Source organism: Gossypium hirsutum, chromosome A08 (assembly GCF_007990345.1).
Source record: "Gossypium hirsutum isolate 1008001.06 chromosome A08, Gossypium_hirsutum_v2.1, whole genome shotgun sequence".
NCBI classification, from domain to species: Eukaryota; Viridiplantae; Streptophyta; class Magnoliopsida; order Malvales; family Malvaceae; genus Gossypium; species Gossypium hirsutum.
The window spans coordinates 60,629,548-60,701,636 of record NC_053431.1 but is presented as its reverse complement, the minus strand read 5'-3'; the positions used below and the strand labels follow the sequence as shown (position 1 = coordinate 60,701,636).

General features: G+C 36.8%; 1 protein-coding gene across 1 annotated transcript; it reads left to right on the top strand.

The window, feature by feature from the left end:
- Positions 1-51,587: 51,587 nt before the first annotated feature.
- LOC107914728 (uncharacterized) lies at positions 51,588-52,181 on the top strand. Its single transcript, XM_016844074.1, has 2 exons — positions 51,588-51,830; positions 51,921-52,181. The coding sequence occupies exons 1-2, from the start codon at positions 51,588-51,590 to the stop codon at positions 52,179-52,181; spliced, it is 504 nt and encodes a 167-aa protein (XP_016699563.1).
- Positions 52,182-72,089: the final 19,908 nt, after the last annotated feature.

Below are 72,089 nucleotides of genomic sequence, written 5' to 3'. Positions count from 1 at the left end.
CCATAATAAGAAGATTAAAGTAGAAATTGAAAAAGTTTTAATTTGGACCGAGTTTCGGTAATTTGAGATTAGTTGTATGCATGAGATCAAGTTAGTTAATGCCTTGTACTTTGCCCCGGTGTGGGTTATGGGTATAGGGTGTTACATTTAGTGGTATCAGAGCTATGATTTAGTCAATTCTAGAACTAACCTAGTGAGAGTATGAGTTTAGCTATACATGCCATAACTGTATTTTGATAGTGTGGTGATTTTTGACGATTATAAATTATGTTTTTATATAGTAAATGGATCCTGATAGTGCCATGGCGGATGACTTGGAAAGTAACGCACCGGCTCCCGCTGAAGGGACTGCGCCAGTAGAGAGTGAGCCCATAACTATGGGCCAAGGCGGAGGGGCTAGAGAAGCCTACCTCCGTATAATGGACGCTTGGTACACGGAGTTTGTTCGTACAAATCTAAGCACTCCACCTCTCCCACCTCCTCCGATTCCTCAGTATGCCCCGGTAGCTCCGCAATGTGCGAACATGTTTAGAAGAGAGAAGCCTCCGATGACAAGATCCAGAAATAAAGGGTCGAGAAATCCTGGGCTAGCATAGATGATGACCCGGAGAGAGCAGAGTTTTGGCTAGAAAATACCATTAGGGTATTTGATGAGCTAGCATGCACACCTGAAGAGTACGTGAAATGCGCAGTGTCTCTTCTACGGGATTCGACTTATCAATGGTGGAACATTCTCGTGTCTGTCGTACCGAGAGAGAGGATCACGTGGGAATTCTTCTAGGAGGAATTTCGAAAAAAGTATATTAGCCAAAGATTTATAGACCAAAAGAGGAAGGAATTCCTAGAGTTAAAGCAAGGCCGAATGTCAGTGACGGAATATGAACGTGGGATATTAAAGCTTAGCAAGTATGCGCGAGAGTGCATATCTATAGAAGCCACCATGTGTAAGAGGTTTGAGGACGGCCTCAATGAAGATATCTGAGGAGCTGGTTAAAGAGAGGAGGAAACCGGCTTTTGAGTCGCTGGATTCAAAGAAGAGATAGATGGGGAAATCACATCAGTCCCCATCCAAAATATTGTGAGAGTTCACTACCTGATCGAATACTTCGGTAGGGTATTCGAATAGGAACAAGAACCGGTAGAACACAACTTCTAAAGCCTAGACCACTTCGGTCGTAAGTGTCAGTAGCACTCGGCCAAATAGGCCAGAATGCTCGCAATGTGGTAGGTGTCGTTTTGGCAAGTGCCGAAGGAATGAAAAGGCTTGTTTCAAGTGCGGATCATTGGAACACTTCATCCGTGATTTTCCTGAATTGGATGAGAGAGGGAGAAAACAAGATGTGAAAGCGAGTAGTGCTCCTTTGAGGGGTAGGCCTCAGAAGAACCCTAGAAGTGGGGCTAGCAGTAGAGGTGTAACAGCCCGATTTAGGGCCAAAATGGAATAGTGGTTTTGAAACCACAAATTTGAGATAGAAATAATAGTTTTATTATCATTTTAAGGTCTATGGAATGATTTCATGATTGTGTGAAAATTTTGTTTAGAAATTTTATTGATAGAGGGTCCAATTTGATATTTAGGACTAAATTGCAAAAGTTGTAAAATGTGTGTTATAGTTCACAAAGGTACTAAGTACTTGTGAGTAATGGGTTTTTAAAGTGGAGGTCATTGTATAGTAATTAGACCATTATACTAGTTTGGACAAAAATACCTAAAGGAAGATAAAACATCATAGTTTTTAATGAAGGGTAATTTAGTCATTTGGTAAATAAAATAATAAAATGGGAAAACAAAGCCAAAATTTGGTGTCATCTTCATCAAGTTGGATGAAACTCTCATAGACACCATATCTAGGGTTTTTCCAAGCTTTCAAGCTCAATAGTAGGTGCATTCAAGCCCCGTTTTTAATATTCTTTACATTTTTGAAATCCTTGTAGCTCGGTTTACCTATTTCTACCTTTATTTTGAGTTAGGGTTTATGTTTAAAAATTTACCCATGAATGATATGCATGTATTTTGATGTTTGATGGTAGAATATGAATGTTTGAGGTTAGGAGAGCGATCTTTTCTAAGCGTGTTTTAGCGAAAACGAGCAAAACGGTATAATCGGTAAAAATACCTAATGCTCATAAGTACATGTTAGAGTGAGAATTTGATGTTGTTATAGAAGAGAAAAATGTTCAGAATCTCATAAAACATAAGAATAAGGGCTGAAATTAAATTTCCGAGACTAGGGGCAAAATTGTAATTTTGTAAAAGTTAGGGGGCAAAAATGTAATTTTTGCATAATGTGATTTTTGGATTGAAATAAATAGTATGAGTGTTAAATGAGCTAAATTTGTTGTTATAGATCAAGAAAGGAGTGGAATCGACCTCGAACGGGGGAAGGAAAAGGTTTTGGACTAAATTGCAAAATTTCCATATTTTACACCGAGGTAAGTTTGTATGTAAATAATACATGAACTTCATTTACATTTTGTATTACAACCTATTTTATATATTTTAGTTGATTTTGAATCATAAATCGACTATTGGAAGAATGGAAATAAGTAATAGCGAGAGAAATCCCGGTTGAACTTTCGGAAAGATTGAATAATATAGATGAAATGTAGCTAGGTCACATGTATGGTGCTGAGTGCACATCATGTGTACAAGAGAGCTACGAGATACTATGTAGTAGCTAGGTCACATGTGTGATGCGGGATGTATCCCATGTAGACAAGAGAGCTACGGGAGAGGATAAATGTAGCTAGGTCGCATGTTGGATTCCAAGTGAAGGACACCATGTAGACAAGAGAGCTACGAGATAAATTGGCTAGGTCACATGGGTGTTACTAAGTGTTCACCATGTGTACAAGAGAGCCGAATTATATGAAATATGATGGTGGAGCTGTGTGCTGAAACCACCAAGTATCGAGGATTGATCCGAATTGTTCAACAGGATGATTTTATAGTGACATTGTAATTATGAACCTACACTTGTGATGTATGAAATGTGGTGAAAGTGAATTGTGATATGTAGGCTAAATGAGGTAAATATAAAGAAAGTGTGAAAGAGTGAATTAGTAATAATACTGTTTTGGACAATTGCAGTGACATGAATTTGAAAAATCACCAAAAATAGTAGGAATTTAATTAGAGGCTGAATGAGATATGAATTTAAAGATTAATGAGTCTATTTTCATGTAAAAGAAACATAGCAAGTAAAGGAACTCTATATTTTGAGATATTTATATTTTTGTGTGACTTGCTCAGAATGACTATGTGATACCCTGTTCTAACTTTGAAAAATCATTAAAAATTGTACAAAACTAATTAAGAAATATAGTTTATATGTCTGGATTCCTTGTTGAGTCTAGTTTTAAATGAAACATGAATTGTGTACTGGGAGAAATCAATTTGTAGTGAAAAGTGACGAGCTGTATAATAGGGGAAATTTTAACTAATAAACTATACTAATTGGCTGGACCAAAAATTCTAGAAAACAATTAGTAAGAATTAATATGAGTCTAGTTTCAGGAAATTTTACGGATTTGAATTTTGAGTTTTGTAACTCGAGTTATGATTTATTTAGTGAGTATGATGCAGTAGAGACAGCTTGACCAAAGTGGTGTAAATGGTGAAATTAAAAGTAGATACACTTGAGTTATTGTGTAAACATATTAGATTCTTTATTCATTATTTACATACTTGCTTACTAAGCTATAAGCTTACCTTCTTTTCTTTCTTTTTTCTTATAGTATCGTCTAGCTTGCATAGGAGTCAAGGATCGTTGAAGATCTGTCTGCACTATCAATATTTTTGGGTATTTGAACTAAACATTTTGAATTATGGCATGTATAGACTTAGTTATTTTGTTACGTGTCTTAATTGTCTAGGTTTTAAAATATTAAGTATAGTATTTGACCGATTATTTTGTACGAAGCCTTTGAAATTGGCTAATATTATTAAAGGCATATGTTATAATGATTCATGATCTAATTGTATGCCATATTTTTGTCTTGGTTTTATTTAATTGTATGTACTATGATTCAGTAATACCTCGTACCCTGTTCCGGTGACGATACGGGTAAGGGGTGTTACAAGAGGCACGCCAAGAGATGCTGCAGTGAGGTTCAAAGGCAGAGCGCCTGCAAGGACTTATGCTATACGAGCTTGGGAAGAGGCAGAGTCTCCCGACGTGATCATGTGTACATTTTTTATCCATGAAATATTTGTTGTTGCTTTAATTGATCCAGGATGTACCCACTCTTATATTTGTATGGAATTGATACCTCGTATGAGTATGCTAGCAGAGTCCACTGAGTTTGTAATAAAAGTGTCCAATCCTTTAGGTAGACATGTACTAGTGGACCAAGTATGTAGAAATTGCCCTTTGACAATTAGAGGTCATTTTTTTCCGACTAACTTGATGTTATTACTGTTTAATGAGTTTGATGTAATCCGTGGGATGGATTGGTTGACTGCTCATAGTGTTGTAGTGGACTATGGGAAAAAGATAATTGAGTTGAAATGTGAATGCGGGAATGTTCATCGAGTTGAACCAGATGAGTTGGATAATCTGCCTGTAGTAATATCGTCTTTGACTACCGAGAAATACTTGAGGAAAGGATATGAGGCTTATTTGGATTTTGTGTTGAATACTTAAGTGTCTGAGTTGAAGATTGAATCGGTACCAGTGGTTTGCGAGTTTACAGACGTGTTTCTGGAAGAATTACTCGGATTGCCTCTAGTAAGGGAAGTGGAGTTTGGAATTGAGTTGGTCGCCGGTACGAACCCATCTTGATCGCTCCGTATAGGATGGCTCCAACGGAGTTAAAAGAGTTAAAGGTACAGTTGCAAGAGCTAATAGACAAGGGCTTTGCGATACTGAGTTTTTCCCCGTGGGGTGCTCCGGTACTTTTCGTGAAAAAGAAAGATGGGTTGATGAGGTTAGGTATCGACTATAGACAACTCAATAAGGTAACAGCGAAGAACAAGTATCCTTTGCCAAGGATTGACGACCTGTTTGATCAGTTAAAAGGAGCCACTGTATTTTCCAAGATTGACTTGAGATTCGGATACTACTAGTTAAGAGTAAAGGAGCTAGATGTGCCGAAGATTGAGTTTAGGACAAGATACGGGCATTATGAGTTCCTCATCATGCCCTTTGGTTTGACTAATGCCCCAGCGGTGTTTATGGATTTGATGAACCGCATTTTCTGACTGTATCTAGATAAGTTTGTCATCGTCTTTATCGATGACATATTGGTTTATTCGTGTGATGAGAGCGAGCACGTGGAGCATCTGAGAGTTATGTTGTAAACCTTGAGAAATAAGCAATTATACGCCAAGTTCAGTAAGAGTGAATTCTGGCTTAAGAAGGCTGGATTCCTAGGACACATTTGTAACACCCCTATCCCGTAACCGTCGCCGGAATAGGTAAGGGGCATTACCGGACTTGTAACTCATGTCAGAACAGTAAAATTTTGAACTTTTTCTTGAAATAAAGATCATTCATTTAAATAAGTACTAAGCACAGCCAGGGATAAAATTTAAACTTCTCTAAGTAAACATTCAAAAGATGCCATTTTCGCATGGCTTATATACATTAACCAAAATATTCTTCCGCCACTAGTCTATTCTATACATGCCATAAGATAATCCAAAACATAGCAGTACCAAGCAGTGGATAGTGATAGTGTGACAAGTTGCTGACGATCCCCGAACAAAAGACCAAATTCAACAATCTATAAAACAGAGAAACATAACAACAGAGTAAGCTTTTATAAGCTTAGTAAGTCTTAAGCAAATTAAAAAAAAAACTCTTGAACTCAAATATAACCAATTTGTTTATTTGATTCATATATATATCATTTCATTTCATATCTATAGTTACCCTCATCGGTCAAGTCAAAATGTATATCTCCCAATATCCTATAATATTTCTCCATAACTGTATACCCACATATTCATATGGCATTTTCATATTTGCTTTCCACTTTACAATCATGATTTAATTCTAATGGGTCTAACACGTACAAGTATTTATCACATACCTGACCAACCAAATTAAAGTCGATCTTACGAATTCTCATATAACCTCTTTCTAGGTATACTGCCCTTTTTTTTGGCCGAATATACACAATTACATAATACACAATAAGCAGATAAATTCTCACTTGATAGTGATCTCTTATAAACATAGGTACATTACATATTTTCACCTAACTTTTCACATTGACCAAATGCGCAATAATCATAGAAACAGCCTTATTGTTTTACTCACATATGCATCACATAACAACCTTGTGATTTAATTCAAATCAAGCTTAAATATAAGCTCAGAATACATACCTGTCCAACTTAACGCATTGAACGTATTTATTAACAATTGTTACTGTGAAGTCATATAATCTTACGCTTTACTCGAATCATCAGCGAGACCTTTAGCTCGGATAATCCCCAAACGTAGTCATCGGGTCGTACCAGGAATATATTTCCAAGTTTCATGTACACTTAATCCCATGTTACAACATTCACATCGACTATCATATTTGTAATTCATTTGCCTCATCAAATATCTACTAATACACACTTTTCACAACTTGTTATTTGGCCACAATATATATACACATCTCATACATATTTCACATCAGCCATTTGGCTTTACCACATATGCATGGCTCATACATATTTCACATTAGCCTTTCGACTTTACCACATATATATATCTCATACATATTTTACATTAGCCATTCGACTTTACCACATATATATATCTTGTACATCAATTTCATCATAACAAAATTGACTAGGTATATTAGTCATTTACGGCTTATAGCCTCACTTTAATACGGATCCGGTACTTTGATTAAAATTTTAATTGATAGTTTATAAGCAACTCAAACAGTTTTATCAATGTTTACTACTTAATCACAAATTCACTACAAGCTGTTTTTCCCGAGAAACAGTCACTAAATCATTTATAACTGGAGCTACGAAACTCCAAATCAAGTTCCGTTAATTTTTCCTGAAAATAGACTCATATATCTTTTATCCATAAAATTTTTAGAATTTTTGGTTTGGCAAATCAATACCAGATTTTTCTTAAAGTTTTCCCTTGTTTTACTGTTTGACTAGTCTGACCATTCTTCACTACGAATCAAAATTCTCATTGTAATGAATTCAAAATATATTCTTGTTTATTTCATTTGAAACTAGACTCATTAAGGAGTCTAAGAATATAAAATTCATCTTATAACCATTTTTTTACAATTTATAATGATTTTATAAAAATAGAACAGGGGATCTAGAAGTCATTTTGACCCTATCCCACATCACTTCAAATATCTTATTATAGGAAATTCTTTTGCTTACACGGTTTCTTTTATAAGAAACTAGACTCATTAAGCTTTAATTAAATAATTTATTCAACTTCTAACTCATCTCCCAAAATTTATGGTGATTTTCCAAAATCACGTTACTACCGATGTCCCAAGCAGATTTATTACCAATTCACTCTTTCACACATACCTTGCATGCATGTTATTTAAACATGCATATCACAAATCAATCATCACATACCTATAATTTCACTTAAGTATAAACTTCGTTTCATCATTTTTAAACACAAACATTACTCAATATTATCCAGATTCACATTCGGCCATAATACACACAACATGTTAACCGATTTTCCCATTTAGCATCTAATGCACATGCATGCTCACAAATACACATCATCGAGTTCTCACTAAAGACATTTCATTTCTATACACATAAATCATGCATCATAATTTAAATATTTACATAATTTCATATATCCAGTACTCACCTATATTTTGTATTAAAATTTGATATCAATGTCACTGATTTTCATTTAATTTACCATACATGATCATGCAACATGATAGCTCAATTTTAAGTACATGAGTTCTTGTCCTGTTTGAAACAGTACAACGACTCTAGTGTATAGACGGTTTGAATATCAGACACATTTAACCTACCTAAACAAAACACTCCAGCGTGCATTTGAACATGTTAAATTCTGGCATGCATTCGGACACTTAAAAATTCAGCATACATTCGAACATTAAAATTTCACTAGCTGACAGCAAATAATTTTCAGACAATTCAGTTCCCTACATCTTTTCAACAAATGCTTATTTCCTTAGCTTCAGCCAATAATAATGGGACATTACTAAAACTGAAATTTGAAAATGTAAATCCCAAATTAAACTGTTTTAACCTCCAAAAGTTAATAACTCTTCAAACATAAACCGAACAGTAATGCATGTTAATTTCAACCATCTTTATATTTTGCGTATTACCACAAAACAGGACATTGATTAACCAACATTTTACCTTAATTAGAGCAGTAGCAGATCAATTACACCAGGATTTATTGCACGATAAACTACAGCAATTACATGCTGAAACTATCAGCCTTCAACAACAAGTTTCAACACCAACTTATACATTTATTTATCAACTCTTCTTCACTTCTAGCACCAGTATTTTGGTAACAACTAACATGTATTAAACACAGTATAAACATGGAAATTTTTCAAAGTTTCATTGCAAGGACTTACTGAACAACAGCTAAACCTACTCTTGAGCAGTTTCTTTCCCCTTCTTGCTGCCACCTTCAGTGAGTTTCTTAAGGAACCAGCTCCTAAGTGAGCTAAAAAATTAAACATGCAGCAGCCCTCTTCTTCCCTCTCTATTCGAACAACCCCTTCATCGAGCAATCTCCTTAGTCGAAAATTTTAACAACCCAAGGAAATTTCTCCTCCCCCCTTTCCTAGCTACGGCAATGGAGGAATAAACCAACTTTGGTTTCTCCTCCCACTAACACATTATTTTTATTACCCATACTCTTTTATTCATCTTTAATTCATTTAATACATTTTTTATTACATATTTCTCACCACTAATAAATATAATAATATTAAATCATGCATATAATGTCCATACTTATGAGCTTGGCCGGCCACTAGCATTAAAAGTGGCAAATTGGCATGCAAACCTACTTATTTGCATCATTCAATAATTAATCACTTAAAATAAGCCACACATATATTCAAAGCTTCTCACATAAGTCTTTTTTATTTAGAAACACATTCAATTTGACAAAAATCAAAGCATTCAAATTTCACACATGCATGATCACATATTTTAGACATAAAATATTATATTCAATTATTTCTGTGACTTGATTTAGCGGTCCCGAAACCACTTCCCGACTAGGTTCAGAATAGGGCTGTTACAACATTGTATCAGGAGACGGGATCCGAGTTGACCTAAGCAAGATCTCTGCTATTGTAGAGTGGAAACTGCCGAGGAATATGACAGAAGTCCGAAGCTTTTTGGGTTTGGCTGGATACTACAGATGGTTTGTAAACGGATTCTCTATGATAGCTACGCAATAACAAGACTACTGCAAAAGGATGTCAAGTTTGAATGGACAGAAAAGTGCCAACAGAGTTTCGAGAAATTAAAGGCTTTGTTGACCGAAGCCCCAGTGTTAGTACAACTAGAGTCGGGGAAGGAGTTTGTGGCATAAAGAGATGCCTCCTTGAATAGTTTGGGGCTTGTGCTTATGCAAGAAGGTAAGGTTATAGCTTACGCTTCAAGGCAACTGAAGCCGCATGAGAAAAATTACCCGACACATGATTTAGAGTTGGCTACCATCGTATTCGCGTTGAAAATTTGGAGACACCATCTGTATGGTGAGAAGTGTCAAGTGTTCACTGATCAAAAGAGCCTTAAGTACTTGATGACTCAAAAGGAGTTGAATCTAAGGCAACGACACTGGTTAAAGCTAATAAAGGATTACGAGTTGATTATCGGCTATCACCTGGGAAAAGCGAACGTTGTTGCCGATGCATTGAGTAGAAAATCATTATTTGCGCTGAGAGCAATGAATGTTAGTATGGCTTTGTCTAATGATGGTGAAATTCTAGCAAATTTGGGAGCTAATTGACTTTTCTTTAAGAGATTCGTGAAGCTCAGAAAGGTGATGAGAAACTACAAGCCAAGAAAACTCAGTGTGAATCGAGAGTTGAATCAGATTTTTGAATTAGTGCCGATGGATGTATAATGTTCAAAAATAGAGTTTGTGTACCCAAGGACAATAAGCTTATTAAGAAGATTCTGAGAGAGGCTCATAGTGGTTGTTTGTCCGTCGACTCGGGCAGTGTGAAAATGTACACTGACCTTAAGAAAATGTATTGGTGGTTGTGTATGAAAAGAGACATTTCAGAGTTTGTGTCTAAGTGCCTAGTGTGTCAGCAAGTTAAGCCTGAACACCAAGTACCTTTGGGTCTACTTCAGCCTATCATGGTCCTCGAGTGGAAGTGGGATCAGATCACTATGGATTTTGTAACGGGTTTACCGGTGATCCCGAAGAAAAATGATGCTATTTGGGTTATTGTAGATAGGCTAACAAAGTCGGCACACTTCATACCTGTGCGTACCGATTACTCCCTTGAAAGATTAGCCAACTTGTATGTTTCCGAGATTGTGAGACTACATAGGGTGCCCATATCTATTATTTCAGACAGAGACCTGAGATTTACCTCGAGGTTTTGGAAAAAGTTACAAGAGGCATTGGGAACAAAGTTGAGTTTTAGCACATCTTTCCATCCGCAAACCGACGGTCAGTCAGAGAGAGTAATTCAGATATTAGAGGACATGTTACGATGTTGCGTCCTTGAGTTCTAAGGAAGTTGGGAAAAGTATCTACCGTTGGTTGAATTCGCCTATAATAACAGTTACTAGACAAGTCTAAAAATGGCGCCTTATGAGGCTTTGTATGGGCGAAAGTGTCGAACGCCCTTATATTGGACTGAGGTAAAAGAGACTTAAATTCACAGGGTCGATTTAGTCAAAGAGACTAAAAAGAAAGTTAAAGTAATTCGTGACTGCTTTAAAGCCGCCTCGGATAGACAGAAATCCTATGGGGACTAGAAATGAAAGGAAATTGAATTTCAAGTCGGTGATAAGGTATCTTTAAAAGTGTCCCTGTGGAGGAAAGTCGTCAGATTCGATAGAAGAGGCAAGTTAAGTCTTCATTTCATAGGGCCTTATGAGGTTATCGAGAGAGTAGGACACCTGCCTATCGATTGGCTTTACAACTAGAGTTGGAAAAGATTCATGACGTGTTTCATGTTTCCATGCTATGTCGTTATAGATTAGACCCTTCGCATGTGATTACGCCGTCAGAGGTTGAGATTCATTCGGACATGACATATGGTGAAGAGCCAGTCAAGATTTTAGCTCGGGAAGTCAAACAATTGAGAAATAAAAGTATTGCACTTGTGAAAGTTTTGTGGCATAGACATGGAGTCAAGGAAGCCACATGGGAACCCAATGAGACTATGAGAGATCAATACCCGAACTTATTCATCGATAAGATTTTCGAGGATGAAAATCCCTAAGGGGGAGAAATGTAACAACCCAATTTAGGGCCCAGTCAGAATAGTTGTCTCGAGACAACAAATTTGAAGTTAAAGAGATTATTTTATTATTAAAATAGAGTCATAGCATGTTCATAAAAGTGCACAAAAAATTTGGTGAGCTAATTTTAACGTTTGTAAACCCAATTGCGAAAAAGGACTAAGTTGCATAAAATACAAAAGTCCTAGATTGATAGCTAGAGGTGTCAAATAGCTAGAGAATAAAAATTGGGGTTCTTAAAAGGGCAATTAGGCCCTTTTATAAGAGCTTGGCCGGCCATGAGACAAAGAAGGGTAATTGGTCAAAGTGTTAGGTAAGTGATGACATGTTATGTGATAAAATAATACCCTAAATGCCTAGCTTTCATTTTTTTCCTCCATTCTTCCCTATTGACCGAAAATATCAGCCAAGAGAAGGGTTTTAAAGCCTTAAATTTTTAACAACTTATTCCTCTCACAAGTAAGTGATTTCCATGTCCTTTGTTGATGATTTTTGTATTTTTGAGATCCTTGAAGCATGAGCTTTCAAATGAGGGGTATATCTTGCAAAACGGTTGAAGGTTTAGGGTTTTTCTATGAGAGCATTTAGGGTGTTTTCTAAAATTTTATGGAAGAATATGAGTCTTAGTTGTGTAATAGACAACTTTTGTGAAAGGTGTTACCATGAAAACACCTAAATGGACTATTTTGCACAAGTTGTAAAATAAATGATAAATGTGTGAAGTAGAGAGAATTTGGGGTTTCTATAGGAGTAAAAAGAGTTCATCTAGGCTTAAGATGCGAAGAAATTAGATAAAAATTGATTTTCGAGCATAGGGGTAAAATGGTCGTTTTACCGAAGATGTGAATTTTTAATTGCTTAAAATTTTTTAGTGATTAAATGAGTGCATTTTGCTATTATAGATCAAGAAAATACTGAATTCAAGCCTAGACAGGGGGAAAGCCAAGCAACTCGACTAAATTGACTAGTCGCCACATTTTGTAATTCGAGGTACGTAGTATGTAAATAGTACAACTACATTGCTATTATATATGCTTGAATTGTTATAGCATGAATTGCTTGACTGTGGAATTGAGAATGTTTAATGACATTTGAGATAGTAGAATTCCTGTTAGAACCTTAGGAAGTACATTGGATATCCATGCCATGACATTTGGGGTCATTCGTGTGTGGACCAATGTAAGACCATGTCTGGGACATGGCATCGGCATTGAGACGAGTGCTAGTGTAAGACATGTTTGGGACATGCATCGACCTCGAAACATAAGCCAGTGTAAGAATGTCCGGGACATGCATCGGCTACAAGATGATAGTCAGTGTAAGACCATGTTTGGGACATGGCATCTGCTTGAGATGTGAGCCAATATAAGACCGTGTATGGGACATGGCATCGGTACCTTACCCATGTTTGAGGTTTGATGAATAACCAGTAGTACTCCGAATGGTTCAATGGTGAAAGTTATGTTTCTAAGCTAATGAGGAAAGTATAACCATGTTGTGAGTGGTACAGGTACCTAATTGGTATGCATGAGATATGAGCTCATTGTATAATACGTGACTTGTATGGATGGTAATGAGTAAGTTATGTCTATGCCTACCTTGGTATTACGAGCATGTTGATTTTTGATATATTGTTGTTGTATATTTACTTATATGGAAGTTACTAAGCTTTTATGCTTACTCTCTTTTCTTTCCATTTCCTTACAGTGCCGCCTAACTAGCTCAAGGATCACAAAAGTCAGAAATATCGATCACACTATCAACTGAAGTATTTGGTATAGTTGGATTTATATTTTTTAATATGGCATGTATAGGACTCAGACTTTATTATTTTGTGTCTTTGAGAATTGACCAAATGTGTTGGCTTGGGTTGGAAACCCTTCAATTTGTATTAAGTTTTGAATGATACTTAATATTCATTATGAATTTATAAAAGATGCATTACCATGGTTAAATGAATGTCTATTATGGCTAAATTGGTTATATGAATTGTGCTTGTGTTAGTATTGGTTGGCATGTGTATGAAACTAGGTACGTAAAGGCGGCAATGATGCTTGGTAAATAGCCTTATGTTGTCTATACGGGTAGACAGAAGAGCGTGGGCATGTAGTCCGGCCGTGTGTCCTCTGCACGTAAAAAAAATTTCAAGTGAGTATGCATGGTAATAAATACACGGGGCAGAGACACGATCGTGTGTCTCAACCGTGTGAAGGACACGGCCCAGCATACGGGTGTGTATCTTGGCCGTGTGACATCTTGAGCATGCTGACGTCAGAAACAGAATGTCCATGTTTTTGCACACAGGCGTGTCGTGGCCACGTGAGGGACACGTGCCATTGACACGGACGTGTGTCTGGCCGTATGAAAACTCCTATAGGTGTGAATTAGAAATTAATTCTACATGGGTGTGGGACACAGCGTGTCCCAGAATGCTTAGGCCTTGTGGGCCACACGGGCCATCAGCACGACCATGTCGAAATGGTCACACTAGCGTGTTATCCTTCCACACGAGCGTGTGCCCTATTTTAAAGGCAAATTCTTAAGGTTGGTTTAAGGACCCAGAATGGTTCCGAATAGTTATCAATGATCGATTTGGGACTCGTAGGCATATAATAAGAAGATTAAAGTAGAAATTTAAAAAATTTTAATTTCAACTGAGTCATGATAATTTGAGTTGGTTGTATGCATGAGATCAAGTTAGGTAATACCTTGTACTCCGTCCTAGCATGGGTTACGGGTATAAGGTGTTACATAGGGACTTAGTTTTATGATAGATGTTGTTATGTGTAGCCAAATGTATTGGCTTATAATGATTCGTTGTATTTAGCCATGAGATGTGGCTTATAATGATTATGGCTTGTAAGCCTATTTGTAACATCCTAAAATAGGGCCTAGTCAGAATAGTGGTTTCGGGATCACAAATCTGACATCAAAATATTTATTTTATGATTGTTATGTGGCCCAGAGTATGAGTATATGCATGTGTTAAAGTTTCATGAAGAAATTTTAAGTATAAGGTGTCCAACTGGAAATCAGGGACTAAATTGAATAAATTGCAAAACTTGATTTCTAGGAGCAATTCATATAAAATTGCTTTAGATTATGAATTAGAAGGTCTTGGAGAGCAATTTGCCCAAATTTTAAATTTTTGACAAAAATGGGCTTGCATGGATGAAATTTTAAAGACAGGGCATAACGACATTTTGCTCATTTGTCATTTTAATGAATTAAAATGGAAAAAATCAAGCCAAAATTAGCCATTTTCTTCTCCATGGCTGCTGAAAATTGAAAAGACACCATAGCTAGGGTTTTCAACATTTTCAAGCTTAATAGTAAGTGCTCCCAAGCCCCGTTTTTAACGCTATTTGTATTTTTGAAATCCTGGTAGCTTAATCTCTCCATTTCTACTCAAATTTCATGCTAGGGTTCATGTTTAAAAATTTACCCATGCATGAGTTGCTTGTATTTTGATAGATTATGGGGGAATATGAAAGATTAATGTGTGTTAAACATCTTTTTCTAGTTGATTTTCATAAGAAACCCTTATAGGGACCCTTTTGCAAAAGAAGTAATGTGTGGTAGAAATGAGAAATTAATGGATAATGTAGGCTACCATAAGAAGGAAAAGTGTTTGGCTAGGCTTGGGTAAGACAGAAAGTGTATGTGTTTCATTATCCGAGCCTAGGGACTAAATTGTAAAAATGTGATAGGTTAGGGGCAAAATGATCATTTGGATCGGGGGTAGATATTAAACTCAAAATGCATAATGTAGTGTATAATGAGTTAATTTTGTTGTTATAGATCCTGAGGAACAAATTTCAGAGGTCGATCGAGGTAAACGCAAGGTTTCGGAGTAACCGAAACATAATCCCGAAAAGAATACCAAGTAAGTTCGGATAACTTAAAGTAAACCCCTAATACGTATAATTGCATGATTTATGAATGCATGATATTTGCAATTATTGATGGCATGAAAATTTATGAAATGCAAATTGATAATGAATTGTTGATAACCGTCTCGGTGGAGGTTAAAAAGGGAATTCGATGGATAAACCATGTTTTACATGTGGAATGAGATCCTGCATGTGTTGCAGTAAGGATTTAGCTTGGACGGGTAATCTGTAATCTCAAGTATGAAAAGAAATCTAGCCCGGACGAGTGTTCCTTGAATGATCAAGCCTCCTGAAGAATATGTGTGTACTATGGGTTTAGCCCGGACGGGTAATCCGATTAGGGTCTGAATTTAACCTTGACTGGTAATTCAGATCCGAGCTCATTAAGGGTGTTTGTCTCTATAATGGATTGCCTGGACTGGTAATCCCGACATCACCTTACGAGTTCATGATATGGGGAATTTAGGCTGGACTAGTAATTTTGCCATGAAATGTGAGGTTCACGGGAGTGCATATATGGAATGATCATTTGTATGAATTGATGGATAATGGGTATTCCATCGAGATTTCCTAGAAACTCAACGAGATTAACATTGGATATATATATGTGAATGAAATATTAAATGATAAGTTCATCTAGTTAAATTACATGATACATGAAAATGTGATTAACTCATTGATTGAATGTATGTGATAGGAAATCATTTGATAATGGATTATTTCATGAATTGGGCCTAGATGTATGCTAATTACTCGGTAAGTTTACTTTCCGGTTATTCAAGCTTACTAAGCATGTAAATGATTACCCCTCTCTTTTTTCCTATTTCACAGAGCTCTAGGACTCGAAAGGATTGGAAGACGATTGGAGAGTCAACACACTATCAACTAGTCAAGCTTTGGTATAAAGACACTCTATTTTGTTAATGGAATGTATAGGGCTTTGAATATTTTGTCATATGAGTCATTTGAATTGCCAAATGAAGGCATGTAAAGATGAATTCATCTTTTTGTATAAGGCCATGGAAATTGGCATATTTGAAAGTAGCCTATGACCTACCTTTATATGCATGTTTATGTTCCATTATGATGGGTTGCTTCAAGTGGCAATGAGTTAAAAAACGAGCCAAGTTTTGAATGTGTAACAATAACATAAGAACCCATAAATACTAGATGGGAGATAACCTTTTTGAATAAAACCAATGATATGAGGTTTCCATACAACTAATTTCATCAAGATCAGTTACAAGTGTATAATCATGTTTTACTTTGAATTTGGTATCTTTTAAGAAAAAGAAGTAGAAGGGGATGATTAAAGGCTTGGTAAATAGCCTATTAAAGTCCACATGGTTAGACACACAAGCGTGTGTCTATGCCGTGTGTGGCACACGGCCTATCCCCATGGGCGTGTGGCATGACCGTGTGTCCCCTGCACCAAAACTCTAAGCTAAATTAGCACACGGGTAGGACACACAGCCTTGTGTCTTGGCCATGTTAATTTAACAGAATGTTCAAGTTTTGGACACGGGATGAGCCTACGGGCGTGTGAGTCCACACGGTCTACCTACACGGGCGTGTGTCCCTTTATGTTAAGGAAAATTTTCTGAGTAGCCCAAGGTTAAACGAACGTGCCCGTAGTTGTCCCGTATTGCTCCCCGATATGTTATAGGTCTCGAAGGCCTATACAAGGGACGAGATGTTCATGATTGAAAGGTTTTAAATTCAAATGAATTTTGTGATCCAAGTTAGCATACTGAAAGTGAAAAGTTCCGGTAATGCCTCGAGCCCTGTCCCGATGTTGGATTCGGGCTAGGGGTGTTACATTTATTGGTATTAGAGCTACGGTTTAGTCGGTTCTAGGACTACCGTAGAGAATTGGTAAAGTTCGCTATACATGCCATTGTTTGAGTGTTGATAGTGTGACGTCTCCTAATTGTTTAAATTATTTTGAATATAGTAAATGTCTTCCAATGAAGCACAAGATGAGTCCGAGGGAGCCGAGAGCCATGCTCTAGCTTCCGTACAACGAGCTGTATCTAGTAATAGTAGAATACTGATGTCAGAAGGCCGAGAAGAGGCCCAAGCTGTTTTCTTTGATATGATGGTTGAATGGTTTGGGGATTATCTAAGAAATCGCCCCAATATACCAAGACCTCTCCCGCCTCCTAACCAACCTGATGAGGATGTGCCACGAGGTATGGTACCGGTACCAATCCCCGATAGATAAACTTAGAAAGTATGGGACTGAGGAATTCAGAGTAAAAGTTGATGATGACACTGAAAGAGCTGAGTTCTGGCTCTAGAACACTACGCGGGTGCTAGATGATTTGTCGTGCACACCCGAAGAGTGTTTGAAGTGTACTGTGTCCCTTTTGAAGGATACTACATACAATTGGTGGAAAACCATATCCTCGGTCGTACCGAAAGAAAATATTACTTGGGATTTCTTCCAAGCAGAGTTTAGGAAGAAATACATTAGCCAACGGTTTTTGGACTCGAAACGAAAGGAGTTCCTGGAACTCAAACAAGGAAACAGGACTGTAGCGGAATACGAGAGAGAGTTCATACGACTAAGTCAGTACGCAACTGAATGGGTCCAAACGGAATCGAAAATGTGTAAACGCTTCGAAGAAGGTCTGAATGAGGACATCAAGTTGTTGATTGGGATCTTGGAAATACGGGAGTTTGCCACATTGGCCGATCGAGCCAAGAAGGCCAAAGAACTCAATAATGAAAGAAAACAAGCTAAGCGAGAGGCTCGAGTTGCGAGTAAGAGGTCTAGCGGTAAGACACTCTCGTTCTCCACGAAGAAAGCTAGGAGCCTGCATGAACGCTCCACTTTGTCAGTGGGATATTCGGGTAGATCAAGAAGCTTTAAGCGACGAGGTCAAAAGTCCTCCTCCCCAATGGTAACTAGTGTGGGGAGTGTAGACGATCAAAAACCGAAGTGTAAGAGCTGCAATAAATTTCACTTCGGAGAATGCCGAATCAAAAGCAGTGCATGTTTCAGGTGTGGTTCTCTTGATCATTTTCTTAGAGACTGCCCGGAATGAGCTGAAAAAGATGAAGAATTAACTCAGAAGACGAACGCTTCCATTCCACGAGGTAGACCTCTGAGATATCCTGGGAGTGCTAGTGGCAGTCGAGTCGAGATGAAAGGTACTGCAAAACCACAGGTTCGAGCCCCAGCAAGAACGTATGCGATACGTGCTCGAGAGGAAGCCTCTACTCCTGATGTTATTACGGGTACTTTCTCTCTCTTTAATACCTATGTTGTAGCTTTAATTGACCCGGGGTCGACGCATTCATATATATATGCATGAGATTGGCGTCTAGTATGAACATATCTGTTGAACCTACAAAATTCGTCATTAGAGTATCGAACCCACTAGGCAGATCAGTCTTGGTTGATAAAGCCTGTAAAAATTGTCCTTTGATGATTCAAGGTCATTATTTTCTGGCTAACCTTATGTTGTTACCATTTGATGAATTTGATGTAATACTTTGTATGGATTGGTTAGACCTTCATGATGTAATTGTGAATTATGGTAGTAAGTATATTAAGTTGAAATGTCCGGATGGTAAGACTCTACAATCGAATCAAGCGAATTGGGTTTACTGTCGGCTGTAATTAATGCAATGGTGGCCCAGAGATATATGAGGAAAGGATATGAAGCTTGCTATGTGCTTGTGGTGAACACTAAGGAAATTGAATTGAAGATTGAGTCTATGCCGATAGTATGTGAGTATCCAGATATGTTTCCGGAGGATTTACCTGGACTACCTCCTGAAAGGGAGATAGAGTTTGGTATTGAGTTGGTGCCAGGGACGACTCTTATTTCTATTGCCCTGTACAGAATGGCACCTACCGAGTTGAGGGAGTTAAAAGCACAGTTGCAAGTGCTGACGGAGAAAGGATTTGCTAGGCCAAGTTTTTCACCCTGGGGTGCCCCCATGTATCGATTATTGGCAACTGAATAAGGTGACTATCAAGAATAAATATCCTTTGCCAAGGATCGATGATTTATTTGACCAGTTGAGAGGAGCCACCGTATTCTCTAAGATAGACTTGAGGTCTGGCTATTATTAGCTGCGGGTTAAAGACTCGGATGTACCAAAGACAGCTTTCAGAACGAGGTATGACCATTATGAATTTCTTGTCATGCCGTTTGGGCTGACGAATGCACCAGCTGTGTTTATGGATCTAATGAATAGGATCTTTCGGCTATATTTGGATAAGTTTGTCGTTGTATTTATTGACGACATTTTGATCTAATCTAAAGATGAGACAGAGCATACGAAGCACTTGAAAATTGTGTTGCAGACCTTGTGAGAAAAGCAACTATATGCTAAGTTTAGCAAGAGTGAGTTTTGGCTCCAAGAGGTTGGATTTTTGGGTCATATAGTTTCGGGTGAAGGCATCCGAGTTGATCCAAGTAAGATTTCTGCAATTGTTGAATGGAAATCACCTAAGAATGTAACTGAGGTTAGAAGTTTTGGGCTTAGCTGGTTACTATCGAAGGTTTGTAAAAGGATTTTTTATGATAACGACGTCGATGACGAAGTTGCTACAAAAAGATGTTAAGTTTGAATGGACGGAGAAGTGTCAGCAAAGTTTTGAGAAGTTAAAGACATTGCTGACCGAAGCTCCTATTTTAGTACTACCTGAACCGGGAAAAGAAGTTGTGGTCTACAGTGATGCATCCTTAAATGGATTGGGGTGTGTGCTTATGCAAGATGGCAAGTGATAGCATATGCTTCACGGTAATTGAAGCCCCATGAGAAGAATTATCAAATCCACGACCTAGAGCTTGCCGCTATTGTTTTTGCCTTGAAAATTTTGAGGCATTATTTGTATGGTGAGACTTGCTGTATATTCAGGGACCACAAAAGTTTGAAGTACTTGATGACTCAGAAAGAACTAAATTTGAGACAGCGAAGATGGTTAGAATTAATTAAGGATTATGACCTGCTTATCGACTATCACCCGGAAAAGGCGAATGTGGTCGCCGATGCATTGAGTAGAAAATCCCTATATGATTTAAGAGCTATGGATACTCATTTGAATTTACTTGATGATGGTTCAGTTTTGGCCGAGCTAGAGGCTAGGCCGACATTTCTGCAGGAAATTCATGATGCTCAGCTTAATGATGATGACTTGCAAGCAAAAAGAGCTCAATGTGAGTCTGGTGTTGAGTCCGATTTCTGAATTAGTCCTAATGGATGTTTGATGTTCAGAGATAGGGTTTGTGTACCCAAAGACAATGAACTTATTCGGAAGATTTTTCAAGAAGCACATAACAGTCGTTTGTCTGTTCACCCGGGAAGTACCAAGATGTACAACGATTTAAAGAAGATGTACTGGTGCAACGGTATGAAAAGAGATGTATCTAAATTTGTATCTAAATGCCTGGTGTGTCAGCAAGTTAAAGCTAAAAATCAAGTGCCTTTAGGTTTGTTACAACCTGTAATGGTCCCCGAATGGAAGTGGGACAGAGTTACTATGGACTTCGTGACAGGATTACCTATGACTCCGAAAAAGAAAGATGCCATTTGGGTTATAGTGGATAAATTGAGAAAGTAGACTCATTTTATTCTGGTAAGGATGGATTATTCTTTTGACAGATTGGCCGATTTGTACATTTCTGAGATAGTAATATTGCACGGAGTACCACTATTGATTATTTTTGACAGAGACCCGAGGTTCACTTCGAGATTCTAGAAGAAGTTACAAGAAGCCTTGGGTACAAAGTTGAGCTTTAGCACAGCTTTTCACCCTCAGACTGATGGCCAGTCTGAGTGGATGATTCAGATTCTTGAGGATATGTTGCGTTGTTCATCCTTGATTTTCAGGGTAGTTGGGAAAAATACCTGCCATTGGTAGAATTTGCCTACAATAATAGTTTCCAAACAAGTTTAAGGATGGCACCTTATGAAGCCTTGTATGGAAGGAAGTGCCGAACTCCATTGTACTGGACAGAACTCAAGGAACATCAGATTCATGGAGTAGATCTGATCAAAGAAACTAAAAAAAAAGTTAAAGTGATACGGGATTGCTTGAAAACGACATCAGATAGGCAAAAGTCTTATGCTGATCTGAAAAGAAAGGAAATTGAGTTTCAATTTAGGGATAGAGTATTCTTGAAAGTATCTCCATGGAAAAAAGTATTGAGATTTAGTTGGAAAGGGAAACTGAGTCCGCGATTTATTGGACCGTACGAAATTACCAAAAGAATTGGGCCGTTAGCCTATCATTTGGTGTTGCCACCCGAACTGGAAAAGATTCATGACGTGTTCCATGTATCCATGTTAAGGAGATACCGATCAGATCCCTCTCACGTAATTTCACCGACTGAGATTGAAATTTGACCGGACAGGACCTATGGTGAGGAACCGGTTAAGATATTGGCTCCCAAAGTTAAACGGTTGAGAAATAAAGATATAGCTCTTGTAAAAGTTTTATGGCATCGACATGGTGTTAAAGAAGCTATATGGGAGCCGGAAGAAACCATGAGAAACCAATATTCGAATCTGCTTTCTGGTAAGACTTTCGAGGACAAAAGTCCCTAAGTGGGAGAAATGTAACATCCTGAAATAGGGCCTAGTCAGAATAGTGGATTCGGGACCACAAATCTGACATCAAAATATTTATTTTATGATTGTTATGTGGCCTAGAATATGAGTATATGCATGTGTTAAAGTTTCATGAAGAAATTTTAAGTATAAGGTGTCCAATTGGAAATCAGGGACTAAATTGAATACATTGAAAAACTTGGTTTCTAGGAGCAATTCATATGAAATTGCTTTAGATTATGAATTAGAAGGTCTTGGAGAGCAATTTGCCCAAATTCTAAATTTCTGGACAAAAATGGGCTTGCATGGATGGAATTTTAAAGAAAGGGCATAACAACATTTTGCTCATTTGTCATTTTATTGAATTAAAATGGGAAAAATCAAGCCAAAATCAGCCATTTTCTTCTCCATGGCTGCCAAAAATTGAAGAGACACCATAGCTAGGGTTTTCAACATTTTCAAGCTTAATAGTAAGTGCTCCCAAGCCCCGTTTTTAACGCTCTTTATATTTTTAAAATCCCGGTAGCTTAACCTCTCCATTTCTACCCAAATTTCATGCTAGGGTTCATGTTTAAAAATTTACCCATGCATGAGTTGCTTGTATTTTGATAGATTGTGGAGGAATATGAAAGATTAATGTGTGTTAAACATCTTTTTCTAGTTGATTTTCATAAGAAACCCTTATAGGGACCCTTTTGCAAAAGATGTAATGTGTGGTAGAAATGAGAAATTAATGGATAATGTAGGCTACCATAAGAAGGAAAAGTGTTTGGCTAGGCTTGGGTAAGATAGAAAGTGTATGTGTTTCATTATCCGAGCCTAGGGACTAAATTGTAAAAATGTGATAGGTTAGGGGCAAAATGGTCATTTGGATCGGGGGTAGATATTAAACTCAAAATGAATAATGTAGTGTATAATGAGTTAATTTTGTTGTTATAGACCCCGAGGAACAAATTCCAGAGGTCGATCGAGGTAAACGCAAGGTTTTAGAGTCACCGAAACATAATCCTGAAAAGAATACCAAGTAAGTTCGAATAACTTAAAGTAAACCCCTAATATGTATAATTGCATGGTTTATGAATGCATGATATTTGCAATTATTGATGGCATGAAAATGTATGAAATGCATCTTGATAATGAATTGTTGATAACCGTCTCGGTGGAGGTTAAAAAGGGAATTCGATGGATAAACCATGTTTTACATGTGGAATGAGATCCTGCATGTGTTGCAGTAAGGATTTAGCCCGTACAGGTAATCCGTGATCTCAAGTATGAAAAGGAATCTAGCCTGGACAGGTGTTCCTTGAATGATCAAGCCTCCCGAAGAATATGTGTGTACTATGGATTTAGCCTAGATGGGTAATCCGATTAGGGTCTGAATTTAGCCTGGACTGGTAATTCAGATCGGAGCTAATTAAGGGTGTTTGTCTCTATAAGGGATTTAGCCTGGACTGGTAATCCCGACATCACCTTACGAGTTCATGATATGGGGAATTTAGCTTGGACTGGTAATTCTGCCATGAAATGTGAGGTTCACGGGAGTGCATATATGGAATGATCATTTGTATGAATTGACGGATAATGGGTATTCCATCGAGATTTCCTTGAAACTCAACGAGATTAACATTGGATATATATATATGTGTGTGTGTGAATGAAATATTAAATGATGAGCTCATCTAGTTAAATTACATGATACATGAAAATGTGACTAACTCATTGATTGAGTGTATGTGATAGGAAATCATTTCGTAATGGATGATTTCATGAATTGAGCCTAGATGTATGCTAATTACTCGGTAAGTTTACTTTCCGATTATTCGAGCTTACTAAGCATGTAAATGCTTACCCCTCTCTTTTTCCCAATTTCACAGAGCTCAAGGACTCGAAAGGATTGGAAGACGAGTGGAGAGTCAACACACTATTCAAGCTTTGGTATAAAGACACTTCTATTTTATTAATGGCATGTATAGGGCTTTGAGTATTTTGTCATATGAGTCATTTGAATTGCCCAATGAAGGCATGTAAAGATGCGTTCATCTTTTTGTATAAGGCCATGAAAATTAGCATATTTGAAAGTAGGCTATGACCTGCCTTTATATGCATGTTTATGCTCTATTATGATGGGTTGCTTAAAGTGGCAATGAGTTCAAAAACGAGCCAAGTTTTGAATGTGTTACAATAGCATAAGAACCCAAAAATACTAGATGGGAGATAACCTTTTTGAATGAAATCAATGATATGAGGTTTTCATACAACTAATTTCATCAAGATCATTTACAAGTGTATAATCATGTTTTACTTTGAATTTGGTATCTTTTAAGAAAAAGAAGTAGAAGGGGCTGATTAAAGGCTTGGTAAATAGCCTATTAAAGTCCACATGGTTAGACACACGGGCGTGTGTCTATGCCTGTGTGACACACGGCCTATCTCCATGGGCGTGTGGCATGACCGTGTGTCCCCTGCACTTAAAACTCTAAGCTAAATTAGCACATGGGTAGGACACACGGGCGTGTTTCTTGGCCGTGTTAATTTAACAGAATGCTCAGGTTTTGGACACGGGATGAGCCCACGGGCGTGTGAATCCACACGGTCCACCTACAAGGGCGTGCGTCCCTTTATGTTAAGGAAAATTTTCTGAGTAGCCCAAGGTTAATCGAACGTGCCCGTATTTGTCCTGTATTGCTCCCCGATAAGTTATAGGTCTCGAAGGCCTATACAAGGGAAGGGATGAGATGTTCATGATTGAAAGGTTTTAAATTCAAATGAATTTTGTGATCCAAGTTAGCATACTGAAAGTGTAAAGTTTCGGTAATGCCTCGAGCCCTGTCCCGGTGTTAGATTCGAGCTAGGGGTGTTACACTATTTATCCATGTTAATCCCTAATGTTTGTGATGTGGACATGGTTGTTGAAAATGCATGTTGGTCTATAACATGTGTGTATGATGAATGCTTCATGATCAATCGAACCGGTCATTGCTATGAGAAAATGCATGATATAGAAAAAAAAAGACGATGATGTTGATTAAACTTGAATGCTCAAGGCCTAATGACATAAGTGATAAGTGAATAATTCTAGATTATTAGTAAATGTGGTGCAATAGTAAAGTTCATAGTCATGGATGTTTTCATCTAGACTTAATATTGCACGAGCATGCGAAATACATGAGTAATGACATGTTAATGTGAAGAATATATCTTAATGAAGGAGGTTAAATCATTAAAATGATGCCATGATATGTGTCCTTAATATATGTAATGAATTGTGGAAATTAAGGGTAACACAAATGCTTGGAAAATAGCCTAAGTGTTAGTCATATGGGCAGATACACAGCCATGTGTCTCTGCCGTGTGGAGGGCACAGCCTAGCACACGGGCGTGTGGCTTGGCTGTGTGGTTCATTTTACGTGATGACGTCATAGTTAGAGAGTTACATGGCCTGAGGACATGGGCGTGTTGAAGACACACAGGCTTGTCCCTGCGTCTACACGAGTGTGTGGCTCCGCTTCATGGAAAAAATTTCATAAATTTTCCTGAACCTTCCAAAGTTTTCGGTCTAGTCCCTAATCACTTTCATAGCACGCTTAAGGCCTTGTAGGCCCAAATAAGGAACTTTAAGATAAAATTGGAAAGTTTAAATTTGAACGAAATTTTATGGCCCCATTTGCATGATTGTTTGTGTTTAAGTCAGGTAATGCCTCGTATCCTATTCCAGCGTCGGACACGGGTAAGGGGCGTTACATTAATTGATGGGTTTTGATCTTTTTATTTTAAAAAACCAATAAAAATAAGCATATAGTGGGATTTGAATGTGAACCAATTGTTGCATTATTTCAATTTTTTTAATTTAGCTAATGTTTTATTTTTATATTTACATACATTTCAATTTTTATTATGCACACTTTATTATCTCCATCAATTGTGTGTAAATATAAATATATTAATGTATTTAATTGAGTTTGTGTCACACGTTAACTCGACACCTATTCAAGATTGATGACAACACCATGATAAACAATTTTAATCTATTTTTTTCATTTTAACATCGTATATATTCTATATGTTATTATTAATTAATTTCAAATTACATGTTTACTTATTTAGTGTATACTATTTTTAAAAGCATATTTATTTCCTAAATTTATTATTTCTACACACATACGCATGTGATAGGATTTATAATAGACTATTATTCACTTTTATATATTTTTATTTCCATTAGCATTGAATGTTTTATTAAAGTAAATTCTTTAATTGATTTTTTTCATTAATTAATTAATTAATTATATTTATAATTTAATGTTTTAATCATGTTTTTATTAAAATAAAATATTAATTTTTTAAATTATTAAATCTTATTTTTATTATAATATATATTACTTGTTTCAATTACTATTAACATTAAAATTCTTATTAAAATAAATTATTTTTAAAGTAATCATTCTCCATTTATATTTTTAACTTATGAAGCATATCATATAATAATAATAAAAAAGGTAGAGAAGCAAAACTTAAACTTTGATTTCTAAAATATTTTTGAATTTTTTTTAAGTGAGTATTTTTTTTAAATTAAATTTTGAATACTAATAATTTATCATAATAATAATAATTGGAAAATATATGATAGTATATAAACCTTACTTCATTGAAAGGTTGCAAACCATTCCATATTATTTTATTCATCAAATATTACCCAATAATTTTACATGCCTTTTTTCGGCTAAATAAGGCCTATAGGCTAATTTTATTTTTTAATAAGGCCTTTAGGTCGATATTAACTTTAATTAAAGAAATAGGCCAGTTTTAGGAGAGAGAAACGAAAAGCGCATCTAGCTAGGCGTGCTTTTTGTACAGATAGTAGTAAAGTGCACCCAGCTAGACATACGTTCTATTTCTCTCTCTAGGGTTAGGGTTATGATTTTTTAAGGTTAAAGTTTAGGGTTTTTTTAGAGTTTAGGGTTTTTTGAAAGTGTTCAGCGTTTTTGACTGAAATGACTGAAGTTCTTAGGTAGTTTGAGGGGCCAAGGATGTGACAACACGCCTCAGCACACCTACATTTCATATGCCATGGTGGGATAGGACTATCACCTTAGAAACCCATCGTGGGGAAATACAGTTTCAGTGTAAAAATGCTTGATACAATCAGTGGTTGAAGTATAACCAGAGCGCTAAGTGACGATTGTTACGCGGTCAAGAGTTCAAGCTTTTTGGATACCCGCAAGCAATGCCCTATATATACGACACATAAGATTAAGGCCATAATCATATGGAAAAACTTTGGGAACTTCATACCCGCAAACAATGCCCTATATATACCACACATAAGATTAAGGCCATAATCATATAGAAAAACTGTGGGGACTTCTAGTGTAATCAATGTAATTTTTTCTCTATTTCCAATCAGCCGGTATCTTTAACCTTTCATTCTTGTCCAAAGGCTGACACCGAGGTGGAAATGAAAGGGCTCTCATGTGGAAAGCAGATACTCCAGCACAATAGGGGTCAAACTCGGGTCAGTGTGGCAGCGATTGTAGTTATTAATGGGTTGTGTAATAATAACAACTGTTGTCGCTCTGAAAGGGCATCACCTTTACTGCATTGCAACAGCCGCTCATTGCCTGAGACTCCTCTTGCTTCCACAATAGTATCGACCTTCGAATAAGAAGGAAGGTTAAAGGTACTAGTTTCCTAGAAATGGAGAAAAAAATTACACTTATTATAGTTGGAAGCTCCAGATTTTTTTCCTATGAATATGCCCTCAAACTTCTGTATGGTATTTATAGGGCATCGTTTTCGGGTATTCGAAAAGGTTGAGCTCGTGGCCGCGTAACGACCTTTAACTAGCTCCCTTATTATATCCTAATCCATTACCATATAACGATCATCAATTGAGTCCTCCACGTCAACTTTCACCCTTAACTGTAAAAAGTAAAATCACCCCTTATCTGACCTCCCTAGGATAGGCTTCAGAGGCAATAATCTCATCTTGGCATGATATATGAAATGTGTGCAGTTTGGAGTGATATTGTATCACTGACGACTCAAGAATACCTCAAATGTAAACCGAATATTTTTAGCGATTTAAATTTTTAAGACTAAGAAATGGTTTATAGCAGAGAAATGGAGAGGATTGGAGAGAAATTATATGATTGAGGGATGATGAAGCTTGGTATGTGAGAGTCATTTTATAGCTGCAAGGAAGGGTCTGTTTGCAAAGAAAAACTTTGAAAGTGCACTGAAACATATTCTAAATGTGTTGAAGTGTTTAAAGTGTCTAAATTATTCGAAGCATCAGGTCCTTTCTGCCCCGGGAATAGGAAATTTGTTGGAGAAAGCTCGCGGAAAGGACCTTTCCGTATGACTGTTGAGCATGTTATGCATCGTCGAATATCGATGAAATTATATGACTACTGAACGCGTGATGAAAAGTATTTTCACCATACAATATGCAACAAATGTGTTCATTCGTAACCGAAATTCATAGCACGTATTCTCTCTCCTTACATCATTCTCTTATAAAAAAGGAGTAATTTTCATAACGTAGACACACATCAAGTTAATATCAAACAGAGCAGAGTAGTGTGTACTCCTTCAGACAACTCTCCATTTTGTACTACGACGAGTGAAATCATTTTGTACTATAATAGTCAAATTTGTAATATAGAGTTCGGGGTGGTGTTTTTAGGAGTGAAGTTCATGGAATTTCCATTCAATAGTACCATTCAAATGCATGAGATACAAACTAGAATCAGGAGGAAAGTCGAGGGATAGACTCAGGGAAAAATTACGAGGCTGTAATATAAATATCTTGCATCTGTTGACCTTATAAGTATTAGCTATTTGATGTGATTAGGGAGACGCATCTCGAGACGATCATATCATCATAAATCGAAAGTGGAAATGTTGTTATTAAGTTATATGTCTAGTTTGTTGATGTTGATGGATCTTGCCCATCTTCGATGTAACACCCCTCACCCATATTCAATGTAACAACCCGATTTTAGGGCTAGTCGGAACAGTGGTTTCGGGACTACGAATTCGACGTAGGAAAATTTGATTTTATTACATTTTTATTGTCTACAGTTTTACGAAATGATTTCGTGAAAATTTCGTCCGAAAATTTTGATGTTTGAACACTCAATTGAGTAAAAAGGACTAAATTATAAAAATTGAAAAAGTTGAGTTCTATATGCTGAAGGTGTCCAATTGCTATGAGATTTTAAATTAGAGGTCCTTAGTTGGTAATTAGACTATTGGATAAGTTAGTGGACAAAAATGGACATGAATAGATGAAATTTCAAAGTTATGCATTAAGGGCATTTTAGTTATTTATTAAATAAATGAATAAAAAGGGAAAATAAAGCCAAAATATTTGTCCATCTTCTTCTCCATGTGCCGAAAATTATAAGGTCACTATAGCTAGGGTTTGTTCAACTTCCAAGCTTGATTATAAGTACATCCTAGCCCCGTTTTTAATAATCTTTACATTTTTGAAGTCGTTATCATCCGATCTAGCTATTTCTACCATTAATTTGAGCTATGATTGAGATCTAGGGTTTGACCTATGTTATATATTGGTTCATTTTGATGTCTAATGGTAGATTATGAAAGTTTAATGTTAGATAAACAACTTTTACTAGGTGATTTTTGATGAAAATATCAAAAGGACTTATTTGGAAAAAGATTTCAAAATGTGTGTAAAAGTGTGATTTAATGAAAAATGTGGGCTGTTATAAGCATGTATAGGGTTTAGCTAGGCTTGGGTCTGGATGAAATTGAATAGATTTCATTTTACGAGCCTTGGGACTAAAATGTAAATGCGATAGTTTAGGGGCAAAAATATAATTTTGCCATAGTGTGATTTTTGGACTGAATTGAGTAATGTGGTTAATAAATGAGTTAAACTTACTATTATAGATAAGAGAAACGAGGTTCGGACCTAGATCGGGGGAAAAACAAAGTCTTTGACGATTAGGTCCATTTTCACTATTTTTGTACTGAGGTAAGTTCATATGTAAATAATGCATTATCATTTATGATTTAATTGCATTTATATTGTATGAATTATGATTGACTCCTTGGATGTAATCGAAAAAGTTTGACAAGAGAGAAATCCCGGTTGAACCTTAGGAATTGATAGGATAGAAATGTCAGGACATTAGGGTTATTTGAGATTACGTGTAAGACCATATCTGGGATATGACATCGATATGAGACTCGTGTAAGACCATAGCTAGGCTACTGGCATCGATATGGGATCCCATGTAAGACCATACCTGGGATATGGCATTGGTATGGTACTATGAGTGTGAGATTTCCCGAGTATCCTTTAGTATTCAAAGTGGTTCAACTAGAATCGTAACGAAAATGTTAATGTTGCGAAAGACCATGGTATGTTGCAAGATGGTACAGGTATGTACGTAAGACTTATGCTTAATGAGCTCGATATGTGATGAATCCCTCGGTAAGGTTATGATTGTACAAGTTATGATACTATAATGAATCATTTGGTAAGGTTATGATTGTGCAAGTTATGATACTAAGGTTATAATAATATCCATGCCAAGTTGGACTATGAGATTTATAGTGACATATATGTTAATTCACTTCATGTTAATTGCATGATAAATATGTGTTTATGATTCTTATTATTTGCATAGGAACTTTCTAAGCTTTAAAGCTTACTCCCTTTCTTTTCCCTTATTTTATAGTGTCACCAAGCCAGCTCGGGGATTGAAGACTGTCGGAGATACATTCACACTATCAACTTAACATTTTGGGTAGCAATGATTTTAATGTTTTGAGTTATGGCATGTATAGGGACTTGGTCTTTTATTATGTGTCATAATTGATTTGGCCAAATGTGTTGGCTTTTGTTGGTTGATAATTCATTTTGTAAATGACCATTGAAATTGACTTATATTGGTTTAAGTATATGCATATGATGATGCCTTTCATGGATGTGGAATTTTGTATGCTTTAAGTTGAATAGCATGTGATGGTTGTATGTGAAGGATGTGTGGATACGTTGTTTGTGGCTGATTCGGTTGAATGTATATACTTGGATTGGTATTATATGTTGTTGTGTAGGTTGTGCATGGAAGGGTGGCAAAAAGGCTTTGTAAATAGCCTTATTTTTGTCCACACGGGTAGACACACGGGCGTGTGTCTAGGCTGCGTGTGACACACGGCTTGCCCCATGGACGTGTGATCTAGCCGTGTGTCCTCTGCACCTTAATTTTTGCAAAATAGAATGCTCAGTATCGAGCACACGGGCAGAGACACGGGTGTGTGTCTCAGCTGTGTAGACGACACGGCATCAAACACGAGCGTGTGCCCTGGCCGTGTGAAGTCTGCACCTATTTTATGAAAAATTAGGAAAACTAAATCAACCACATGGCCTAAGCACATGGGCGTGTGCCTTGGCCGTGTGACTTCATTTTGTTCATAGATGACAAACAGAGAGTTACACAGGTTCTGGACACGGGCGTGTGAGACCATACTGGCTGCCCACACGGGCGTGTCCTAAGCCACGCAGGCGTTTGACTCCTGTTTGATGAAAATTTTTTAAGTGTTGTAAAACTTTTCTAAAGTTCTCGATTTAGTCCCGAACCACTGCCAAAGCATGTGTTGGGCCTCGTAGGCTCGTTGTAGGGACGATTTGAATGTATGTGAAAATTTTTAAATTTGAATACAAATTTATGTCTCGGTTAATATGTTTGCTTACGTTTAAGTCCAGTAACGCCTTGTACCCTATTTTGATATCGAATACAGGTAAGAGGTGTTACATTTAGTGGTATCAGAGCTACGATTTAGTCAATTCTTGGACTAACGTAGCGTGAGTAAGAGTCTAGCTATACATGCTATAAATGAATTGTGATAGTGTAATGACTCCTGAAAATTTCGCATTGTGTTTTTGTATAGTAATGGATCCGAATCAAGTTGAGGCTGATGAAGTCAAAAGTAATCCGCTAGCTCCCGTTCAAGGGGCAGCGTTGTTATATAGTAGACCTCTAACAGTTAGTCAGGGAGAATGAGGTAGGGAAGCCTTTCTCCACATGATGAATGAGTGGTATATGAAATTTGTTGGAACAAATCCGAATGCCCAACCCCCTTCACCCCTACCTATTCCTCTACCGATTCCTGTAGCCCCATAAGGTATGGAATTTGTAAGAATGAACAAGCCTTCAGTTGATAAAATCCGGAAGCATGGGGCTAAAGATTTTAGAGCTAATGTGGATGATGATCCCAAAAGAGTCAAGTTTTGGCTCGAAAACTCTATCAGAGTATTTGATTAGTTGTCTTGCACACTGAATGAGTGTTTAAAGTGTGCCATCTCACTTCTAAGAGATTCTGTATATCACTGTCTAGAATATCCTAGTATCAGTGGTACCAAGGAGAGGGTTGCATGGGAATTCTTTCAAGAGGAGTCCCGAAAGAAGTATATTAGCCAACGGTTCATCGATCAAAAACATAAGGAATTCCTTGAGCTGAAAAAGGGTTGTATGACAGTGACTGGGTATGAGTGAGAACGCGTCAGACTTAATAAATGCATTAGAGAGTGTGTTTCCACCAAAGCTATTATGTGCAAGAGATTTGAGGATTGATTGAATGAGGATATTCGTGTGTTAGTTGGGATCTTAGAATTGAAAGAATTTGTGGTATTGGTTGAACGGGCTTGTAAGGCTGAAGAGTTGAACAAAGAGAAGAGGAAAGTTGATCTTGAAGCTATAGATCTGAGGAAAAGATCAATGAGTAAGTCATTTCCATCTTAGTCCAAGAAATCTAAAGAAATGTATTCCCGTTCGAATGTTTCAGCGGGGTATTCACGTAGAGATCGTGAGAAGCAACATTCGAGTTTTAAATCTCAAGCCACTTCCATGGAAAGTGTGGGTAATGTAAAGTCAAATAGACGCAAATGTCAGCATTTTAGGAGATATCCTAGTGAGTGTAGGATGAATGACCGGGCTTGCTTCAAGTGTGGCTCTCAAGAGTATTTTATCCGAGATTTCCCCGAAAGGGTTGTGTAAGAAAAATTTCAGAGTGCGAGGCTGAGTAATACCGCTAATAGGGGTAGGCCACCGAGGAATACCAAAAATGGAGATAGTAGTAAAGGTGTGACAAAAGACAGCACTGTGAGATTCGAAGCTCGAGCACCTGCTAGAGCCTATGCCATATGTGCTCACGAAGAAGTAACATCTCCCGATGTTATCACTGGTACTTTTTCTCTCTATAATACTAATGTAGTTGCATTGATCGATCCTAGATCGAATCATTCTTATGTTTGTGTGAAATTGGTAGCTAGTAAGAGCTTTCCTGTTGAGTTTACTGAGTTCGTGATTAGAGTGTCAAACCCTTTAGGTAAACATGTGTTAGTTGATAGATTTTACAAGAATTGTCTCTTGATGATTCATGGTTACTGTTTTCCAGCTGATTTAATGTTGTTGCCATTTGATGAATTCGATGTTATTTTGGTATGGATTGGTTGACACTGCATGATTGTAGCAGTCCGATTTTAACCCTAGTCGGAACAGTGGTTTCGGGCCTACATATTCGAGTCAGAAAAATAGTTAAATATTATTTTCCATGCTTATGATGAGTGAATTAGCATATGTGAATGTTTCGTCTAAAAATTCGATTGTTTGTGTGCACAATTTGATAAAAGGACCAAATCGCGTAAAATGTAAAAGTTTCTTGCTACTTGTTAAAAGTGCTTATTTGATTTGGATTTATAAATGAGAAGTCCTTATTATGTTATTTGACCATTAAAAGCATGAGTGGTCATATATGGCCTTATTATAATGGTCTATTTATGTTTTAATGAAAGGGCAAAATGGTAAAACAATTATTAAATGAATTATAACTAAAATAAAGTTATGAAATTATGGTCATTTGTTCATCCATGACTGAAAAACACAAAGGAAAGAAAATAAAAAGGCTTGCTAGGGTTCGGCAATATTAAGCTTGGATTTAGGTACGTTTTTATTTCGATTTTTGATAATTTCTACGTTTTTTGTAATCGTTGCTTCGTATACTATCAAACCCATGCCTCAATTTCTGATTTTGATAATGATTTTGAAATGTGCCATTGATGAAAGTCTGAGTTTTGTGAAGATAGTTGTTGATAAATGAAAGTTTGATGTTGGGTTTACATGTTTTGTCTTTGGATTTTTGATGACATTGAGTAATTTGGGCTAAATTGTAAAAATGTTATTTTTAAGGAATAAAATGTGAAATAAATGAAATTTATGGACTTGTATGAGAGCTATGAAAATTCGACTAAGCTTGTGTCCAAGCAAATTATGTGTATTTTCTGATTTTGTGAATTAAGGACTAAAGTGTCAAAATGTAAAAATGTGAGGGCTAGTTTGAAAAATGCCCTAATTGGGTGTATATAGATTGTTTTGAATGAATGTGTGATTGATTAAGTTAAATTTTAATTTATATAGATGGAGAAATAAAGAAAACGGAGTTAGATCGGGGAAAATCGAAAGTTGTCGAGTAACCGATTTCATTCATTCGAATCTGTATGAGGTAATTCGATATAAAAATAAGCTTGTTTAAATTGAATTATTATTATTCATTTGATATTGAATTGTGATGAATGAATGTCTGAGCTAAATATATGCTATCCGAGAAAGTATCGACAAAGTTTTTACGTCTGAAAATCCCCGTACGAACCCTAGGAATAGTTAAGTTACATATGTCATGACATAGGATTTCGTTATGTGATTTTGTGTAAGACCAAATCGGGGACATTGGTATCGACTTCTGTTTTACGTGTAAGACCATGTCTGGGACATCGGCTTCGTATCTGATTTCACGTAAGACCCTGTCTAGGATAGTGGCATCAATGTTTGATTACATGTAAGATCACGTCTGGGACGTTGGCATTGTATATGTTCTCTGAGCTATTTGTGTATCTTTACGTTTTTGAATAGTTCAACGGGTATTTCGAGAAAATGAATGAATAAGTGAATATGTATCCGATTCAGGTACGTTTGAATTGTGTACTATATTTGAAAATGAAAGGTAAGTATATGTGGAAATGATGATCTATGATCCAAGTATATGAATATGAGGTTTGTGTTGGTATTTGGCTCCAAAGTATAAGTAATTTGATGATGTTTATATGCTTTAAATGATAAATTTAATTGTATATGGCTTACTAAGCTTTTGAAAGCTTACTTGTGTGTGTTTGTATTATTTTATAGATATTGAAGCTACAGTGAGCTCGAGGATAGTCGAGGATCGTCACCACACTATCGAACCTTATTTTAGTACTTTTGAAAATGTATTTATTAAAGTATGACATGTATAGGCTAGAAGTGTTTAAATTATGTTTTGTGATGTATGCATATTTAGCCATGTGATATGGCTTGGTATGGATGTGATTATGATATGGTTTTGGTATATGAATTATGAGGCAATATGATATATTTGGTGTGTTTATATATGAATATAAGAAATGGTAAGATTGGTAAGCTTTTGGCATGAGTTAGCTATGGTAATTGACAAGTTTTGATCATGAAATTGAAACATATGTTTGGTACGATTTTATTAGTTTTTGTTATGATTTGATTGATGAATTGAGATGGAAATGTAACACCCCAAACGCTATGGCCGAATCTCGTGTATCACATTGAAGTGTTTTAGCGAAAACCGTGTTTTCATTGAAAATCGTTCTTAAAATAAAAGAAACCTTAATTAAAAAAAAAACAAACTCCTTAACATCACTTGTTTGAAGCATATGTTTTTATGAAAACATGTCATTTGAAAATTGAGTTGCGGAAGCTTAGAAAAACATACTATAGTTTAAGAAACCATGTTTAACTTCTTATAATTACATCGCATAAAAATAATAAGCCAAATAATTCAAGTAATAATAACATAATGAAAACCTTATTACAATCTGGTTTGAAGCATACTTAAAAAGAAATAAAAACTTAAATGCTTAAAAAAAACAAGTCCGAATTATCTTGCTAGCTGGCCACCCAGAGTTCCTCCAAACACCGAACCTTCTATTGATCATCACCTGAAAATAAAATAAAAGAGGGGGTAAGTTTTCGCAAACTCAGTGTGTACAACCCTCGGCAAAAACAAGCATTAAAAAAACATCATTCATCAATCATGCAATGCAATCCCATCCAAATTATCCATCCGCTACACACCAGCTCCGTCCCCTATCACACCATGTGGGGATATAAATATTGACCCACCCAGCCCACACACTATGGTTGCCCGGTTGTAGAACTACCTTCATTTACATATTGGGCTTTAAAAGCCGTCGGTGAATCCACGATTGTCAAGCAACCATGCGATCTTCATATACTTCCTCTGTTCCATAATTCCCACCCATATGCAACCTAAGTAGAATATCATATGTATGCATGTCACATCCATAAAACTTACATTCTACACTTAGGGGTATTTTGGTCATTTTCGCCCTTAGGGGCATTTCAGTAATTTTCTTTTAATTACGGATTTCATTTACCTTGGCCCGTTAACGAGTCCCATGAGCTAAGATGAACGAACACTATGCACTAGGTACGATTCTAGAGAATAGGAGGTGAGTCATTAAGACCGCTTAAGTACCAAGCTCTCCCTAGATCCAATCCTAGACATGCATATACCCGTTGCCAGACCTTAACCCTTTGACTTGTCCACGGTCACAATATATTAATTAAGTCTTATGTGGATATCATATACTAGGCCCAAAACCCCTTACAAAGCCCAAACAATTTCACATACCTGTATCTGGCCCATTAAGCCCAATCATATCCATATGGCCCATTAGGCCCAAATCACCTGTATATGGCCCATTAGGCCCAAATCACATTTATATGGCCCATTACGCCCAGTCACATTCATATTCATGCTTACATGCAAGTTCCTAAACATAGCATCAACATTCAGTTTTTGCCTATTATAAGCCCAACAGCCCATCGGGCCCATTTAGCCCATTCTAGCCCATATGGCCAAATCACAACCCAAGTCCACGAAATTGCCCATGGGCCTCAGGCAACCTATCAGTCTCCCCCTTACGAGTGTTCGTGCACTCGCAAGACTATCATAGCCAAAATTTCGACTTTTCGGCATTTCGACTTTTGCCGATACATAATGTGTGTGCAGTGTATGTACACACCTGGTAAGCAAGCGTGCTACGATTCCCTTAGTCCAAACCTACAAATGATATCACCCTTCCATTAATCACATGCTTAATACATATCCTTACTAAAACCAAAACCTCATATCGCAATGAGCCCTTTCTTAAATCACTAACCACGATCAACTCCTAGATCAAAATCGGAAACACTTAAAGAGCAATTTGGCAGAGAGCTAAGATCCGAGATTCGATACTAATTCCACTAGATTCAGTCAAAGAGTATTCATCCCTTGGGAGATTCGGCTTTTCGGCTTTTCAAACTTAGTATGGTGAATACGGTTTATTTGGTACAGATTAAAGAAGAAAAGTAGAAGAAGAAATCAGCTAAGTGAAATAAAGAAAATTGTGTAGAGAAGAATAGAAATCGGCAAGAAGAAAAGAAAGAAAAACAAAAGGGTTTTCAGCTTTTTGGATCTTGAAAAGAAAAGGGTTTTCGACTTTTGGAGAAAGGGATTTCTGGCAACAAGGTGAAGAAGAATTTCGGCAGTAGCCTGGCAACCCTATATTCGGCCCCTATTTATAGCCCTTATAGTTGAATTTTCCATGCCCAATTCCCAATTCGGCTCCATCACTTTTCCCTTCTCATCTCCTCATTTTTCTCCCTGATAACCCCTTGATCTTTTCCTTAATTTTCTCTTCTAAACACTCCCTTTGGAGTCCATCTTCATGCCACTTCCATCCTTCTAGAAGGCCAAAATTAAACTTCTAAAAATACTAAGCTAGGATTCGAACCTTGGATCTCCTTGCTAGCTACTAACAACACCTCCCTACTCCCTGAGTGGCGTCACTTAACCACTCCTTCACAAGGTTTTTTGATGCTATTTTTCCCCTATTTTTATTTAAAAGTCCAACTACTTGCCAACCCTAATTCTTTTAATAATTAAACTATAATTTCATTTATTCCTAGGTTCGAACTCAAACCTTAATTAAGACCTACTATAATTATCACATGGCTAGGAACATAAAACACAATTTTTATCAAAACTGAAAACAAAGAAAGTTCAGAATTTCGAGATTTTTGGGGCGTTACAGGAAATTTGGTTGACAATGATATGTCATGAATGGCTTATATTTTGGTTGTAAATTAGTAATAAAATGTTGTGCAAATATGCTTGGTTTGGTGCTTGTAGGTTTGACCCAATTGGGGTGGCAAGATGGCTATTCAAATGGCCTATTTTTGTCCACACAGGTAGGGACACGGGTGTGTGTCTCAGCCGTGTGTGACACACGACTATGTTGCACGGTCATGTGTCCCCTGGGGTATTCTACAATTGTAAGTCAGGCTCGAGCACTGCCAAGGCACATGGGTTTGTGGCTAGCCGTGTGGCCCAAGTCAGGTTCCATAACGTCCAAGGCACACGGGCGTGTCTTGTAATCGTGTGAGCAAGTCAGTATGTATGCCCTGTTTTGACATGGCCTAAACACACGGGCGTGTCTAATGCTGTGTAAAGCACACGGCCTATTTACAAAGGCGTGTGACCTATACTTCTTTGAAAATGTTTAGGTTTTGGAAAAATTTTGTATGTGTTCGGTTTAGTCTCGACACCTTTCTAATGCATGTTAAGGTCTCGATAAACTATATAAGGGACTTTATATTGATGCTTTGATGCTTATGAAATGTATGTTAATTGTTTTGATTGTGTCCGGTAATGCCTTTAACCCTAGTTCAGCAACAGATACGGGTTAAGGGTGTTACATTTTATTGGTATCAGAGCTATGGTTTAGTCAGTTCTAGGACTACCATAGCGTATGTGAGTCTAGCTATACATGCCATATTTATGAACTTTGATAGTGTGATGAATCCTGACATTGAAATGTGCTTTTATATAGCAAATGGATCCCGATAGAGCCATAGCGGACGATGTTGAAAGCAATGCGCCTACTCCCGTGCAAGGGATGGCGCCATCCGATTCTAGATCAGCTACGAGTAGCCATGATGGTGAGGGTAGACAAGCCTTCTATAAGATGATGAACGATTGGTTTAGCCAATATATTAGAACCAATCCGGCTGTTCAACAACCCCCACCATCGGTCAATTCTCCGTAAGCTCCTGCTATACCATCAGTGAATCCTGTTCAGTTAATTAAGCCTCCGGCAGGTAAGATTAGAAAGTATGGGGCTGAAGAGTTTCGAGCAACAATAACTGACGATGATGAAAAAGCCGAGTTTTGGTTAGAGAACACGATAAGAGTGTTTGATGAATTGTCTTTGAATCCCGAGGAATGTATAAAATGTGCCATTTCACTTCTAAGAGATACGGCGTACCATTGCTGGAAAACTTTGATATCGGTAGTTTCGAGTGAGCGAGTCACCTGGGATTTCTTCCAAGCCAAATTTCAAAAGGAATACATCAGTCAGAGATTCATCAACCAAAAATGTAAAGAGTTTCTCGAGCTTAAACAAGGTCGTATGTCTGTCATAGAATATGAGCGAGAATTTGTAAGACTGAGTTAGTATGCTCGTGAATGTGTATCTACAGAAGCAATAATGTGAAAAAGATTTTATTATACGGGATTCTTGAGATTAAAAAATTTGTTGTGCGTGTTGAACGAGCACGTAAAGCTAAAGATCTCGGGAAAGAGAAAAGAAAAGCTGATTACGAAGCTAGAGAAGTGCGAAAGAGATCATCGAGCAAGTCATTTCATCTGCATCAAAGAAATTTTGAGATGATAATAGCCGCTCAAAGGCTAATGTGGGACATCCGAATAGAGATCGTGCAAGATCGCATTCGAGCTTCAAAGCTCCAGCTACATCTATTGCCAGTGTTGGAAATGATAAATTCGATCGCCCTGAGTGCAAACGTTGTGGTAAAGTACATCCCGGTAATTGTAGCCTGTATGATCGGGCTTGTTTCAGATGTGGATCGTTAGACCATTTTATCCATGATTGCCCTGAATCTGTCGAGCAGGAAAGTGTGCAAAATTCAAGGCCAAGTGGCAATGCTTCTCGTGGTAGAACTCCCAAAAATACGGGAAATGTAAGTGGCAGTCAGAGAGGGACAAAAGGTACAGCTGTTAGATCTGAGGCTCGTGCACCTGCTAGAGCCTATGCTATCCGAGCTCGTGAGGAAGCTTCATCGCCATATGTGATTACGGGTACGTTTACTCTTGATGATGCTTCTGTAATTGCTTTGATAAACCCTGCATTAACACATTCGTATATATGCATGAACTTAGTGAACTGTAATAGCCCAAAATTGGGTCTAGTTGGAACAGGGGTTTCGGGACCACAAAATCTGAGATATAAATAATTATTTTATGATTATTTTGAGGTCTATGATATGATTGCATGATTGTGAGAAAATTTCGTGAAGAAATTCTATGCATAAAGTGCTTAATTCGAAGTTAGGGACTAAATTGAATAAGTTGCAAAACTTGCATTCTAGAAGTTTCTAGTATGAAATAGATTTGAAATATTAATTAGGAGGTCTTAAATAGCAATTTTACCAATTTCTAAGTTAAGGACAAAAATTGGACATGGATGGAATTTTTGGAAAGTTTAGTAGTAAGGGTATTTTGGTCATTTAGGGGTAAAATGAATTAAAATACAAAATTAAAAGCCAATTTTGCTCATATTCTTCACCATGGACGTTTATACCAAGGGAGACTCCACGGCTAGGGTTTTCAAGCTTCCCAAGCTCAATTGTAAGTCCGTTCTAACCCCGTTTTTCAAGTTTTTTATGTTTTTGGAGTCCCGGTAACTTGATTTAGCTTATGCTAGCAATAATTCAACCTAGGGTTCATATTTGGAAAAATACCCATAGGTAAAATTTGTGTATTCTGATGTTTTATGATACAATATGAGGTTTTAAGTTATGTTACACAACTTGTGCTACTCGGTTTTAAGTGAAAATGAGCAAAAGGGCTTAATCGGTAAAAATACCTAATAGTCATAAGTATATGTTAGAGTGAGAATTTGATGTTGCCATAGAAGGGAAAAGTGATCATCATGTCATAAAACATAAGAATAAGGGATGAAGTTTAATTCCCGAGGCTAGGGGCAAAAGTGTAAATATGCAAAAGTTTAGGGGCAAAATTGTAATTTTTCCAAAGTTTGAGTTATGGACTATTTTGAATAGTGCATTAATTAAATAATTAAAATATGATGTTTTAGATCTCGAAAAACGAGATTTGAACTTAGAATGAGAGAAAAATTGGAAATTGGGAAAGTTGGTAAAATGGCCGTTTTAATATCAAGGTAAGTTCATATGTATAATAAGCATTAATTTATGCATGTTTCAATGTAAAATTGATATATTTACTATGATCTCTGAGGTGTTGAAAGTATGTAAGTTGGTATGATAATAATACAACAATAATGCTGTAATTTATATTTGAAAGTTAAATTTAGTGAATTAATTGAATTATGTTAAATTAAATGATTATGGTGCCAAGTTTATGAATTGATTTAAAAATATGTCTATGATACATGAAGTGCATTGAATTATCATACATAAATGTGATTTCTATGATTATGGATATTATGGGAAATTGTAAGTTCATATGATTTTTAATAAGACAATGTGTAATTTAATGTTATTGTGTTGATATTAAATGAGATGTAAGTTTATATGTAAGTAATACATCACTATTACTTGTATTATGATATTTATAAAAATATTGGAAATATGTTTGTGGATAATTACTTGATTGGTGAAATTGTTGGGAAAGAGAGAGAAATCCCGGTTGAACCTTCGGAAAGATTGGATGATACAGATGGTATGTAGCTAGGTCACATGTATAGTGTTGAGTGCACATCATGTGTACAAGAGAGCTACAAGACATTATGATGTAGCTAGGTCACATGGGTGATACAATGTGTACACCATGTAGACAAGAGAGCTACGGGATATATGTAGCTAGGTCACATGCGTGGTTCCAAGTGAAGGACACCATGTAGACAAGAGAGCTACGAGATAAACTGGCTAGGTCACATGGGTGGTACTAAGTGTTCACCATGTGTACAAGAGAGCCGAACTATATGATGGGTGAAGCTATGTGCTGAAACCACGAAGTATCGAGGATTGATCCGAAGTGTTCAACGGGAGACTCTTTATGTATTGCTTTGTGAGTTTTGTGATGAATAAGTGCAGGAACTTGGTTATGTGAATGATGTGTTCATTAAGTGACCAGGATGTGGTAAGGTTATAAACAAGTAAGTTATACATGAGGATGATTTTATGGTGACCTTGTGATCATGGGCCTATACTTGTGATGTATGAAATGTGGTGAAAATGATTTGTGATATGTATGTTAAAATGGGGTTAATACAAAGAAAGTGTGAAAGAGTGAACTAGCAATAAAACTGTTTTGGACAGTAGCAGTGATGTGATTTTGAAAAATCACCAAAAATAGTATAAATTTAATCAGAGACTGAATGAGATATCAGATTAAAGATTAATGAGTCTATATTCATATAAAAGAAACATACAAAGCAAAGGAGTTCTATATTTTGAGATATTTATGTTTTTGTGAGACTGATTCAGAATGATTACGTGATCCCCTGTTCTGAATTTGGAAAATCACAAAAATTTGGAGAAAAATAATTAGAGTCTTAAAATTATATTTTTAAAATCCATAATGAGTCTATTTTCAAGATAAATTAACAAGAACATTATCCGAGTTCTGTACTATGAGATAATTATTTTTTAGTGAAGAGAGGTCAGAACTGTCAGAAAGTGAAATAGGGGAAATTTTAATGAATAAACTGTACTAATTGGCTAAACCAAAAATTATGAAAATTTTATGATGGAAATATATGTGAGTTTAGTTTTAGGGGAAATTTACAGATCTTAATTTGGAGCTCTGTAGCTCGAATTATAAATAATTAAGTGACTATGACTCGTGTGGACAGTTTGATGTGAACATTTATTAGTAAATTGTGAAATCGTACTTACAAGAATGCTATATACATTAAGGGTGTGGAATGGAGAGGAGGAGGAGGAAAATAAATATATGTGGAATACATGGAAACTATGGTATATGAAATATTGATATAATGAAATAAATGATATGTGTTTATAAGAAAACAAAAAGAGAATGTTATGTATCATGACATGTATATATATATATAACTTGTAACACCCCGTACCCGAGACCGTTGCCGGAGTCGGACACGAGGGGTTCACAGACTAAATTCGCTTACTATCGCAGTCCATTTTAAAATTTTCCAGGCAGTTGGCTAACTGCGACACTGTCACCTTAAAAATCATATCTTGAGTTTCACAACTCGAAAATCAGTTTCGTAATTTTTCCCTAAAACTAGACTCATATGCCCATCTACATATTTTTTTCTAGAATTTTTGGTCGGGCCAATTAGTACAGTTTATTAGTCAAAGTCTCCCATGTTACAGGGATCGACTACACAACCTCTAGCTCATTCGGTCATTCATCTCTCAAACCTATCAAAGTTTCATGTCGAACTTCCCTGGCCGAATACACATATAAGCACATAATGCACATTTAGAATTTTTTTTTATTTACTTCATGATACATTCGGCCTTGGCAACAATTTCATTAGAAATCCCTATTAGCCACTTCATCAATCAATTATATCATCTACTTAATATTTCATAACTTATCATGCTAGCTGAATATTATTTATTCAAGTTCATCATCTTCATATTCGGCATTAGCATCAAATATAATAGCCCATTTCTTCCCACTTTGAATCTATGCATCCATTTAATCATAGTTTGTTCAAGCACTCATACAACAAGATTCATCCAATTTAACAAGAAACAAAAACTTTATTCCTCCATAGCTACAATGGCCGAAAGATCTAGACATCTCAATACCGAAATTTCTAACATGGGTTGCCTAAAGAATTTGGTAGGGAGTTCAAATTTATCTAGCATTTCAAGTAACTTAACACATCCATATAGCTAACATGCTAATAGTCTCAAGGCTTCAACTAAAACTTTTGAAGCCTCTTAGTCGAATACTAACTCTCTAATAATCCCAAATCCATCCATGAGATAGTTAGAATTTAGACTAATCATCCAAGGGATGTATGAACTTTCAAAGCAACACTAAACATACCTTAATCTAGTGAGCCTTCATAGCCGATTTTTCTCCAAGCTCATTCCCTTCCTTTCTTTCTTCTATTCGGCCAAAGATGTTCAAGGATGAACACTTTTTTTTTCTTTGTTTCCTTTCATCCATTCACGGCAAAGGGGGGGCATGGATGAGACCATTTTTTTTTCATCACTCCACCTTTTTGCATTACTTTAATCCTAACCCCTTTTTTTATTCTTTCTAACATAACTCACTAACACAGCATGTTTGCAACATGTTTCCACCCATATCATGGCCGGCCACTATGCTTTAATTTTGGGTAATTTGACATGCAAACCCATCATTTCACAACATGCATTATTAGGCCACTTTACATTTGCCTAGCATATTTCCAAATTTTCTCACATAAGTCCTATTTGATAAAATTCACTTACTATTAACAAAATTCAAACATGAAATTTTCACACATGCATATGTACATATAATGAGCATCAACTATGACGGTTAATTATCTTTATGACTCGGTTTAGTGGTCTCAAAACCACTTTCCGACTAGGGTCACTTTAGGGGTGTCACATGACTAGTCTCAATGTAATGCTTGTTGAGTATGGAATTGAATTGAAATGTTTCAGGCAAACATGTTATTCTGTGCATCTGAATCGTGGTATTTTATAAAGATATGATCTAGCTTTAAATATGAATGCTTGATGATTAAGCTGAAGATATTTGGTAAGATGATAATCTTGGTATAAATGTATAAGTGGTACTATAATAAACAAGGTAAAATGAGTATGAGAGACACATGTATGATGACATACAAATGCTATGTTTGTGGTTTAATTGAGGATGTTTAATCATTAAATGAATACCATGTTATATGCTTTTGATTTTGTATAAGTGTGTAAGAGATCAAGGTTGACCAAAGCTTGGAAAATAGCCTAGGTATATTCCACACAGGCAGAGACACGACCATGTGCCTCAGCCGTGTATGGAACACGACTTTGGGACACGGACGTGTGGAGCCTTAAAGCATGAAATTTCCAAGATTTTCGTAAGTTCTCGGTTTAGTCCCAAACCCTTTCTAAAGTATGTTTTGGGCTCCGTAGACTCAAATAAGGGACTATGTGTAAGAGAATGAATGCTTTGAAATATGAATAAAATTTTATGGCTTGTATTTTAGTTTAATGTTTGTATGTTTGTCTGGTAACGCCTCATACCTTAGCCCGGCCTTGGATACGGGTAAGGGGTGTTACACTAATATCCTTTGTTTTTCTCTTGTGAAAACCAAATACCCTCTTTTCAATTCAGGCAACTTCTAGGCTTGGAACTTGGCCGATCATTGGTTGGTCTGCTTCTCAAAAGTTTTAACTTCTTCTTTTTATTTTCACTGTGATCGAGTGTAACCTTCTCACTCTTTCTCAATTCTGCCTAGATGATTTTCATCTAACACCTATGTTGTTCCAAATGATGCTAGGACTGCGAAATCAATAGTGAGGGCGTAGGATGATTCTTTTCTTTCCCTACAACTGATCTTTCCATCCTCGGTAAGTTTTGGTTGAAGGTTGGTAAGTTGTGTATTGTACTGAGGGTTTAGATTATTATTAGTCAGTCGTTTGTTCTTTGCTTTAAGGTTGACTTTGAAGCAAATCCATTTGTATTGGAGGAGGTTCTGCAGTTACACGTTAGTGCTTTCATCTCGAAAGTACTTTGGCTACAATTTCATAGCAGGTGTACCATTAGATGTGAAATGAAAAACGCTGAAAAGCCAAAAAGTAGGTTGTCGACACCATACGGGCGTGTGGCCGCCCGTGTAGTAGGCCGTGTAACAAAACATGGCCGTGTGGTCAATGAGATGGCAATGGCCATTTTCATGGGTCGAAACGATATTGGGCCATTTTGGGCCGAATTGGGCCCCTGAGGGCCCCACGTTGGAAAATTGCACAAAAGTGTGGTAAATATTGGGCTAGGCTCTATAAACTACACAGCTAAGGCCATTTCTAGGCTATGTGGGCCATACGAGCTTGTGGGCACACATGGGCCCGCAATGTAGACCGTGGGCCCATTGTCATCGATTGGCTGTTAAGGTTGCACAGGTCGCCCAAGACGACTGTGGACCTATTTTTGGGCCTGTAAGTGTACCTGGACCCTTATTTTTGTAAATGACTGATATACCCCTATGTGATGTATGACTGTTTGAGCATGCCATTTATGCTATATATACATTTATATTATGTTGCATTGCATGGGGTAGTGTGGGATATATGGTTTTGGAGGTAATGTATTGAAAGGCTATAAGCCTATTACTTGCAGCTCTGCTGCAAATACTATTTTAGTGCCACAACCGGTGCTACTTGGAGTATAGGGATGGGTGGTTTGACTTTATCCCCATATGGTATGTAGGATTGGTACAGAGATGGTGTGTAGAGCCTGGATTGGGTAGGATTTTCTGATTGCATACTGTACTGATACTGTAATGGGCTTAGGCCCTACTGATACTATTACTGAAATGGGCTCAGGCCCAGGCTGCTACTGTAACTGATATGGGCTAAGGCCCTAACAAAAACTGAAAGGGCTTAGGCCCAAATTTTGTTTACTCTAATTGATTGCTATTTTGGGATTTCACACACTGAGTTTTCGTAAACTCACCCATCTATTAACTGTGCTTGAAATCCCCAGACTTAAACGAATCGATGCGACAGAGGGCTTAGTGGTGGCCACTCGACTTACTTAACTTTTAATATTATAATTAAGGTTTATTTTGGGTTTTACATTATGTAATAAGGCCTCTCGCATTTATTTTTTATTTTCTTATTTTACACAAATTTATTTGCGATTTACAACTACTAGCATAGGAAAAATGCTAGTTTTCAAAAAGTCAAACATTTTCAAAACCACCTCAAATACGTTACTTGTTTTCAAAGCTTTCACGATTAACAAACTGTTTACAAAATTAATAACGTTTTATTAAAAGCAACATTTAAAAGTAAAAGTTCCACATTATGAATAAGTAGTAAGACTTTAAAATGATTTTTCAATCTCTACAAAGAAGCTAGTTAAAGAAGGGGTTTTTAAATGACGAGTCTTAGATTTCGAAAAACACTTCAATGTGACATCGCCAGATCCAGTCATGACATTTGGGCCGGGTTTGGAGTGTTACATTTAGTGGTATCAGAGCCAGGTTGCATAACTTGGCTGTGGATTTGAGCTTTTACAAAAACGTGGAAACTTTAACAGAATTGTTTCAACTAGTTTAAAGTGATTGAAATAATTTTGAAATGTTTTATTGAGAGTGTGGTACACCGAGTCCCCGCGCCGATCCTGTAAGTCTTCTGACTATTTCTACTGAAAGGATTATACTGAAATGTTACTACTCAGACTACTTTAGATAGTAAAACTGTACTAAAATTTTCAAGTTAGAGTAAACTACAAACCGTAGTAAGACTGCGAACTGCGAAAACAAACTCTAAGATAATATAGTTCATAAAATATCTGTAATAAACACTAGAACAATAAACTGACTAGCATAAAACTATTAATACAAACTAAGCGTATTCGATAATGAGCATTAGAGGTACTCGTGAAGGAGGCTAAGCCGTAGAGGTGCTCGGGTTGAGTCTTCATCAGCTGGACACCAGCCTAATGAGGAAGCTAGAGAGGCACTAGCTTCACTTATGACTAAGACAGGGTCTCAAAATCGAGTGGCTGGGGATGATGCACTGTCCCAAGCAATGTTGAGGATTATGGAAAGGGTCACTGGGCCTAGTACTGATACTGTAGGCCGTGGGCCGGTTACAGAACGACTCAAGTCTAGTAGGGCTGAGATATTCATGGGTATTGCTGGAGTTGCCCCTAATGTTGCTGAATATTGGATTGAGGCCACAGAGAGAATTATGGATGACCTCAACTGCACCTTCAAATAGAAACTAAAGGGTGCAGTATCACTGTTGAGAGATGAGGCCTACTAGTGGTGGCTTACTGTCAAAGAGGGCACTCAAGCTGATCGATTGACCTAGGAGTTTTTTAAGATTACTTTCCAGGCTAAGTATGTGGGTGCTAGCTATGTGGATGCCAGTAGGAGGGAATTTCTGAATTTAACTCAATGAGATAGGACAGTGGCTGAATATGAGGCTGAATTTTTAAGACTGAGCCGCTATGCACGTGCGATGGTGGCAACTGAATACCAATGGTGTGTTCAATTTGAGGATGGCCTCAGAGATGGTCTAAGAGTTCTGATAGCTCCTCAGGGGGAGCGAGATTTTGCAGCACTAGTTGGTAAGGAAAAAATCGCTGAGGAAGTGAAGCGCGGTCGGCGCCAGAACAGAGAGAAAGGCGGAGGTAAAAGGGATACTAAGCCCTCAAATTCATTTTAGAGGCCTAAGAAAAAGGCCAAAGTTGATGGGCTGATCAGAGTTGGGGCCCTTACTGTTATTACTAGATCGTAATTTTGTGCTGATTGTGGGAGACACCATCAGGGTGAGTGCTGGAAACAGACTGGGGCATATTTGAGGTGCGGTTCTATGGGGCATGTTTGAGGTGCGGTTCTATGGAGCACCGTATCAGAGATTGTCTGTAGAGGACCGATCAGGTGTCAGCTACCGGTTTTGGTAATGCACCTTAGAGGGTTGCTCAACAACCACCGAGAGGCCATGGGCAAGCTAGAGGTGGAAATGGTATAGGCCGTGGTCAGAGAACACATTGGCCGTGGAGCTGGTGAGGATGAGGCAAGACGGCCAACTCTAGTGTATATTGCTCGTCACCGAGAGGAGGCAGATGCTCCGGACGTCATCATGGGTATGTTCTTTATTTACAATGTACCTTATACTGCATTGATAGATATAGGATCTACTCATTCCTATGTTTCCTATTCGATTGCTAAAAACTTGGGGGTTATGGTTGAGAGTACTTCGAGCGAGATTATTGTACTAAGTCCGTTAGGGCAGGATATTTAGGTAAATAACTTGTTTAGAGATGTTCCTTTGGAGATACAATGGGTCATCTTTCCAGCTGATCTTATGGAGCTGCCTTTCAAAGAATTCAACCTAATACTGGGGATGGATTGGCTGGTCAAACACCGAGTGAGTTTGGATTGTGCCACAAAAAGGATGATACTGAGAACTGAGGAGGACAATGAGGTAGTTGTCATTGGGGAATGCCAAAACTATTTGTCGAATGTGATTTCAGTGTTAAGGGCCAAGAAGTTGGTATGTAAGGGTTGTGAGGCATTCTTGGCCTACATCAGTGTTTCAGATGTTGAGGACTTTTCGGTAAAGGATATTAAAAATAGTTAAGGATTTTTCGTGTGTCTTTCTTGAAGAGCTGCCTGGGTTACCACCAGAATGTGAAGTGGAGTTTGGGATGAGCTCCTTCCTGGTACAGATCTGGTGTCCATCACCCTTTATAAAATGGCACCGAAAGAGCTTGTGGAGCTTAAGGCCTAGATTCAAGAGCTATTGGACCGTGGGTTCATTCGACCGAGTGTGTCTCCGTGAGGAGGACCATTCTTTTTTGTGAAAAAAGAAGGATGGATCCATATGAATGTGCATCGATTACAGACAACTGAATAAGCTAACAATTAAGAACAAGTACCCTCTACTGAGAATTGATGATCTGTTCGACCAACTGCGAGGAGCTTCAGTTTTTTGTAAAATTGATCTTCGATTGGGGTATCATCAATCGAGGGTTAATGAGGCTGATATATTGAAGACGATGTTTAGGACTCGTTATGGGCATTACGAGTTCCTAGTAATGCCATTTTGACTGACAAATGCACCAGCAGCTTTCATGGATTTGATGAACCGAGTGTTGCAACCCTATCTGGATCAGTTTGCTGTAGTATTTATCGACGACATACTCGTGTATTCGAGGACTGAAGAAGAACATGATGATCATCTCCAAGTAATTCTACAAATTTTGAGGGAGAAATAACTGTACGGCAAGTTCACCAAGTGTGAATTTTGGTTACGTAAGGTAACGTTTCTTGGTCATGTGGTATCTGCTGAGGGGATTAGGGTTGATCCTCGAAAGGTTGAGGTAGTGTTGGACTGGAAGCCACCTAAGATGATATCTAAGATTCACAGTTTCCTAGGACTGACGGGGTATTATAGATGCTTTATAGAGGGATTTTCACTGATTGTCGCGCCCTTAACTAAGCTACTATGTAAGTGTGTGCCATTTAACTGGCCTGATGTGCAACAAGAGAGCTTTGAGAAGCTCAAGAAAGTACTGACTGAGGCCCTTGTCTTAATACAGCCAGAGTCTGGGAAGGAGTTCACTATGTACAGCAATGCATCACATATCGGTTTGGGATGTGTGTTGATGCAAGATGGTGAGGTGGTAGCATATGCGTCTCGACAGCTTAAGACTCATGAGACGAATTATCTGACGCATGACTTGTAGTTAGTTTGGGTGGTATTCGCACTGAAATTCTGCAAGCATTACTTGTACGGTGAGAAGTGTATTATCTATACGGATCATAAAAGCCTCAAGTATCTCCTCGCTCAGAATAAGTTAAATCTTAGGCAGTGTAGATGGATTGAGCTGCTTAAGGATTATGACTGTACGATCAAATATCATCCTGAGAAAGCCAATATGGTGGCTGACGCATTGAGTCATAGATCCATGACTGATTTGAGGGCGATGTTTGCTCTCCTTAGTTTATTTGACGACGGTAGTTTGTTGGCAGAGCTCCAAGTGAAACCATTGTGGATTGAACAGATTAAGAATAAATAGTTGGAAGATGAGTCATTGGGTCTTCGGTTTAGTTGGGTCGAAAATGGTAATACTGTGGATTTTGGGCTGAACAGTGAAGGGGTACTCTGTTTCCTAGGCAGAATTTGTGTACCTAAGGATACTGATTTAAGGCAGTCTATACTGCGAGAGGTGCATAGTAGCCTTTATGCTATGCACCCAAGTGGAAATAAGATGTTCAGAGATCTTCGTGAGATATATTAGGTGTTAAGCGTGAGGTTACCAATTTTGTGAGGAAATGTCTAACTTGCCAGCAGGTTAAAGCAGAGCATCAGTTGCCTTCTGGGTTGCTTCAGCCAGTTAAGATTCCACTATGGAAGTGGGAAAGAGTAACTATGGACTTTGTGAGTGGGCTACCCTTAATGCCTACTAAGAAGGATTCGGTATGGGTTATCATGGATCAATTGACTAAATTTCCCCATTTCATACCGGTTCGCACTGACTATTCATTACCAAAATTGGCTAAGTTGTATGTATCTAAGATAGTGAGACTGCATGGGGTACCGGTTTCCATAATATTTGACAGAGATCCTCGCTTCACGTCTCGATTCTGGAAGAAGTTACATGAAGCTCTGGGCACACGGTTAGACTTTAGTACTGCGTTCCATCCTCAGATAGATGGTCAGCCAGAGAGGGTGATTTAGATACTGGAGGACATGTTAAGGAGTTGTGTGAATGACTTCCGAGGTAGTTGGGAGGATTACTTGCTGCTAGCAGTGTTTGCTTACAATAATAGCTACCACTCTAGCATACAGATGGCGCCTTACGAAGAACTATATGTTCGTAGGTGTCGCACTCCTTCATGTTGGACTAAGTTGGGTAATCAGCGTGTTCTGGGCCCTGAGCTAGTACCTGATACCGAGGATAAGTTCAGATTAATTCGGGATCAACTGAAGGCAGCATCAGACAGACAAAAGTCATATGCGGATCTGAAACATAATGAAATTGAGTATTCTATAGAAGATTTTGTCTTTCTTAAGGTCTCACCTTGGAAGAAGGTACTGAGACTTGGGCGTAAGGGGAAGTTGAGCCCAAGGTTTATCTGGCCTTACTTCATATTGGGACGACTAGGACTAGCTTCCCGCTAGTTCGAGCTACCTCCAAAATTAGAGTGGATTCATGATGTGTTCTACGTCTCTATGCTGAGACGGTACCACTCTGATCCTATACATGTTGTACCGGTTGAGGAGATTGAAGTTAGACCAGATCTGACTTTTGAGGAGGAACCAGTTCAAATATTGGACCAAGATGTGAAAGTATTAAGAAGGAAGTCTATTCCACTGGTTAAGGTTTTGTGGCGTAATCACAGCTTTGAGGAGGCCACGTGGGAACCTGGGGAGGTGATGTGACAACACTATCCTTAGCTATTCTGACCGAGTAAATTTTGAGGCCAAAAATTTCTTTAAGGAAGGTAGAATTGTAACACCCCAAATTCCCAAAACCCTGATAAAATTATATTTGTGTGTTTGTGATGTGAAAGTATGTCTGGCTTAGTGATTGTGTGCTCTGGGAGTGTCTGGGAAGTCATGGGTTCAAGCCTTGGCTTCCACAAAAATTTTACTTTTAAGGATTAAACCACTATCTTAGGTAAGTAGGGTTATAAGTAAAAGTTGTTAAAAACATGACAGAATGGGTCTGCTGGTCTAGTCGACAGTAACGTGTGGAGTGTGCTAGTGGTTTGAGGTTCGAATCCCTACTTGTGCAAATGGAGATTATTTTTACTGGTGGCCATGGGAGGAAGTTGTGTTTGACCGAAACACCAAGAGTTTGAACAGATTTGAACGGGGTTGCTGTTAGCCGAATCCGAGGAGATGGATGGGAGGAAATTGAGGAGGAAACCGGGGAATTTGAATGGTTTGAAAGTGTTTGTGCCCAATTTGAACTGAAGGCATATACAGTTTCTGTTTTGGTAGGGGTGTGTTAAGTGGTAGGTGTTAGGTTGTTGACCAAATAGAGGTGTTCATTTTGTCAAAATTTCGATCATAGTCTAGCTGGGTGCCGAATCCTCTCATTGCTTTTCAAGTTTGAAAATAGCTTGTTTTGTATTTGTTCTTCTTTTTGGTCTCGGGTAGTCCCTCAAAGGTCCCCAAGAGTGCTGCTGATTTCCCCTTGTTCTTGGCTGAATACTACTTCCCCTATCTTCTTCTTTTTTGTCAATTCTGTCTTCTCCTCTTTCTCAACTTGGCCGATTACTCGAGTAGCACTTCTCTTCCCTTTGATTTTTCTTTCTCTATTTTGTTGGTCGAACCCTAAAATCCTTTGTTTTTCTCTTGCTAAAACCGAATACCCCCCTTTCAATTCAGGCGACTTCTAGGCTTGGAACTTGACTGATCATTGGTTGGTCTGCTTCTCAAAAGTTTTAACTTCTTCTTCTTTTTATTTTCATTGTGACCGAGTGTAACCTTCTCACTCTTTCTCAATTTTGCCTTGATGATTTTCATCTAACATCTATGTTCTGCCAAATGATGCTAGGAGTGCGGAATCAATAGTGGGGGGTAGGACGTTTCTTTTCCTTCCCTACAAGTGATCTTTCCACCCTCAGTAAGTGTTGGTTGAAGGTTGGAAGTTGTGTATTGTACTGAGGGTTTAGATTATTATTAATCAGTCATTTGTTTTTTGGTTTAATGTTAACTTTGAAGCAAATCCATTGGTATTGAAGGAGATTCTGCAGTTACTCGTTAGTGCTTTGATCTTGGAAGTACTTTGGCTACAATTTCATAGCAGGTGTGTGTAACACTACCATTAGATGTCAAACGGCAAAAGCCGAAAAGCTGAAAAGTGGGCTATCGACACCACTTGGGCGTGTGGCTGCCCGTGTGGCAAGCCGTGTAACAAAACATGGCCGTGTGGTCGATGAGATGGCAATGGGCATTTTCATGGGCCGAAACGATGTTAGGCCATTTTGGGCCGAATTGGGCTGTATAGGCCCAATGGGCTTGTAGGCCCCACATGGAAAAGTTGCACAAAAGTGTGGTAAATATTGCGCCAGGCTGTGTAAACCACATGGATAAGGCCATTTCTGGGCTATATGGACCATACGAGCATGTGGGCCCCCATGGGCCTGCAGTATGGGTCGTGGGCCCATTATCATCGATTGACTGTTAAGGTTGCATGGGTCGCCCAAAACAACTGCGGACCTACTGTTGGGTTGGTAAGTGCACCTAGACCCTTATTTTTGTAAATGACTGATATACCCCTATGTGATGTATGACTGTTTGAGTATGCCATTTATATTGTATATACATTATATTATGTTGCATTGCATGGGGTAGGATATATGATTTTGGAGGAAATGTACTGAAAGGCTATAACCCTATTACTGGAAGCTCTACTGCAAATACTGTTTTAGTGCTGCAACAAGTGCTACTTGGAGTGTAGGGATGGGTGGGTTGATTTTATCCCCACATGGTGTGTAGGGTTGGTATAGAGATGGTGTGTAGAGGCTGGATTGCGTAGGATTTTCTGATTGCATACTGTACTGATACTGTAATGGGCTTAGGCCTCACTGATATTGTTACTGAAATGGGCTCAGGTCCAGACTGCTATTGTTGTTGATATCGACTAAGGCCCTAACTGAAACTAAAAGGGCTTAGGCCCAAATTGTGTTTACTCTGATTGATTGCTATTATGGGATTTCCCACACTGAGTTTTTGTAAACTCGCCCATCTATTAATTGTGCATGAAATCCCTAGACTTAGTCAGATCGATGCAACAGAGGACTCAGTGGTGGCCAGTCGACTTAGTTAACTATTAATATTTTAATTAAGGTTTATTTTGGGTGTTACATTATGTAATAAGGCCTCTCAGGTTTATTTTTGATTTTGGTATTTTACTCAAATTTATTTGTGATTTTAAACTTCTAGCAGTAGGAAAAATGCAAGTTTTCAAAAAGTCAAACGTTTTCAAGACCACCACAAATACATAACTCATTTTCAAAGCTTCTGCAAATAACAAACCATTTACAAAATTAATAATGTTTTATTAAAAACAACCTTTAAAAGTACAAGTCCCACATTATGAATAAGCAATAAGACTTTAAAATGACTTTTCAATCTATACAAAGAGGCTAGTTAAAGAAAGGGTTTTTAAACAACGAGTCTTAGATTTTGAAAACACTTCAATGTGACATCACTAGATCTAGTCATGATATCTGGGACGGGTTTTGGGTGTTACACATAAGTAAAAATGATGCATTATCTACATCCAAACTTACCTCGGTGCAAAATATGACGAATTTGAAATTTAGTTCACAACCTTTTCTTTTCCCCGATCAAGGTCAATTCCTCGTCTTTCTTGGTCTATAGTAACACATTTAACTCATTTAACACTCACATTATTCAATTTAGTCCAAAAATCACACTATGGAAAAATTACATTTTTGCCCCTAAAGTTTTACATATTTACAATTTTGCCCTTAGGCTCATAAGATGAAATGCACTTAGTTTATTCAAATCCTAAGCCTAGACGATTCATATTGCCTCTTATAGCAGCTCACTTTTTTCACTAAATCACATTTTCTATATATAATTTTACAACTTTTACAAATAGGTCCTTTTATGCAATTTCATAAAAAATCACTTAGTAAAAGTTGTTTATCACACCCCAAACTTTAATATTCTTCCATAAAACATCAAAACACATGCATTTCATCCATAGGTAAATTTTTAAACACAGACCCTAGCTCAAAATAATGGTGGAAATAGCTAAACTGAGCTACGAGGATCTCAAAAATGTAAAGAACATTAAAAACGAGACTAAAACAGACTTACAATCGAGCTTGGAGGCTTGAAAAACCCTAGCTATGTCTTCATCATGTGAAATTCAGCCAAGGGGTTGAAGATGGACAAAATATGGCTTTTAATTCATTTTAATTACCAAATGAGCAAATTACCCTTAATGAAAAACTTTAGAAATATACCAAACCATGCCCATTTTTGTCCAAAAACTTAACCAATGGTATAGTTACCATTTAAGGACCTCCCATTTAAAATTTCATAACAATTTGACACCTCTAGCTTCTAGAACTCAAGTTTTGTTCTTTTTTACACTTTAGTCCCTTTGAATAAATTAAGTGCCCAAACATTGAAATTTTCGAACGAAATTTTCACGAAATTATTCTGTGAAATTTTAGACCATAAAAATATAATAAAAATAAATTTTCTTACGTCATATTTGTGACCCCAAAACTACTGTTCTAACTAGACCCAAAATCGGGCTATTACAACTCTCCCCCTTTAGGGATTTTCGTCCCCCGAAAATCATACCAGAATTGAGGTTTGGATATAATTACTCAAAATTTCTTATACCTCATTGAAGAATCCTCTTCGAGGCGATTCTTTTGGAAGCACTCTATCGCCGATCTAAAATTCAATACCCTTAAGTTTCAAGTCTGTATACCACTTAAGTCGGTTTGAAGTTGCTTTCAACTTTTATGAATCACTTCCACTATTTTATAGTTATCTTTTAACTCATAACATAATGCCAGAGTGTATCGTCAAAGATCTGAAGTACTCTCTTAGACTTACCATCGATCTAAAGATGAATTATAGTGCCAAGATGCAACTGCGTACTCATAGTTTCCTGTAGCTTTTTTCATAATTGGGATATAGCCCTCGGATCTCAATACGACATAATGGAGACTGATACTTCGCGTAATCGAATAATCCCAGAAACATTTTACTTGACTGGTTTGTTAAATAAGAAATTTGTACACGAACGATCAATCACAATCCGATAACATCTTCCTTTTCAGAGATCAAGATAATTCAGATACGAAATCTATAGAGTTTCCATCTCATTTTCATTCTAGAATGATCACTGACTGTAATAGTCTTGAATACAATTGAAATTTGGCTTTTACTTATTGACAAATTGACATTTGAACACAAGCTCAAAAATAGCATGTAATATACGCAATTACCAGAACATCAACTTCATATGACTGCACATTTTATTACTCTCGAGATGAACAGACAAGCCACTACTGTGAACTTCGTATAAAAATTTCTGCATAAGCCCTGGATTCTTCAGTACAAAAATTTTATCTCAAAATAATAATAACATGAATCAGGTCCAACCTGAAGCTCAGAATCAAAAGTTGATCCTCACTGTACTCATTTAGCTTATCACTCACTAACATATTTCTGAGTTTCTCAAACTTGCAAAGAAAACATCACTTTAGATTTTTATTTAGATAAAATCAGACCATCATCAAATAAGATCAATTGAATAACCAACTTGCACAAAATAAACAAGGATTTTCCATACGAGCATCTGTAACTACACTTGCCTCCCAATAGGTCAATCGATAATTACTCACGATCTTTCAATAGCTCAAGTCATCAACACTGTCTTAAACTTAGATCTTTCTATGCCATTAGATACATTAAACTCTTGATATTAGGAAACATATGACAATCTTCATCGAACAAACAATGTCATCAAATTCTCAATACAGACATAATAGTGACCGTCTCTAAATCACTAATCGAACAGTTCTTTTTAATGTGATATTAACCGTCTGAATACATGAACCATCACTTTACATTCTAGCAATAAAACATATTCTAATCCATTCACTAGTGCATCACTGAAAAATCATAAATTCATTACTCAATTCGAACTAAACTTAGAACTAGAGCTTCGGTTAATAATACCTTCAAATGCTTCAATTTTGCTAGCATGCCTAGACCATTCAAACTTTCACAATTGGGATAACTTTATGAACAGAACAACTTTAATTCAGAATAACATCACCCATTTAAAACAAATCTAATAGGTATTTTTCTATATCATGCTTTCAAGAATATCAATTCTTCATTCAAACTGCTCATCTATACACTCGTGAATGCACAAAATTCATTCTCTTAGTTGACGACATACTTAAATACATATAACTCAAATAACATCCCAACAAATCAGCTCATTCTAATAAAAATGGATGAGTCAATCTCAACTATCGAATAACACATCTCAAAATGCTTCTTTCTTCATGCTATTAAAACACCTCAAGCACACAATCTTTCAAAATTCTCTTATCATGCTAATCAAAGGCCTTTACAATCGCATTAGCTCAAAGAAACAAAGACATCTCAATTGAATGCATTGACTTTAATTAGCTTACCTTAGAAAAAATCCATCATACGATTTGAGTTTGTGCGTCCATCATTTATACCGTTTCTAAAGTCAATCCTTACACGAAAATTAGAGAAATCTAGATACTTAAGTCACCACGTTCCTATGATCAAACCAAAAATACAACCATAATAGACATAATTATCACAAGTCAATGAACACTATTTCAAGATGAGCCATGGTTGATAATTCACGAAATAAGAATGATAGGAAAACCGAGATAAAGAAATCCAAGATATGATACCATACCGGAAGTTCGAGAACATAACTCATAAGAAAATAATAGAGATCTTAATGATTCCTCAGAGAAAACTAGCATAAAAATAATGCTTACTGGCTCTAGACTTCCATCATAACAGAGACAATATATTTTTCATATATATAAAACAAAACCATAAACAGTAGAAACATAAGAATAGTCTCATATAAATTTTTACCATCGACTTCATTCCAAAATATTAGAATAGAATTCTAAAGAGATAAAGAAATACCAATCATAAACCAACCAGACCAACAGGGCTTTCATCTAACATCATAGTTAGCTAGCATTCTCGCAACATAAGAATTCCATCAGAAACTGAACAATCACATACATATCTCTGAAGCTAAAAGAATATATAGAATACCCAAAAAAGATCATCTTATTCATTTCAACTATAACTGTCATACACACAAACATCTTTACTACTTAAATATCATTTCTTTGACTAATTCTGTCATCATGAACCCCGTATTATTCCACTCACTAACAAAAACCAACTTGGGAGAAATTTCAGTAAACATATCTTTAGACTTCATACCTAATTGAGTCGATTAGCCAAGACTAACTTCTTCTTTATCTGGGACATTGCATAATCCATATACTCTTTAAAACATTCTAATATCTTTCCAAAATTGTTTTCACTTTCCAAACTATTCTTATCTCTATATGCATTACTAATTATTTCACCACTAAACTCTTTAGTTTCACACTTATAGACTTATTCCACATGGCTCTCGTGAATTTTTGTTATAAAGTAACACTGGTAAGGGGGTGAGGTCGTAAAGCCTCTAATTTAACTCTCATAAGTACACACATATGACTTAGCATTCATCACCAACATCGTATCATCATAATTACATAATTTACTTCAAGCTACTTAACATATATAGTCATGTTACACGAACTTTTTCGATTATCTTATTCAAACAAGTGTATATAAACACACATTCTGTCCATTTGAGTAAATTTACTTGTCGTATTCACTAAATCGAATATGTTGGGAACATAACATCATATGCATGCCAAACAAACATGGATGGGCTTATCACCATATAAACCTTCATTTCATTCCACTTTTCACATTTCTCAACTTGTGGTTATCTCATTTCGTACATTAACACATACATATCATGAACTTCTATTCATACCTTTACAAATTTTGACACATTATAAGAACATTTCAATATCATTATTAGCATTATCAAAAAATAGCTGAGTTGGAAGTCATCTTTGTCTTAACAAAACAATTTCATCAGAGTTGGGAGATATCATACTATCACGAGTAGTAATATGACATGTATAGCTAGACTCACATATTATTTAGTCCGAGAATCGACTAAACCATGCTCTGATACCACTAAATGTAACACCCTCTTACCCTTGTCTGATGCTGGGACAAGGTACGAGGCATTATCGGACTTAAGCATAACTAATCATACAAAACTGAGTCATAAAATTTCATCTAAATTAAAACTTTTCATGTTTCATTATAAAGTCCCTAATATGGGCTTACAAGGCCCAATACATACATTGAAAGTGGTTCAGGACCAAACCGAGAACTTTTGAAAACTTTAAAAAATTTCTTGAAAAACAGGGGCACACGCCCTGAGCACATGGCCATGTGGCCAGCTATGTAGATGAAAGTTAGGCTACTTGCCAAGCCTTTTTCCATCCAAAATATTTACACACTTAATACCAAATTTATCAACACACAACATGGCATTATCATAAATATACAACTTAACCAATAATAGCCAACATCAATGGCCTTATACAAAATGAACTATCAAAAAACATAAGCCAACATTTTAGGCCAAATCAATTATGACACATAACATGTAACACCCCAAACCCAGCCTAAACGTTATGGCCGAACCTGGCGATGTCACATTGAAGAGTTTTTCGTAAAGTGTACTGTCGTTTGAAAAGCCCAATGTTTATTTAGCCTCTTTGTGTGATCTAGAAAATAATTTTAAAACTTGCATCACTAACAAAATTATTTACTTTAAAATGATATTAATTTCAAAATCTGGTTTATCACGGAAGCTTTTGACACGGTTTTGCGTACTCATGGTATTTTGGTAAATCATGCAAATCTTTTCAAAACCCCCATCTAATACTAGCAGATATAAGTGAAAATAAATAAAACCCCAAAATTAAAAATTATACTGACCTTCTTACATAAAAATACAAAAATAAAACTACTTATAAATTAAAAATCCAATAAGGAAACAAGAGCGGTTGTGTGGCCACCTTTGATTCCCTCACAACATCGATCTGCCTAAGACTGAGGATTACCTGTATAGATAAAATAGATGGGTAAGTTTACAAAAACTCAGTGTGTAATCCCATATAAGTAAACAATCAGAGTTAAACATAATTTGGGCCTAAGCCTTTTTAGCTTCAGTTAGGGCCTTAGCCCATTTCAGAATCAACAACAGTATAGGCCTAAGCGCATTCTAGTAACAGTATCAGTAGGGCCTAAGCCCATTACAGAATCAATACAGTATGCAATAAGAAAATCCTACCTAACCCAGCCTCTGTACACCATCTCTGTACCAACCCTACACACCATGTAGGGATAAAATTGACCCACCCAACCCTACACACCAAGTAGCACTGGTTGCGACACTAAAACAATATTTGCAGTAGAGCTGTCAGTAATATGAATGGCTTAAAGCCATCAGTAGGTCCATAGTTGTCTTGGGCGACCCATTCTACCATATCCGTACAGTACACTTCCTCCAAAATAACAATCCCAACCTCATGCAACATGTCATGCATCGTATCATAATATCTTACATGGATGCAACATACATATAACGTGGCATGCTCAAATATAGTCATACACATTGTAGGGAAAATCAGTCATTTTACCTTACAGGGGTGTTACAGTCATTTTACCTTACAGGGGTATCACAGTCATTTTACCGTATAGGGGTATTACAGTTATTTTACCTTATAGGGGTATTTCGGTCATTTTACCTTATAAGGGGAAAATCGTCATTTTATCACATAAGGGAAAAATAGTTATTTTTTTCATAAGGGTTCAGGTACGTTTACCCACCCAAAAGAAGGTCACAGTCATCTTAGGCGACCCGTTCAACCTTAACAGTCAAACAATAAAAATGAGCTTAAAGCCCATTATGCGGGCCCATATGGTCCTACACGCCCGTGTGGCCCAATAAGCCCAAAAATGGCCTTGGCTGTGCAAACTACACTGTCTGGCCCAAAAATATCCACACGTCCGTGTGTTTTACCCGTGTGGGCCCACGAGCCCGTAGGGCCCACACGACCCATTTCGGCCCATCGTGGCCCAGAGCCGCTTAAGCTTATGAAAACTCTCATGGTGGCCTCTACAATCAAACACCCACATTTTACGTGTTTGGATTACCACATGAGGGAGCGCACGCTTGTGCAGTGTTAATGGTCATACTTTTCCGGCTTTTGCCGATCTACGTTTAAAGCAGTATGGTTACACACCTTGTTCACGAAGACGTACGAATGCCCACGAGTAGTCCACCTATTTCAATTACACGCTTCGGTTAATCACATATTAATTGAGTAATCAAAAACCCCCATCAGGACATTTATCCAAACTTACCTATCACTTGCTTTGATTAATCACCCTGGAACTGTTGCAAAAGACCTGATCACAAGGCTTTAGGGGTTTCCTGCACTCCAATAAACCTTATCAACCATCAAACAATAGAGCAGTTGAACTAGTTGAACTATCACTTACTAAAAACGTAATGTCCAGACTAGAAGGAAGAATATTCAGCCTACACCCACAAGAACCGGAAGTAGTCAATTGATAACGGTAAAATGGAACATTTGTACCTCTTCAAACAACGGCAGCATAGGGAGGCATTAGATGAAAACTATAAGTATGACAGTTTATAGAAAGAGAGAGAGAGGGAATAACCATGTACCCTCACACCTGATTAGTCGAATAACAATAGCCCAGGACCGAAGGTATAGAAGGAGAGAAGAGGGTATTCGGCTACCATAACTAAGATGAAAGAGGAACAAGAGCTGAAAGCAATCGGTCAAGGTAGCAATGTGAAAAGAGTGGGGATCCGTAAATACAAAAGAATCGAATAAGGGCAAGGGGAAAAGAAGAGAAGGGAAAAGGTTCACCTAACCGATTTTGAAGAGAGGAAGAAGAAGAGTGTTTGACCAAGGTTTGAGAGAGGAAGTGAAGAAAGCAATCGGTAGCAAAAGACTTTAGGGAAGAACTAACCCGAAATGAATCAGTTTCAAATAAACCCTGACTGGTCTCTAGAAACTATTCGCCCCCAAAAGAAAGATATGAAAGATATTGAGTAGAAAACGAAAAGCAACAATTCGACACCAAAAGCAGAAAGAACCAAAAAGCCTAAAAAGAAAACGAGCATCCAAAACCGAAAATTTTAAGGGAATGGATCACTTAGCCAAAATTCCTAAGTAGCCACATACCAAAGCTGAATTCCCCTTGATTAGAGTACCAATTCAGCACAACTCTTCCCCCAAATTCAAATTCCCCAATTTCCTCCTAAAAACCCTCCTGCTCACAAACCTCAACAACCGAAAGTCCCCCTTTTCACTCCCCAAATTCGGCCAACAACAAATTTATTCAAACTTATTCAAACTCTTGGTGTTTCGGTCAAACACAACTTCCTCCCATGGCCATCAATAAAGATAATCTCCATTTGCACAAGTAGAGATTCGAACCTCAGACCACTAGCACACTCCACAAGCCACTATCCACTAGACCAGCAGGCCCATTCTGTCATGTTTTTAACAAATTTTACTTATAACCTTACTAACCAAAGATAGGGGTTTTATCCTTAAAAAACAAATTTTTTGTGGAAGCCAAGGTTTGAACACAAGACTTCTCAGACTCTTCCCAGAACACTTAACCACTGAAACTGATACACGGTTGGGTTACTTTATTGCACAATTAATTATTTATGTGCTACCTCCTAACTGCTCCCATGTTCAAGACCTAATGCTTCTAGGCCCAAATTCGGGGCGTTACATAATAAAATAACCAAGTCCTCTATACATGCCATAATTCAAAATATTACTTTCAAAATACCAAAAGAGTGTTGATACTGTGGATGCATCTCTGATGATCTCCGTACCCCGAGCTAGCTTGGTGACATTATAAAATAAGGGAAAAGAGAGAGAAGTAAGCATATAGCTTAGTAAGTAGGTATGTAAATAATAAAAAAATTTATTAACATGATTTATAAATCCTCACAATATATTTTCAAAGTAATACAGTCATAACTACACATAGATCTACTATTTACTCAAGTTCAAAACAAGCTATCTATTTGAGTCATAATCACTAAATTATTTATATCTAGAGCTATGGTACTCCAAATTAATATCCGCTAATTTTTCTAGAAACTAGACTCGTATATATTCTTACCATAAAATTTTTATAATTTTTAGTTTAGCCAATAAGTACATTTTATTCTTTAAAGTCACCCTTGTTTCGATGTCTGATAGTTTTGACTCCTCTTTACTAAAAATTAATTTTCTCCTCATAGGGGATTAGGATTATGTTCCTATTTGTTTCTTTTGAAACTAGACTCATTAAGGATTTTAAGAATATAAATTATAACCCATAATTATTTTTTTACATTTTTTAATGATTTTCCAAAATCAGAACAGGGGATTCCAAAATCATTCTGACTCCGTCTCACAAAAATTCAAATATCTCATAATATGAAATTCTTTTGCTTACACTTTCCTTTATATGAAAATAGACATAATAAGATTTAATTGCATATCTGATTCAACCTATAATTTGATTTCACCATTTTTTGTGATTTTTCAAAGTCACACAACTTCTGCTGTCCAAAACTATTTTATTACTAAATTTCACTTTTTCATGTTTTCTTTGTAGTAACTTTCATTGTAACACTTACTCCGTATCAATCTTACCAAAGTTCGATCACATATCGAGCACATTGCTCATAAGTTTACACATACGTACCTGCACTTATTCATCACATAGTCATATTCAATTACACCTAGTTATTTCCCGTTGAACACATTGAAATAATAACGGATACTCGGTGGCCTGAACATAGTACCACCCTTGTAGTCAAAGCTACCTTCTTCACAAAGTGGCCTTCACATAGTACCACTCTTGTGAAAAAATCTATCTTTCTTCACAAAGTGGCCTTCACATAGTACCACACTTGTGACAAAGCTATCTCTTCTCAAAGTAGCCTTCACATAGTACCACACTTGAGTCACTAGTGACATGTCACTTGTATCCTATTCTATTCCTAATGTTCAACCGGGAAATTTCTCACTTTTGGATACTTGTGAATTTCATTCAATATTCAGCCATATTTTATAAAACATAATAAAATGTGATAACGTAAGTAAAAATGATGCATTATTTACATACAAACTTACCTCAGTGCAAAATATGACGAATTTGCAATTTTTTTCACAACCTTTTATGTTCCCCAATCAAAGTCAATTCCTCGTCTTTCTTGATCTATAATAACACATTTAACTCATTTAATACTCATATTATTCAATTTAGTCCAAAAATCACACTATGGCAAAATTACATTTTTGCCCCTAGAGTTTCACAGATTTACAATTTTCCCTTAGGCTCGTACGATGAAATGCACTTATTTTTCTCAATTCCTAAGCCTAGAAGATTCACATTCCCTCTTATAGAATCTCACATTTTTCACTAAATCACTTTTTCTGCACATAATTTTACAACTTTTACAAATAAGTCCTTTTATGCAATTTCATAAAAACTCACTTAGTAAAAGTTGTTTATCACACTCAAACTTTCATATTCTTCCCTAAAACATCAAAACATATGTATGTCATCCATGGGTAAATTTTTAAGCACAAACCCTAGCTCAAAAATAATGGTGGAAATAACTAAACCGAGATACGAGGATCTTAAAAATGTAAAAAAAAACATTAAAAATGGGACTAAAACAGACCTACAATCGAGCTTGGAAGCTTGAAAAACCTACTATGTCTTCCTCATGTGAAATTCAGCCGTGCTGAACATCGATAAAAATTGGCTTTTAATTTTGTTTCTAATTCATTTTAATTACCAAATGACCAAATTACCCTTAATGAAAAACTTTAGAAATATACCAAACCATGTCCATTTTTTTCAACCAACTTAACCAATGGTTTAATTACCATTGAAGGACCTCCAATTTAAAATTTCGTATCAATTTGACACCTCTAGCTTCTAGAACTCAAGTTTTGCACTTTTTACAATTTAGTCCTTTTGACTAAATTGAGTACCCAAACGTCGAAATTTTCAAACGAAATTTTTACAAAATATTCCATGAAATTTTAGACCATAAAAATGTAATAAAAAAAATTTCCTTACGTCAGATTTGTGGCCTCAAAACCACAGTTCTGACTAGATCCAAAATCGGGCTGTTATAAAAATCCTTAAAGGGGGAGAATTGTAATAGCCCGATTTTGGGGCTAGCTGGAATAGTGATTTCAGGACCACGAATCCAATGTAGGAAAATTTTTTTTGTAACATTTTTATGTTCTACATTTTTACAGAATGATTTCGTGAAAATTTCGTCCGAAAATTTTAACATTTGAGCACTCAATTGAGCAAAAATGATTAAATTGTAAAAATTGTAAAAGTTGAGTTTTATATGTTAGAGGTGTCCAATTGCTATGAGATTTTAAATTTTTAGGTTGTTAGCTGGTAATTAGACCATTGGATAAGGTAGTGGAAAAAAATGGACATAAGTAGATGAAATTTCAAAGTTATGCATTAAGGGCATTTTAGTCATTTGGTAAATAAATGAATAAAAAGGCAAAATAAAGCCAAAATTTTTGTCTATCTTCTTCTCCATGTGTTGAAAATTAGAACGTCACCGTAGCTAGGGTTTTTTCAACTTCCTATCTTGATTAAAAGTACATCCTAACCCCGTTTTTAATGCTCTTTACATTTTTGAAGTCGTCATCATTCGATCTTGTAATAGCCCTTTTTTGTTAAATCAGAACAGTGGTTTCAGAACCACAAATTAGATGTCAAAAAATTATTTTAATATTATTATTGGTGTTTTCAGCATGAATATATGAATATGTGAAATTTTCGTGAAATAATTTTATCGTTTAATTGTTCAATTTGAGAAAAAGGACTAAATCGCGTAAAATGCAAAGGTTGCATTCTATTTGTTATTATAAATGCTATGAGATGTTAAATTAAAGGTCCTTATTATGAAATTAGACCATGGATAATGAGGATGGACATGTATGGACATATATTAAGCATGTTTTGATGTATTAATAAAGGTTAAAATAGTAAAATGTAAAATAAGTAAAGTTTAAATAAAACGAACCAAATTTTCTTCTTAATTATCATCTTCTTCACCGATTCATAAAATAAGAATAGCCATTAACAAGCTTTGAAGGTTTGGCTCTTGCATGTTTTAATAGTAAGTTTATTTTTGCTCGGTTTGTAATGAGTTCTACGATTTTGTGATCGTTGCTTTGTAATCTAGCTAGCCCGTAGCATTAATTTTAAATTTTTTAAAGATTTTGAGAGTTTCCATTATTGAATCTATGTGTTCTTTGATATTTAATGTTGAAATATGAAAGCTTGATGATAGTTTTACATGTTTTGTAAAGTGTTTTTGACAAAAATGTCAAAAATGGATTAAATTGTGAAATGTGCAAATTGTATGGTTGAAATGTGAAATAAATGAAATTTTTGGGCTGCTAGGGACTTATGTATAAATTGGCTAAGCATGGGTTAAGTTGAATTGTGTAAATTTTATATATTTGTGAAATAGGAACTAAATTGATTAAATGTGAAACTTTAGGGGCTAAAGTGTAAAAAGCCTAAATATGTGTTGTGGACTGAATTGAATGAATTGATGAATAAATGAGTTAATTTTGAATGTATATAGATCCGGAAAGAAATAAATTGGATTTAGATTGGGGAAAATCAAAGGTTATCGAATAGTCGATTCAATCTATCTATGTCGAATACGAGGTAAGTTCATATGTAAATAAATGTCTTTAAATTGAATTATATATTTTTATTTGACATTGAACCGTATTGAATATCGAATGATCGAATACGAGCAAGAATCGATAGGGTTACAATATCTAAAAGTCCCGTACGAACCTCAAGAACAGTATAGGATAGATTATTGTTATGTGATTACGTGTAAGACCATGTTTGGAACATTGGCATCATTATTTGATTTTGTGTAAGACCATAACTGGGCTATTGGCATTGATATGTGATAACATGTAAGACCATATCTAGGATATGGCATTGTATGAGCTATATGTGATTTTTCGAGTATCCTTAATGATTCCAAAAGGTTCAATAGGCAATGTTAAGACGAGAAAGATTGTGTGATTGAATTAAGTGATATAGGTATGTACGAGATTCATACGAGTATTGAAAAGAGAAGTATTTGTTGAATTTACATATGTTTCTTGAATAGATATACAATGAGAAAGGTTTGAGAATTTATATATGCTTATTCATAATTTGTCTGTGTAATGGGAATGATGTTGTTTCACAGGATAATTTATTTGTTTATGGCTTACTAAGATTTTTAAGCTCACTTTGTGTGTTCTTTCCCTATTTTATAGATAATCGAAGCTAGCTCAGACTCGGGGATCATCAGGAAACATCGTCACACTATTGATCAACTTGTTGGTACTTTTGATGCTTTGTAAATATGATATATGTCATATAGGCTAGTGTTATAATGATATGTTTTGAGTAATTATATTAGTCATGAGAGTTGGCTTGTAAATGATGCAATTGTTGGTGTGTATTGGGATAATTACGTTGGCTTAATTTATGAGTTTGGTAAGTGATATGTGTAACGCCTCGATTTTTGGGCCTAGAAGTATTGGGCCTTGAGTCTGGGTTCGGGTGGAAAATGGCCCGAATAAATTGGATGTTATTATTATTATTTTGTATGTTTAGTTTAGTAATTAAATAAATTACGAAGGGTTTATGGTGTGGGAAAAAAAGGCCCAAGAGTAAATTTAATTCGAGGCAATTCCTGAATTTTAATTTTGGGAGAGAGGGTTCTGGCGATATGGGCTTTTAAAGTTGAGGTGGTAAAATAGGACACAAATAAGGCCTTGGTAAAGTGGCAAGGTGGCGCCACTAAGTTCCTAAAAAAATGGCGTCTAGGAAGGAATTAAAGGTCCAGGGTTCAAGTTGCAAGGTAGGCATATGGTTACTTTTTAATTTTAGGCATGTGCCGGGCATGTGATCACTTAAGTGAATTTCGACAAGGGCCTTAGGGAGGTTGGGCCGATTGTTTTAGTTGATATTAGGTTTAGGTTCTTTTCTTTTTCTGTCTTGGAGAATTAGGGTTAGCCACCTGAAAGCTTTCACTATCATTCATCCTCTCTGAGTTCTTACAAAAGCCGAAAATGCAAATTCCTTCTCCTTGGTGCCGATTTCTTCTTCCTCTCTTTCTCCTCCATTTTCTTTCTTCCTTTTTACTTTTTCTTCTAGTCGAAACCTTCTGTTCACCTTACTCACCTCCTCTGTCGATCCCATCCTCCACAAAACCTCCATAGCCGATTGCCATAAAAGTCGAAATCTTGAAAACTCACTTCTTGTGCCGATTTCTCCAAGCCAAAATCCTTCAGTTATTTTTGTTCTTTTTGATCAACTTTCATCTTCTCTAAACCCTTAGTATCTTTCGACAACATTACTTCAAAGTTATAGCCTAAAATTGTCATCTTCTTCGTCACTTAAAAAGCCGAAATACCATAGATTTAGGGACTTATAGCTAAAATTTCAGATCTCCTGGATTCGAGTTCTACTATCATTTAGAGGATAGATCTGCATCAGATCTACGTAGAAATCAAAGAGGAATAAGTGGTAAGTGCTCATCACCTCAGATCTAGTCTTATTTTACAATTTAGAAAAGCTGAAGTCCCTAAAATCTAGGGAGGCTGTCGATTTGGGCATAGGGCTTTAAGGGTCTTTAACTGACGATTTCTTTTGGTGATTAGTGTCTTCTAGAGGTTTGATCGAAGGCTTGGATCTTTGGAGCAACTAGACTTGGACCTAGTCATCGGTTTTCAGCAAAAAGGTAAGATTCTAAAGGCTTTAGTGGCATCATTTGAATATGGGTAGGTGAATATTGGGATTGATTGTTGTGGGTTGCAATCTAAGAATTATGGTAATCAATTGTAGGACATCGTAAGGATCTCAGTAGCATTCATCGCAAAACAAGTGTGTATCGAACACCCTCTCATAGTTGAATTCGGCAAAAGCCGAAATGCCGAAATTTCAGCATTTCGTTGGCTTGTGAGTGTGCGAGTGCTCGCAAGACGTTTAGAAATTGTTAGATCTGAAATTGCAAAGTGGTAGGTTAGTTGTGTGTGAAATTTTGTGCACTTCGGTAATTGATCCTCGATAGGCTAAAATTGGGCCCAATGGGCTTACGGGCCCATGCGGGTAATAATAATAAAAATATTTACAATATAAAAAAATAGGCAATAAGTATTTTCTGTTAGACTGTAGAATTGAAACTGCTTAAACCGATAAACTGGTCATAAAACTTGAATTAAATGGGCTTAAATTGCTAATGGACACTGTAGGGCCCATTAGGGGTTTTAGGGCCCAATGGCTAAAATTGTGAAATTGAGATAAATAAATTACTACGATGACAAATGGGCTAGTAAGGACTGTAACATTCATGAGAACCCTTAAAACTGATAAATTACTGAAATACCTTTATAGGTCGAAAGTTTACAGTTTTACTCTTAGGAGCAAAATTATTGATATACCCCTAGGGTTAAGGTTGACCTGAATGCATGTTTGACTGTTACTATTTACTGCATGCCATGTTATTATTATCTGATGCATGGGACTGGGTTATTGATGGGGGAAGTACTGAAAGTGGATTGTCCACGTATTGGAGGCTTTGCCTCAACTTACTAATAACTGAGAAGCAGTACTGCAACTGTAGAGTGTAGGGCTGGGTGGGTTGAGCTATTCCCCACATGGAGTGTAGGGCTGGTATGGGTGGAGTGTAGTAGTTGGTTATAGGCTGGGTTGGACTTGCATACACGAATATGTCTGTTCTGTTCTGTAATGGGCCTATGGGCCATACTGTTATATGAAAAGGGGCTAAGGCCCAGATTACTGTATTCTGAAAAGGGCTTCGGCCTAGTACCTGCTGTTATCTGAATAGGGCTTAGGCCCAATGGGCTTGAGCTGACTTGGGCTTTGGATGGGTTTTCCATATACACTGAGTTTTCCAAACTCAGCCCCTTTCTCTTCCATCCTTGCAGATGAGCCCTAGTTGGTGGACTTGGAGCTAGGCGGGATTCAGAGTGGCCATGAAGATTAAATTTCTGGTTTTTAAATAAGTTTCAATTAGCTTCCTTTTAAATTTCGCATTTATTTTTGATTATTTCTATTTTGGTTAAAGTTGTAATAAGGCCGCTTTATTATTTTTATTCTGGGTTTTTAAATTACTTAAATCGTTTTCAACTTGAGATTCATATCACTTAAATTGATTCTTTAAAATTGGTTAGCTCTAGGGCGCGTTTTATAGAAGTTACATATTTTCAAAATATCACGATAACCGAGCAAAGCTTCCGCAACATAAATGTTTTCAAAGGAAATAAATATTTTAAATAGACTTAAACTTAATTTATTGTTCGTGGACAAGTAATAAGCTTAAAGCGTAGCAACGGATGTGTGCATGTCTAGGATTGGATCATGGAAGAGCTAGGTACTTAAGCAGTCTAATTGACTCACATCCTCTTTTCTTGAATCCTACCTGGTGCGCAGCTTCCATTCACTTTAATTCAAAACGAAAATATTCTTTAAACACTAAGAAAGATTTTAGATAAAACATGACTTCTCTAATAACGCTTCAATGTGACACGCCAGATTCGGTCGTAACGTCTAGGCTGGATTTGGGGTGTTACAATATGTGACGTATAAATTGCCTTGTGTTTTGGCATGTTTGGTATGGCATGTAGTGACTTGGTTTTAAGATGATGAATTTGTAAGTTTTTGGTTACAAATTAATTGTTGAATGGATGGAATTTTAAATGGCATGAAATGTATATGAAATAGCATGTTTTGGCTGCCTATAAATGTATTAAAATGGTAAAAAATGATGTGGTTTAGGTATGCTTGAGTAAGGGTGAAAAATGTAGTTTAAATGAAGCCTAATTTTTCCCCACATGGTTGAGCACACAGTCGTGTGACTCGACCGTGTGCCTACTGTAACTTAGTTAAAACAAGTCAGTGAGATACACTGCTTAGACACACGGGCGTGTCTACTGGCCGTGTGTTGCACACGGGCTGACACATGGGCGTGTGGCCAGCAGTGTGACCTAAGTCAGTATACCCTCCTGATTTCACACGACCATGGCACATGGGCATGTCTCCGACCATGTGATACAAGCTAGTATGTATACCCTATTTCCACACAAACTGTGACACGGGCGTGTTCGCTATTCACATGAGGATGTGATCCCTGTATGCATGAAAATTTTCTATGTTTTTCCAAAGTTTACAAATGTTATCAGTTTAGTCTCATACCTCTTCCAAGCATGTTTTAAGGTCTCGTAAAGCCTTATAAGGGACAATGTAATTATGTTTGATCGATGTTTATGTGATAATGGATTCATGAATGAGAAATGTATGTTGTGTGATGTAAGTTGTTTGGTAATGCCTCATAACCTTATTCTAGTGATGGATATGTGTTAGAGGTGTTAGAGATCTAGCTATTTCTACCATTAATTTGAGTTATGATTGAGGTCTAGAGTTTGACCCATGTTCTATATTTGTGCATTTTGATGTCTAATTGTAGATTATGCAAGTTTAATTGTT

What these genes read in the sequence shown, in the direction of transcription:
- LOC107914728 (XM_016844074.1), top strand. Translation starts at nt 51,588, where the DNA reads ATGGCGCCTTACGAAGAACTATATGTTCGTAGGTGTCGCACTCCTTCA. An exon ending in AGGTCTCACCTTGGAAGAAG is followed by an intron (nt 51,831 to 51,920) that starts GTACTGAGACTT and finishes GCTTCCCGCTAG; the next exon opens with TTCGAGCTACCTCCAAAATT.